Genomic DNA, 72,089 nt, shown 5'->3' on the forward strand with positions numbered 1-72,089 from the left:
ATCCATTGTTCAGAAAGTTCAGCATGTTGATTCCCTCACCCTTTTCCAGCCAGTTGTGCAACTTGTCAGTTTCTGGATGCAGTTCATGTAGTGGAGATTCATCACTGCTTATTCTCCCTGGAAGTCTTTTTTCGTCTTTTCTAAACTGGCCCAAATCAATCATTAATGCATTGATTTTGTGTTTAAGTGGATTTTTATATGAGTGGTAACGTTATTTTGAGCAGAAAATGTCTCTTGGTGAGATATGTTCTGCCAGATCGGGTCTTCTAAATGAACAAATTGCACAATTGCTAAATACAATATTTAGATAAACTTTATGAATTTCATGTAATGCGAAATTTGGAAACTATGCAAATGTTCGATGGCATAATTTAGATTCTGCCCAGGCCTTGTAATAGTTTGTCAGGATAGACTGGCCTAGGGTTTTTTAACCTCTTTTAATTGATTTTTAACAAGTGACAGAGCATATGTGACTTGTACTTCATAGTAGGAAGAACAGTATAACAGATACATAATCATTCTTAGTGCTTCATCTTGGACCCAACTGGCAATTACAAAATATTTGTTATGAGATTACAGCATTGCAATGTGGAAAGGGTTCTATCATTGGCGCCAGATCTTCTTATGGTTTGAGGAACAACCCTAGGGTGACCTATCCATTCCGGAGCAACCACCGATGCCTCTCAACCAATCCTCCTTTGGAGGGGCCACCTATGATCTCCCATATTTAGCCATATCCCTCTTGGCAAGAAGAGCTGCCATTTCAACTAGAATCTTTTCTCCACGGTGGCCCCCTGGCTCTTCAATGACAAAGCAGTTTGAGCAAAAAGTCAGTGGATCATTTCAACAATTACGTTAGCGTCTAAACAATATTGAACCAGTATCCCTGAATTATTGGACACCCCCACACAAAATGGGGATATTGTTATTTGTAACAAGTCTGCAAATGTGGTTTTCTAAGTCTTTATGCTCTTGACTGGATGAAACCTAGGAAGGCAGCGGAATAGCTGTGAGATTTGCAGGAATAACATTGTTTTGACTTACTTCTTTGTTTTCTTTTCATGTTAATGGCAATAATGTAAATCCCTGGAAATCCTGTATGATTTTTCGAGGTTTTTTTAATAGTTCACATTATGCATGTCTTAACTTTTTTTAATGGTGCTTTATTTGTTGTCTGCCTTTTTTGTGTGAGTACCAGCATATCTGTTTTACTGCATTTAAAATGTAAAGTGCTTGTTTACCACAAAGTAGGATATTCTTTTAGTTTGCAGGATTTGATGTCCTGCTCTCTTATAGAAGGATGTCTTCAGCAAACATGCAAATCGTATCATGTACCAACGTTCTAAAAATGGACTGTTCTGCCTGCTACTTATCCTTGTTCTGATGCGTCCTATATGGACACCTTCATTCTCAACACTTAGGGCCTCATTATGATGTTGGTTGGAAAGGCTCAGAATGGCATTCGTTTTGTCCGAATCCATGTTGGAACCCATGTTTCGGAACAACTCAGAAACATTTCCGACTGTCCGATTACGATGCAATGTAACCAGTCGATCTTTCCGACTCAGTTCCGATCGGCATTCGGAGAAACTGAGTCGGTCGGAGACGAATCGTACAGGTCTGTGGACCGTGTTTCTGACCGACATGTTACGTTGTCGGGTTTGGACAGCCTTTTCAACGCAGTTTGTCTGACAAGGAGCGGCTGTCAGAAACCGACTTTCAGAGGCCTCTGGCTGGGGCCTGTGAAGGTACCAATAGGACCACTATTTGTAACCATGCACAGGACAGTATAGCAGGCACCATGGAGTGCCGCTACAGGGTGCAAGGTTTTCCGCAACCGCCCTTTTCTTCAATTGAAGCCTGTGTCGTCGGTCGGAACACAGGCTTCCATTGAAGTCAATGGGACTCCGACTGAACGGTGTTCGGAAACATCGTAATCGGTCGGGCTGACTCTCCGAACCCGAGTCGGTCAGAAAGGATTCCGACAGGGAGGCGGTCGGAATGCTTTCAGACCGACATCGTAATGAGGCCCTTATTGTGGATACCAAGACTGCTTCAAAATGACAGCTACATTTCTATCAAACAAGTGCACACAACTGTTGGCCTCCGGAATGACCACAACAGCCGGTTGATTATCTCTTCAAAGAAATCAAAAGGGGTATTTGCACCTTCGTTTTTTTCAATGTTGGATAGATATGATCTTTTCTGATGCGTTTTCTATCGGTTCAGGTAAGTAGTCTGTATTCCACGAATGGGACGTATTTGAGTTAAATTAGACATATTTGGGTTCTGTGAGGCAAATTTTCTGGTGTCATGTGCTGGTCCATTACGCTTTTTTGGTAGGGAGTAATAACCGCAAGAGCCAGTGTTTATTTAAACGCCTGAGTTTATTCACAAAGTAGGAACAATGAATGAACACGGTACCCAGTATAATTAATTCCCCTTTTAAGGTAAGACTTGCTGCATGTGATATTTTTCTTTAGATCCGCAAAGATACCAAACACACGAATAAACTAGTCATGATGTATACTCTGCAGCTACACAGGTTCCCTGACCTTCAACCTAAAACTCTCTCACCTAAACTGGCAGAGAAGTATTTCCACTGCACATCTCTTACACAACTCTTGCTCAAGCTGAATTGTTTTGTGCTTTACATTTACAAAATGAAGAAAACGACTGGAGTGGAGACAACACCATGAACCACAAATCACAATTTGCAGCGCCTCATGGGAAATCTTCCTCAAGGGACTCAATTGTAGCACGCGCTTCTAAATGAATCTGGCCCCGTTCCATTCAATTTGCATAGCATTAAAACCATCAAGATTGCATGAAGTTATGTCATGCTGCAAACGTGAATCATTGTGTTTATCTGTTTAAAGTTTTTTTATAGATTAATATTTCACGCAGAAACAAAGGCGGGGTAAGCGTGTTCCTCCCGAGCAAAACGGTTGGAACATTTCCCTGCTAATTATGTAGTTTAGATAGTCGGATTTTTCTGTTTATAATTAACTGTACCTGCACCGGTTGTCATGGCTGGATTGTGTAAAGTGTGCTGTTCTTTACGTTTTCTTTCGTGGCAAAAATTGAAAATATTAAGTTCAGTTTGCATTTTTGCACCCACATTGGATGATTTATCGACAAATAGATATGTCATTTAATTATTAAACACACACCTACTATAAGGCATACACCTATCTCTATTACATCAATCAAATTGGATCATTTTGAAATGTGTTTTTTCATACCAAATTAAAGGTTTCTCAATAAATATATTGGGGTCGCCCTGGACTGCAAGCCAGAGTAGGAGCTAAAAGTCTGGGAATAATTTTAATACCACCCTCGTATTGCTTCATTTGTCAAACCTATACTTACCTCGACAGAAGCATTTATTCATTTCGTACCCAAACCCACACCAGCGGAGATGCAAAACACAAGCAGCCGCCTGTGACCTCATACACAGGAAGAGAATAGGAAGGAAAGAGAAACGAATAAATTCTAGAAGACAGATGTGCACCACATTAATGTAAAGCAGTGGGGAGATTGTGCTATCCAAGGTAAACAATTGGGTATAGTAATGCAGGCCACAAACAGAAATCCCTGACTGTATGAATGACAGATCAGAAAAAACTAGTTGCCACATAAACATTCCATTACTTTGAAGGAGGAGGAACTCCATAATTGTCTCTCCTCTTGTTTACAAGACAGCACAAGAGGAGGATTACTAATTTAAATGTATCGATAAATAAAACACGTTTGCATTTATGTAAATTTTATAATAATGTTTACTTCATTAAAAAAATATTTGGAAAATAATATTTTAATTTTAAATTGTATATTATACGTATTTTTGTGAAATGCATCTAATTACTTAACTCGTAAAATGTATAAATAGATTTTTGAGTAATAAAGTGTATGAATAAATGAATGAATGAAAACATTTATTGAGCGAACAGCTACTCAAAAAGAGTGTCCCACCTCTAAAATGACTCTATCAAACCAGCTGCACCCCTAGAAGCGGGAGACCAGGATTTAAACACCAGCCAGAAAAAAAGGAGAGGTAAATTACTATATGTTATGTATATATGTATAAGTTATTTACATTTAAAAAATTTGCGTGCTTATGTTAATAATTCAATTAATTTATAAATAATCTTTAATATATACATTTTAAGTGATACATCATACTAATTATCTGTTAACTACACTGTATTTATAAAACATTTGCTTTATGGTTATATTTTATGTGTTGTATTTTACAAATAAAAATCGATATTTATGGGTACTGAAAAACAACATATTTGTATTTTTAGTATAAAACAGGGAATTGGGGTAGTACAGTATAGTTTTTCAGATTTTTTTAATATATTTTATAATTTGTAATTAAATTTAATAAATGTAATAATAATTTTATATGCAATTCTAGTATATTTTAGGAATTTTGTTATGTATGTATTTGTGTTAAATATATAGAATTTTATTTCTGCTAATAGTGAGTTAAGTAATATTTTTGTTAATTTTAATAAAAACAATTCATTTTTTTTTCTCTGGAGTATGTATTGCGCATGTAACTCTTTAGTGTCCACTACCTTCTCCTATTTGGTTGTGAATGGGCGCAAATAGTAATTTTGACCCCTTTAGCATCCAACACCTTTTCTTAAAAGGCTTAGATTTGAGAGGTAATAGTAAATCTAACCCTTTTAGGGGACGATTACGATGCCGAAGGAAACGGCTCCGACCCTAAGTCGGAGCGTTCCTAAGGCATCGTAATCTCCTGTTAGGATATATTTCTGACTGAGCCATTTTGATGGAGTTGGTTGGAAATTAATGCAAACAGGATTTCCGAATGGCTTTCGATGGGTTAAGAGAGCTTGTCTGCTATTCCGAATGGGGCTTGTATCCCCAAGGGCAGCTCTTTCAGCACGAGGGATTACGATGGCAGATTCCTACAGCCTTTCTGTGCCAGCTTTTCCGACACAGAAAGGCGGTTGGGATCAGTTTTTGGGGCCCCAGAGGGGCCCCATGTATGTAAGGCTCCCGGATGGTGGCCTAGAGGGCACCAATGGTGCCCCCTGTTGATCTCTACACCCGGTGGCAGGCACCTTGAGGTGCCTGCTACGGAGTGCAGGAATAACTGCACCTCGGCTCTTAACAATGAGAGCATGCATTCGGGTAGGAATGCATGCTCCCATTGTAAAGAATAGGATTGCTACCAAACAGTGTTCTGTCGCATCCTAATTGCTGGTTTAGAACCGCTGATAGGAGGTTGTTTGGTCTCAGTTCCAGATCGATGGCAGATGGACTCAGGTTCGTTCGACATAGAAATTAGCCCCTCAGTGTCCAATACATTCCCATAATCGTTTACATTGGAGTGTAAATAGTACATGTAACCCCTTTAGTACCCAACAACGTCCCGAAAATGGTTTATATTGGAGCGTGAATTGTAAATGTAACCTCTTTCATGTCCAACACTGTCATCAAAATGGTTTAGAGTCTAGTAGAAATAATAAATGTAACCCTTTTAGTGCCCACCAACTTCCCCATAATGGTTTATTTACATTGGAGTGTGAATAGTAAATGTAATCCTCTCAGTATCCAACATATTCCCCACAATGGTTCATGTTGGAGTGGGAACAGTAAATGTAACCCCTTTAGTGAGCGAGCAAGACTTTCCTCAAATGGTTTAGGTTGGAGTGGGAATAATAAATGTAACCCCTTTAGTGTCTAACACCTTCCCCAAAATAGTTTATGCTGCATTGGGAACAGTCAATGTAACTCCTTTAGTATCCAACACCTTCCCAAAAATGGTTTAGATTGGAGTGGGAATACAACATGCAACCCCTGTAGTATCCAAAACCTTCCCCAAAATGGTGCATGGTGGAGTGGAAACAGGCAATGTGACCCTTTCTATGTTCAACACCTTTCCCAAAATGGTTTAGATTGGAGTGGGAATAGTAAATATAATCTATTTATAGTCAAACGCCTTTGTTGAAATGGATTTGCATGCAGTATAATTTGTTGGTGTAATTTATTTAGTCTGTAAGATGTTCTGAAAAATATTTAACATAGGAGTCAGTTGTGCACTTCTTATATACCATATTAATGTTAACATTTGTTTATTATAACAAAGTTACATAACACAGTCTGCACTGAACCACGAGAGGACGTGATATCGAGACGAAGACGCTTACACAGGTGGATCCTCTGTAAATTGCAAGGCAGAGCCGGTCTGAAAAAGAGGGAGATAAAGAAAGTAAATAATCCCCGAAAATCCACCAGGTCCACCAAGAGATGCTAGGATAAAGTCAGAAGTGCCGTAGCTTCACGCAGCATTAAAGATTTAAAATTCTGGTTGGAATGTCATGATCTTAACCAGCGCAGAACATATATACAATAAAGTAGTATAACTACAGAACCAAGTTTGAAGGGGATGCAAAAGTTATGATCGCAACTCCAATAGTGAAGCACCGTGGTTGAGATATATGAAATATACCCGCGAAGAGGACCTAGAAAGTAAAGTAGATGGTCCAGTACCCCATGAAAATAATGATCAACAAGCAATAAAAACAGAAGATATCTGGTTTTTAATAAAGTTCAGTCCTGAGAAAGGTGTTTACTCAACTTAAACCCAAGCACCAAAACGCGTCGACATAAGGACTCCATATGATTTTTAATCGTATGAATTATATATAATTGTATCATTTTCATGTTTTATATTAAATTTGTGTAATACTTGCAAGCAAAGACTCATAACTCAAGTTAGAAATGTGTAGAGTTTGATTTTCATTGATTTGAGCAGTTGATTGCATATTGTTTTTATGTTGTTTTTAATTGTGTATTGTAAAATTTTAATCAGGCTATTTCCTAATAATAAACTTGAGAGAAATGAGGAATCTATAGAGTTTTACATATTTCTTCATGTCATGTTAAAAATTGATTGGGAATATCTGCTATGTGCCAAATGGTCAATAATTAACTGAAGAACACAGAAATGAACCCCCCCTTTTTTTACATTAACTGATAGAAAAAATAACATGTTTATGATTTATTTAAAAATACTTTTGTTATGCTGGTTTGAATTACTTTTTCATTTTGGGGTCTTTTGTTGGTTAATATTTATTTTATAATTGGCTTTTGGCTATTGACTGTAAGTAGTGTGCACCTTTGTTGTTTATACAAAGTTTTACTTTACATTGTAGCATGTCATACATTCTAGTGATTTGTTTGCTAATTTTAGGTTTAATTTGAGCTACTGATTATTTTATTTGCAGTTGTCATTAGCGTTGTTCTTTTTGTAGGGCTTCTATACATATATGGAGTGTAGGATGGGTTCTGCCTAGTGTAGATTGGAAGGAATTGTGCCATCCTTCCACTGCATTGTTTGTTTTGGGCTTTCTCTGCCATGGTGCTCTCATAGACATCCCCCCATGATATTTGGAATTTGAGTTGGTGTCTGTGCCCAGTGCGATGCAGTCTGCCAACACAAGTGTCTTCTAAATAATCCATTAGGGGGCTTAGTTTGTGTTTGTTTTGTTTATAGAAAGGACTCTCTATAAGTATATTTGAGTGCTTAGCTACCTCTGAGACAGGCACAAAGGCTAGTGCAATATTTTCTTTATTTTAAAGGGAAATTGACTGTTTGTAGCATATTCTATAGTAAGGGCCTGATTACGACTTTGGCGATCCAGCTCCAGGTCCGCTCCGCTGCTGCACTGCCAAAGCCGTAGTCAGACCATCCGCCAGATAGTTTGCCCCTGTCTGGTAGGATGGTTTTTGCATTCCAACGGCGGTGCCTCAGTAAAAGGGCACCGCAATGGGAATGTCAAAAACAGTTTCTGCATGGCATGGACTATAAAGTCCATGCCGTGCAGGAACTGGTGTACATGCACACAGGGGGGCACATGTTGTGCCCGCTGTGTGCATTCACAGGGCGTGAGGCACCAGGGGGCCTTGTAGGGCACCCTTTGTTTCCTCTATGCCACGGTTTTCCGACTACCCTTATTGTATTAGGACGGTCAGGAGACCGCCATGCCTCCATGAGTCTGGCAATCCATGGACCGAAAGACTCATAATCGATCCCTTAACTCCTTCACCGTGGGGCTAATTCCCCAACGGCACTGGGGGAAGGGGGCACGTGCAGCACCATGGTGCTTGTGACGATCTCAGCTCGTCACGCTGCACGGTGGCGGTGTGTTTATGACGAGCTGAGCTTGTCATGACCATGCCCGTTTTTCAGAACATTCAGCACAGCGGGGGAATTAGCCCCGTGTGTGAATGCCGCGTGTGTCATGACAAGCTCAGCTCATTATCAGCACAGCGCAACCATGCCTCATGACGAGCTGAGCTCGTCATGAGCACGGGAGGGGTTAATGCAGATTGTTGGAGATGTCTCAAAATGTTTTGATTGAAATAGTACTAAAAGCCTTGTATGTCTGTGTGTGGGTAAAGTTTTAAAATTGTTTGAGTCATGGCTTGTTCAAATTCAAATCTTTTGTTATTTATTTTGGGTAGTAGTTTAAATTATAATGTAGTTTAACACTTCATAGTAAATGCTACTTTGTTTATTAGGTACTAAGGCATATATGAATGGTAGATTTGTGTTTTGATATTCACCATGTGTGGTGAATACCTGCATAAATGGTTTGGGACACAATTTGAAGGTGCCATCCATCTTCCATGTTTGACAATGGCTTAGCTTTAGTAAGCTATCTGTTGTAGGCATTATTAGGATTTGTTTGCCATTGTTTAGGTTATCATGCAAGAGGAAGGGTTCCCTATTATGTTTTGTTGTTAAGTGTTCAGGCAGTTGGATATCTTGGTATCTTTTAGGTGTAGGAAGGTTATCACTGCTAGCTTATTTTTAGTTTGTGCAGTTAAGTGTTTTACGGTGAGTATAGCTTGTAGTTGGCCTGTGATGTGCTTGGGTCTTCAGTGAGTGTATCTTTTATTATTTTAGTTGTGGACTCTTGGGAGCTAGAGCTTGCCTCTCTTATATCTTACAATACTTGTCTTACTTCTTTTTCTGTCACGTTTGGGGGGTGGTTGTGTTCCCTTACATTAATTACTACATCATCTTTCGTAGTGGCCCTCCCATAGTAATCATTAGAGTAATATGTAGTACATTTCCAATTGACAGTTTCCATCCTTGTACTTTCTTGGTTGTAAGTGTACTTCATGTGACATAATAATGTATTTCCTTTTTGTGATGTGATGTAGCTTGCACTTTCTGTCATCATGCCTGAAAATAGTGTAACAGTATAAAGAATTACAATTTAAAAATGTACAACATGTTTCTTAGTCTCACCCACACAATTATGTAACACGTTTCTGTTTTACCCTTTCATGTATGTTCGAGCTAGATGTTGTACACTTTTATTGGCAGATTTTCCTCTGGGGGTGAAGTAATGGGAAACAGGTGGGTTATTCTCTGTCGGTTTAGGAAAAGGGAATTAGTTTCATTTAAAATATGTTTGCTTGTAGGTAGTGGGGGCTGAGTTAGTTATGTTTTATTTTTTACCTCTTTTAGGGTAAATTCCTGCTGAGTAATACATTTAATTGATTGACTTTTTTATGCCTGTTTCCAGGTATGTGACTGTCTTACTTTTTGGGAAGATTATCAGTATCTCAAAGTTGTAGTCATTTCTTTATACTAACCAAACATAAAGAAATGGAATTAGTAGAGCGTTTTGTTAAATATTTGATATTTTACATTTTAAACTTTAAATCATTTTATGTTTTAGTTTAAATGTATGTTTTACTTTCTTTGCAAGATAGTTGTGCATATAATATATATATATATATATATATATATATATAGAGAGAGAGAGAGATTCACTGAAAAAAACATAGGTTTCATGAGTGTTATAGTTAGCTGGACATTTCACTCGTACAAAACTATAGAAATTCCTCCGTTATAGTTAGTTGTGCTAACTATAACTCTTGCACCCGCAATGCCCTGCTGATAATGTCACATATTACATCATTCATGACATGGTCAGTGACATCACTGATGACATCACTGATGACATCTCAAATGACATCACTGGTGATGGTTTTGTACGAGTGAAATGTCCAGCAAACTATAACACTCATGAAACCTATGGTTTTTTCAGTTCATTTCAAAGGTTTTTTAAATGCTAATTCCTAACTATAACGTCTCTGAAACTTATGATTTTTTCAGTGAATTTCAAAGGTTTTTTAAATGCAAATTTCTAACTATAAAGTCTCTGAAACCAATGTTTTTTTTTGTGAATTTCAAAAGTTTTTTAAATGCTAATTTTTAAGTGCAATAGTAGTTATACCTATTTTTTGTACTCAATTTCTACAGTTTTTTAACTGTTTATTTATAAATATTTTATGTATTAAACAACATTATATATTTTTCGGAAAATTGCAAAAAAATAAATAATTTAAAACTGAAATATTTTTAATTATTAACTTTTTTTGTATTTTAATATATTTATATATTTTTATTTTTCAAAATTTTTTGGGGGAGTTGCGCACCCAAATAGTACCTATCCCGGGTCCGCGTATTCTAGCGGCCATTTTGGAAAAGTTGTGAAGAATCCATGTATGGTGAGCAACGAGTTTACGAGTTTACGTGGTGTGCGCGACCAGTATGTGACCGGTCCCTGACTCCTGCTCCCGCACATTCACAACACATGCATATTACGGTACGTCGATGCTTGAGCAGTGGCGGGCCCCATGTGACGTCATATACGTGCTGGGGCGCGTTGCGCGGGTGCGTGACTCCAGTGAATTTTTTTTTTTTCTAAAATGATATGTACTTGTCTTTAATGTACATATTAGGGCAAAAGATTATCTAAGGTATTCATAAAAATGATATATTTCTACTTGTAATAAACGTATATTATTTTTAAATATATTTTTGCGAAGTCGCGTCGGGTGCGCGTTTCATGAGCGCACGGTGCGCGGATCCCATGTGACCTCAAAAAAAAAGTTTTGATTGGTTCATAACATTCCCCACTATAACTATTGAAGAACCCTATCTATTTTAATTATTCTGTTTGGAGCAGTTGATGAGAGACATCTCTTCTTCTTCCAGAGCTAGTTTTGGATTTTTTTTGGTGCATTGGAGAAAAGGCATCTGGTTCGCAAGCTCCTCATCATTCTTCAGATGGAGATATCTTGGAGGAAGATCCACCCAAGCAGAGGCCTGAAACAGTGGTATGGAAATGTTTTACCTTTCCTGCCGGAGAAAAAAGGTCAACGCAAGAAAAGTCACATGCTTGCTGTGTGACAGCGTCCTGTCGCGAGGCAGTGACAAGAAATACTGTGAAACAGCGAATATGTATAAACATCTGCGGACCATTCACCCGAAGAATCTGGGACGAGAAGAAATGAGGCGTGCATCAAAAGTTCCACCACCAGGCATTGCTAGCACCTCCGGAGCGTCCACTTCAGCACCACCAGTAGACATTTGCCTAGAATTTGCTTTTCTGCAGCAGCACTGCACTAAGTGCCGAACCATCATCTGTTATGGTGAACAGTCAGTGGATGCTATTTGTGCAGCTTAACGGAACCACAAATGCAAACTTTTTAATTTGTTTTTGGAATGATGTCGAATTCCAACAGCTAACTGTTTACCTTTTTTGTTCAATTTTTAAAAACACCAAAAAAAGCACAACATTGTTGCATGGTAATGTCTGAAAGTTTGGTTGAATGTATTTGTAGAGCATGATTGAAAGAATGCATTAGTACTGTATGGTGAATTTACAGGGGCAGATCTATGAGGAAGTGCGGCAGCGTGACACGTCCTTTAGCTGCACCGCGCTGCAGCACTTCTGAAGCACAGGGATGTGACATATTTACATGAGTATGTCGCAATTCTGTGCTCCCTCTGCACTAGCACACAAACTGCAGCCATGCAGTGGCGCAGGCACCCTTGCACCATGGTGCAAGGATTTCTGTGTCATGGGGAGATTGTTTTTGTGCAGGAAGTAGTCCCTTCCTCCACAAAAACAATCATTAAAGGCATTTTCTTCCTTCAATGTGTGCTGTAGAATGTAGCATGCATTGAAAGAGGAAACAACGAGGAGAAATGAAAACATTTCTCCTTGTTGTGCCTCGCTACACCACCTCTGGGTGGCGCACCATTCACACGTATCTACAGATTTACACTTTCTCGTAAGTCTTGAGATATGCTATTCCATGGGTGTTGTGTGGGAACAGACACAGCAACACCCATAGAATGCCCCTTCAACGCAAAGTGCTGCGTTTGAATGGGTCGTATTTTCAAGGAGAGGAAAAGCCACGCAGGGTGGATTTTCCGCTCCTTGTAAATATGGAGGTGTCCCCAGCGCCATCACTAAGTTACAAAAAGTGACGTACTGGTGGTGCAGGGGGCTTGTAAATCTGCCCCATAAGTGCTTAGGTATTGGCAGAGTGATACAAAAAGAACATAGTGCTGAATGGCTGATTGACGAACTGCATGAGACTGACAGGAGGTATCTTAGGCTGCATGAGTACTACTTCAGTATTTAGTGGAGTGTACCAATAGTATGTACCTGCTTAGAGGTTTGTAGGGATGATGCACAGAATATTGTATGTGTACTTGTGTTGGTGCCTAGGTCATTCTATAAGAACATCACTAGTAACTAGAATGATGACAGTGAATCAAACAGAGTGCTCAGTTAATTTATAAGTGCTTAGGTATTGTCTCAATGCCTGAGTCATTCTGCAAGTACATAGACAGTGACTGGGTTCCTAGAGTGCTAGTAGTTGACAGCAGGATAAGTTTATAAGCGCTTATGTTTCAGCTGAGTGATTAGATACGGACATGCTTCTGTCAGGATGATTGTAGGAGTGGACACAGACTCACAGTGTGATTCCAGTCAAGCATGACTATTACCTGGCCTTTTGCAGGACTGACTCAGTAGTCTGCAAGGGTTTAAGGAATCACATACATTGTGCACATTTGACCGTAACACTGCTTGCCTCAATGCCTGAGTCATTCTGCAAGTGCAAAGATTGTGAATAGGTTCCTAGAGTGCTAGTAGTTGACAGCAGGTACGTTTATAAGGACTTATGTTTCAGCAGAGTGATTAGATAAGGACATGCTTCTGTCGGGATGATTGTAGGAGTGGACACAGACTCACAGTGTGATTCCAGTCAAGCATGACTATTACCTGGCCTTTTGCAGGACTGACTCAGTAGTCTGCAAGGGTTTAAGGAATCACATACATTGTGCACATTTGACCGTAACACTGCTTGCCTCAATGCCTGAGTCATTCTGCAAGTGCAAAGATTGTGAATAGGTTCCTAGAGTGCTAGTAGTTGACAGCAGGATACGTTTATAAGGACTTATGTTTCAGCAGAGTGATTAGATAAGGACGTGCTTCTGTTGGGATGATTGTAGGAGTGGACACAGGCTCACAGTGTGATTCCAGACAAGCATGACTATTACCTGGACTCTTGCAGGACTGACTCAGTAGTCTGCAAGGGGTTAGAGGATGGCATATATTATGCACATTTGACTGTACCACTGCTTGTCTCATTCCTGAGTCATTCTCCAAGTGCATAGACAGTGACTGGGTTCCTAGAGTGCTAGTAGTTGATAGCAGGATACGTTTATAAGCACTTATGTTTCAGGAGAGTGATTAGATAAGGACAGGCTTCTGTCAGGATGATTGTAGGAGGTGACAGAGCTGCTTTAGAGCCATAGAACAGGTCAGCAGAGCTGCTTTAGAGCCAGAGAACCAGGTCAGCAGTGCAGTTCTAGAGCCAGAGACGCAGGTCAGCAGAGATGCTGTAGAGCCAGAGAACCAGGTCAGCAGAGCTGCTCTAGAGGCTGAGAACCAGGTCAGCAGAGCTGCTGTAGAGCCAGAGAAACCAGAGCAGCAGAGCTGATTTAGAGGGAGAGAACCAGGTCAGCAGAACTGCTTTAGAGCCAGAGAACCAGGTCAGCAGAGCTCCTTTAGAGGGAGAGAACCAGGTCAGCAGAGCTGCTTTAGAGCCAGAGAACCAGGTCAGCAGAGCTGCTTTAGAGCCATTGAACCAGGTAAGCCGTGCTGATGTAAAGCCAGAGAACCCAGGTCAGCAGAGCTGCTTTAGAACCAGCAAACCAGGTCAGCAGTGCCTTGTAGAGCCAGAGAACCAGGTCAGCAGAGCTGCTCTAGAGCCTAAGAAGCAGGTCAGCAGAGCTGCTCTAGAACTAGTGACCTGCTCTACAGGCTGAGAACAAGGTCAGCAGAGCTGCTGTAGAGTCAGAGAAACTAGATCGGCAGAGCTGCTTTAGAGGGAGAGAACCAGGTCAGCAGAACTGCTTTAGAGGAAGAGAAACGGGTCAGCAGAGCTCTTTAGAGGGGGAGAACCAGGCCAGCAGAGCTGCTTTAGAACTAGAGAACCAGGTCAGCAGAGCTGCTCTAGAGCCAGAGAACCAGGTCAGCAGAGCTGCTTTAGAGCTAGAGAACCCGATCATCAGAGCTGCTCTAGAGGGAGAGAACCAGGTCAGCAGAGCTGCTTTAGAGCCAGAGAACCAGGTCAGCAGAGCTGCTCTAGAGCCAGGGAACCCGGCCAGCAGAGCTGCTTTAGAGCCATAGAACCAGGTCAGCAGAGCTGCTCTAGAGGCAGAGAACCAGGTCAGCAGAGCTGTGTTAGATGGAGAGAACCAGGTCAGCAGAGCTGCTTTAGAGCCAAGGGCCCAGGTCAGCAGAGCTGCTCTAGAGATAGAGAACTAGGTCAGCAGAGCTGTTGGAGAGCCAGAGAACCAGGTCAGCAGAGCTGCTGTAGAGTCAGAGAAACCAGGTCAGTAGAGCTGCTTTAGAGGGAGAGAACCAGGTCAGCAGAGCTGCTTTAGAGCCAGAGAACCATGGCAGCAGAGCTGCTGTAGAGCCAGAGAACCAGGTCAGCAGAGCTGCTTTAGAGCCAGAGAACCAGGTCAGCAGAGCTGCTCTAGAGCCTAAGAAGCAGGTCCGCAGAGCTGCTCTAGAACTAGTGACCTGCTCTACAGGCTGAGAACAAGGTCAGCAGAGCTGCTGTAGAGTCAGAGAAACCAGATCGGCAGAGCTGCTTTAGAGGGAGAGAACCAGGTCAGCAGAACTGCTTTAGAGGAAGAGAAACGGGTCAGCAGAGCTCTTTAGAGGGGGAGAACCAGGCCAGCAGAGCTGCTTTAGAACTAGAGAACCAGGTCAGCAGAGCTGCTCTAGAGCCAGAGAACCAGGTCAGCAGAGCTGCTTTAGAGCCAGAGAACCCGATCATCAGAGCTGCTCTAGAGGGAGAGAACCAGGTCAGCAGAGCTGCTTTAGAGCCAGAGAACCAGGTCAGCAGAGCTGCTCTAGAGCCAGGGAACCAGGCCAGCAGAGCTGCTTTAGAGCCATAGAACCAGGTCAGCAGAGCTGCTCTAGAGGCAGAGAACCAGGTCAGCAGAGCTGTGTTAGATGGAGAGAACCAGGTCAGCAGAGCTGCTTTAGAGCCAAGGGACCAGGTCAGCAGAGCTGCTCTAGAGATAGAGAACTAGGTCAGCAGAGCTGTTGGAGAGCCAGAGAACCAGGTCAGCAGAGCTGCTGTAGAGTCAGAGAAACCAGGTCAGTAGAGCTGCTTTAGAGGGAGAGAACCAGGTCAGCAGAGCTGCTTTAGAGCCAGAGAACCATGGCAGCAGAGCTGCTGTAGAGCCAGAGAACCAGATCAGCAGAGCTGTTCTATAGCCTAAGAACAAATTCAGCAGAGCTGGTCTAGAGCCAGAGAACCAGGTCAGCAGACCTGCTGTAGAGCCAGAGAAACCAGGTTAGCAGAGCTGCTTTAGAGGGAGAGAACCAGGTCAGCAGAGCTGCTTTAGAGCCAGAGAACCATGGCAGCAGAGCTGCTGTAGAGCCAGAGAACCAGGTCAGCAGAGCTGCTTTACAGCCATAGAATCAGGTCAGCACAGCCCAGCCGCTGTAAAGCCAGGGAAACCAGGTCAACAGTGCTGCTTTAGAGCCAAGGGACCAGGTCAGCAGAGCTGCTCTAAAGCCAGAGAACCAGGTCAGCAGAGCTGCTGGAGAGCCAGAGAACCAGGTCTTCAGAGCTGCTGTAGAGTCAGAGAAACCAGGTCAGTAGAGCTGCTTTAGAGGGAGAGAACCAGGTCAGCAGAGCTGCTCTAGAGGGAGAGAACCAGGTCAGCAGAGCTGCTCTAGAGCCAGAGAACCATGTCAGCAGAACTGCTTTAGAGCCATAGAACCGTGTCAGCAGAGCTGTTGTAGAGCCAGAGAACCAGATCAGCAGAGCTGTTCTATAGCCTAAGAACTAATTCAGCAGAGCTGGACTAGAGCCAGAGAACCAGGTCAGCAGACCTGCTGTAGAGCCAGAGAAACCAGGTCAGCGGAGCTGCTTTAGAGGGAGAGAACAGGTTCAGCAGAGCTGCTTTAGAGCCAGAGAACCAGGCCAGCAGAGCTACTGTAGAGCCAGAGAACCAGGTCAGCAGAGCTGCTTTAGAGCCATTGAACCAGGTCAGCAGAGCTGCTGCAAAGCCAGGGAAAACAGGTCAGCAGAGCTGCTTTAGAGCCAAAGAGCCAGGTCAGCAGAGCCGTTGTAGAGCCAGAGCACCAGGTCAGCAGAGCTGCTCTAGAACCAGAGACCCAGGTCAGCAGAGCTGCTCTAGAGCCAGAGACCCAGGTCAGCAGAGCTGCTCTAGAGGCTGAGAACCAGGCCAGCAGAGCCACTGTAGAGCCAGAGAAACCAGGGCAGCAGAGCTGCTTCAGAGGGAGAGACCCAGGTCAGCAGAACTGATTTAGAGCCGGAGAACCAGGTCAGCAGAGCTGCTCTAGAGCCAGAGAACCTGGTCAGCAGATCTGCTTTAGAGCCATAGAACCAGGTAAGCAGAGCCGTTGTAGAGCCAGAGAACCAGGTCAGCAGAGCTGCTCTAGAGCCTAAGAAGCAGGTCAGCAGTGCTGCTCTAGAACCAGAGACCCAGGTCAGCAGAGCTGCTCTAGAGCCAGAGACCCAGGTCAGCAGAGCAGCTCTAGATGCTGAGAACCAGGTCAGCTGAGCTGCTGTAGAGCCAGAGAAACCAGGTCAGCAGAGCTGCTTTAGAGAGAGAGAACCAGGTCAGCAGAACTGCTTTAGAGCCAGAGAACCAGGCCAGCAGAGTTGCTCTAGAGCCAGAGTCAAGTCAAGTCAAGTCATATAATTTGTATAGCGCACTACATACCCAGAGGGTTTCAAGGCGCTTAGGAGGGGGGGGGAGGATTACTTGTCAAATATCCATGTTTTAAGTTGCTTTCTGAACGCTAGGTGGTTCTGGGTGAGGCGAAGGTAAGCGGGGAGTGAGTTCCATGTTTTAGCAGCCAGGTAGGAAAAGGATCTGCCTCCCATGGTGGTCTTGTTGATGCGAGGTACAGTGGCGAGGGCTTGGTTGGAAGAACGTAGTTGGCGGGAGGGGGTGTAGAAGGACAGTCGTGAGTTGAGGCAATCTGGTCCGATGTCGTAGAGTGATTTGTGTGCGTGGGTAAGCATTCGGAAAGTGATCCTCTTATTGACGGGTAGCCAGTGGAGGTCTTTAAGGTGACCAGAGATGTGTTCGTTGCGTGGGATGTCTAATATGAGCCTGGCTGAGGCGTTTTGGATACGTTGGAGTTTCTTCTGGAGTTTTGCGGTAGTACCCGCGTAGAGGGTGTTTCCGTAGTCCAGTCGGCTCGTGACCAGAGCGTGGGTGACTGTTTTCCATGTTTCGGTGGGGATCCAGCGAAATGTTTTTCTGAGCATGCGAAGAATGTTGAAGCAGGATGAGGATACGGCGCTGACTTGTCTATTCATTGAAAGTGAAGAATCCAGGATGACGCCTAGGTTCCGTGCGTGGTCTGTCGGGATGGGTGCTTTTCCGAGGGCTTCCGGCCACCAGGAGTCGTCCCATGCAGAGGGGGATGTACTTAAGATGAGGACTTCTGTTTTGTCTGAGTTCAGTTTCAGACGGCTTTGTTTCATCCATTCGGCAACTTCTTTCATTCCTTCGTGTAGGTTAGTTTTGGCGGTGTTGGGGTCATTGGTGAGAGAAAGGATCAGTTGAGTGTCGTCCGCGTAAGAGATGATGTTGAGGTTGTGTTGGCGTGCGATAGCTGCAAGGGGGCTCATGTATACGTTGAAGAGGGTGGGGCTAAGTGAGGATCCTTGTGGTACGCCGCAGATGACTTCAGAGGCCTCGGACTTGAATGGAGGAAGGCGGACTCTCTGGGTTCTTCCGGTGAGGAACGAGGTGATCCATTCAAGTGCTTTTCCTTGGATTCCGATGTTGTTGAGGCGTTGTAGAAGGGTGCTGTGGCAGACTGTGTCGAAGGCAGCGGAGAGGTCGAGGAGGATGAGGGCGACTGTGTCTCCATTGTCCAGTAGAGTTCGAATGTCGTCTGTTGCTGCGATGAGGGCGGTCTCAGTGCTGTGTTTTGCTCGGAAGCCAGATTGTGAGGGGTCGAGGGATTTGTTGGCTTCGAGGAAGGCGGCGAGCTGGATGTTGACAGCTTTCTCGATGACTTTGGCCGGGAATGGAAGAAGCGAGATGGGTCGGTAATTTTTGAGTTCGGAGGGGTCCGCTGTTGGTTTTTTAAGAAGGGCGGTGAGTTCAGCGTGTTTCCAGTCTTCCGGGAAGGTGGCGGAGTTGAAGGAGCAGTTGATGACGTCTCGGAGGTGCGGTGCTATGACGGAGTCTGCTTTGTTGAAGATGTGGTGAGGGCATGGGTCTGTGGGGGATCCTGAGTGGATGGAATTCATCAGGCGGATGGTGTCCTCAGTGGAGATTGGGTTCCAGTCGTTAAGGGTGTTCACGGGGGGAAGATGATCAGCAAATGGTAGGGTGGGTTGGTTTCCGGGTTGGTTGTCAAAGCTGTTGTGGATGTCTGCAATCTTGTTGTGGAAAAAAGACGCTAGGGAGTCGCAGAGGGTTTGAGAGGGGGTGATGTCGTTGGAATTGGCCGAGGGATTGGAAAATTCCTTGACGATGTTGAAAAGTTCCTTGCTGTTGTGAGCGTTGTTGTCAAGTCGATCCTTGAATGCTGTTTTCGTGGCTTTTCGGATTAGTTGGTGGTGAGTGCGGGTGGCGCTTTTGAAGGCGTCCTTGGTGCTGGTGGTTGGGTCTTTTTTCCAGGCCTTTTCAAGAGAGCGGCAGAGTTTCTTGGACTTCTTGAGATCGTCGTTGAACCATGAGGCTTTCTTGCTGCCAGGTTTGCTTTGACGTTTTTTCAGTGGAGCTAAGGTGTCGGCGGTGTTGGATAACCATAGGGTGAGGTTGGCGGCGGCTTCGTTAGCGTTAGAAGAGAGGGCTGGGGTGTTTTGAAGGAGCGATGCGGAGATTTGGTCCGTGGTGATTTTGTTCCAGTTTCTTTGCAGGGTAGGTTCGAGGTGGATGCTGGGTTTTGGTTTGTTGTAGGTGAAGTGAACGCAGCTGTGGTCAGTCCAGAGGAGATCCGTAGTGTGGCTGAAGGAGACATGATTGCTGGATGTGAAGATGGGGTCGAGTGTGTGGCCTGCAATGTGGGTGGGGGAGGTGACTAGTTGTCCAAGTCCGAGGTTGGTGAGGTTGTCCACGAGGGTGGCGGTGTTGTGGTCGTTGATCTTTTCAAGGTGAAAGTTGAGGTCTCCCAGAAGAATATAGTCTTTGGAGGAGAGCGCGTGTGGAGAGATGAAGTCCGTGATGTCTTCACTGAATTTTGCGCGGGGTCCTGGTGGTCTGTAGAGGAGGGTGCCTCTGAGTGTGGTTTTGGGGTCGATGTGGATCTGGAAGTGAAGGTGTTCGGAGTTGGCGAGGTTGGCGTCAGAGCTGGTTGAGATGCGGATTGATTTCTTATGGACGATAGCGATTCCTCCTCCTGTGTGGCCGGTACGGTCCTTGCGAGTGGTCTTATAGTCTTCAGGGATGGCAATGGTGATGTCTGGGGCGGAGGAAGCGTTCATCCATGTTTCCGTTAGGAAGGCGACGTCTGGAGAGATGGTGTCTAGTAGATTCCATAGGTCAATGGCGTGTCTGTGGACCGAGCGGGTGTTGAGAAGGATGCATTGTAGGTGGTTGGGGTCGGGAATCTGTGGTGTGGTCGTAGCGGAGATGTTGTCGGTGCCGCAGAATTTGCAGGAGTAGCAGGAGAAAGGTCCATGGGTGTGTCCAGGAGCGGCTTGGACGCAGTTGGGGGCGCGACCGGGGTTAAGGGCTAGGAGGGTGGAGGCATCGTAGGTAATGCGGGTGGGCTGGGAGGGACGGGGGCCAGGGGGTCTGGCGCTGGGCGCGGTCCAGGCGCGGACGGGCGTAGACGGGCTTACCTTTGGCGCACCTTCGGCGCAAACTGGGCATGGTCGCTGCGCGTGAACGCTGCGCGCGGGAGTAACTGTCATATATGGATGGTGGAGGGGGAGGGGCGAGGGCGTCTCAGCTGGGAGGCGGGTCGGGCACACGAGGGGCACAACAACAAACAAAATGGAGGCGGAGGGGGGAGCAGGGCGGAGCGCTCTCGGCAAACGTGCAAACAAAGTCAAAATACAGCAAGCACAATGAAATAATGTCAGCGCTAATGAGGCAAAGCGGTAAATAAACAGGCGAGATGCAGAGCAGCTTAATCAGGACAAACTGAGGACAGCAGCGCTACGATACCAGGTGTCTTTCAGGGACACTGGGAGCGACCACTCGGACCGTCAGGAGGAGCGAGTCACAGCGTCTAGAGGGTGAGGAGCGCTATTTTAAGCTAGTGGGAGGGCGTCTCAGCTGGGAGGCGGGTCGGGCACACGAGGGGCACAACAACAAACAAAATGGAGGCGGAGGGGGGAGCAGGGCGGAGCGCTCTCGGCAAACGTGCAAACAAAGTCAAAATACAGCAAGCACAATGAAATAATGTCAGCGCTAATGAGGCAAAGCGGTAAATAAACAGGCGAGATGCAGAGCAGCTTAATCAGGACAAACTGAGCACAGCAGCGCTACGATACCAGGTGTCTTTCAGGGACACTGGGAGCGACCACTCGGACCGTCAGGAGGAGCGAGTCACAGCGTCTAGAGGGTGAGGAGCGCTATTTTAAGCTAGTGGGAGGGCGTCTCAGCTGGGAGGCGGGTCGGGCACACGAGGGGCACAACAACAAACAAAATGGAGGCGGAGGGGGGAGCAGGGCGGAGCGCTCTCGGCAAACGTGCAAACAAAGTCAAAATACAGCAAGCACAATGAAATAATGTCAGCGCTAATGAGGCAAAGCGGTAAATAAACAGGCGAGATGCAGAGCAGCTTAATCTGCTTTAGAGCCATAGAACGAGGTCAGCAGAGCTGCTATAGAGGCAGAGAACGAGGTCAGCAGAACTGATTTAGAGGAAGCGAACCAGGTCAGCAGAGCTGCTATAGAGCCAGAGAACCAGGTTAACAGAGCTGTTCTAGAGCCACAGATCAAGTTCAGCAGAGCTACTTTAGAGACAGAGAACCAGGTCAGCAGAGCTGCTCAAGAGCCTAGGAGCCAGGTCAGCAGCGCTGCTCTAGAGTCAGAGAATCAGGTCATCAGAGCTGCTGTAGAGTGAGAGAAACCAGGTCAGTAGAGTTGCTTTAGAGCGAGAGAACTAGGTCAGCAGAGCTGCTTTAAAGGGAGTGAACCAGGTCAGCGGAGCTGCTTTAGAGCCAAGGGACCAGGTCAGCAGAGCTTCTCTAGAGTCAGAGAACCATGTCAGCAGAACTGCTTTAGAGCCATAGAACCGGGTCAGCAGAGCTGCTTTAGAGCCAGAGAACCAGGTCAGCAGAGCTGTTGTAGAGCCAGAGAACCAGGTTAGCAGGGCTGCTCTAGAGCCTAAGAACTAGGTCAGAAGAGCTTCTCTAGAGAAAGAGAACCAATCAGCAGATCTGACGTAGAGCCAGAGAAACCAGGTCAGTAGAGCTGCTAAAGAGGGAGAGAACCAGGTCAGCACAGCTGCTCTAGAGGGAGAGAACCAGGTCAGCAGAGCTGCTCTAGAGCCAGAGAACCATGTCAGCAGAACTGCTTTAGAGTCATAGAACCGGGTCAGCGGAGCTGCTTTAGAGGCAGAGAACCAGGTCAGCAGAGCTGTTGTTGAACCAGAGAACCAGATCAGCAGAGCTGCTCTATAGCCTAAGAACTAGGTCAGCAGAGCTGCTCTAGAGCCAGAGAACCAGGGCGGCAGACCTGCTGTAGAACCAGAGAAACCAGGTCAGCAGAGCTGCTTTAGAGGGAGAGAACCAGGTCAGCAGAGTAGCTTTAGAGCCAGAGAACCAAGTCAGCAGAGCTGCATTAGAGCCAGAGGACCAGGTCAGCAGAGCTGCTCTAGCTGACACTGACTGACTGACACTGACTGGCTGACACTGACTGATTGATACTGATTGACTGACACTGACTGACTGGCGCTGACTGACTGACACTGATTGACTGACTGACTGACTGACACTGACTGACTGCCACTGATCGACTGACACTGACTGGCTGACACTGACTGACACTAACTGATTGACACTGGCACTGACTTATCTACACTACTCTACTACTCACTCTCTACTATTCTCTCTCTACTACTCACTCTCTACTACTCTCCACTACTCACTCTCTACTAATCTACTACTCTCTTCTACTCAGTCTCTCCTACTCACTCTCTACTTCTCTACTACTCTCTACTACTCACTCTCTACTACTACTCTCTACAATCTCTCTACTACTCACTCTGTACTACTCTCTACTATTCACTTTACTACTCACTCTCTACTACTCTCTCTCTACTACTCACTCGCTGCTACTCACTCTCAACTACTCTCTACTACTACTCTCCACTACTCTCTCTCTACTACTCACTCTACTACTCTCCTCTATTACCTTCTACCACTCACTCTCTACTACTCTACTACTCCACTACTCACTCTCTACTACTCTCTACTACTCACTCTCTACTACTCACTCTACTACTCTCTACTACTCACTCTCTACTACTCTCTCTCTCCTACACTCTCTACTACTTACTCTCTACTACTCGCTCTCTACTACTCACTCTCTACTACTCACTCTCTACCACTCTACTACTCTCTACTACTCTCTCTACTACTCACTCTCTACTACTCTCTACTACTCACTCTACTACTCTCTACCACTCACTATCTATTACTCCACTACTCACTCTCTACTACTCTCTACTACTCACTCTCTGCTACTCACTCTCTACTACTCACTCCCTACTACTCTCTACCACTCACTCTCTATTACTTGACTACTCTCTCCTACTCTCTCTCTACTACTCACTCTCTACTATTCCCTCTCTACTACTCACTCTCTACTACTCACGCTCTACTATGCGCTATTTACTACTCTCTACTACTCACTCTACTACTCACTCTCTACTACTCTCTACTATTCTCTCTACTACTCACTCTCTACTACTCTCTACTTCTCTACTACTCACTCTCTACTACTCACTCTCTACTACTCTCTCCCTACAACTCTCTATCTACTAGTCTGTACTACTCACTCTACTACTCACTCTAATACTCTCTCTCTGCTACTCACTCTCTACTACTCTCTACTACTCATTCTACTACTCACTCTCTACTACTCTCTACTGCTCACTCTCTACTACTCACTCTCTACTACTCACTCTCTACTACTCACATTCTACTATTCACTCTCTACTACTCACTCTAGTGCTCTCTACTACTCTCTCCACTACTCTTTACTACTCTACTACTCTCTCTCTACTCTCTATTACTCACTCACTACTCTCTACCTTTCTCTCCACTACTCTCTACCTCTCTCTCCACTACTCTCTACCTCTTTACCTCTACCTCTCTGTCTCTGTACCTCTACACCTCTAGCCTCTCTACCTCTTTCTACCTCTCTCTACACGCACACATATGCACATATATATGTGTATATATATATATATATATATATATATATATATATATATATATATATATATATATATATATATATATTACCTACTGGCGGTCGCCAGTAGGTAGTTATAGTTAGGATTTTTTTCAATGCAAAATCTCAAAATTCTATTTGGAATAACTTTGGCACCGGTTGAAGAATCTGCCTGAAAATTTCCTGAAAATGGCCTCGTCGAGCTCCGGTCCTTCCCTGAAAGTTTGGGGGGGATATGTCAAGCGGGGGCCGAGATAAAAGGGGGGTCCCAAAACGCGTTTTCCCCATGTTAATTTCCATAGGGCGGTCGATTTCACTTTTAGCCCGAACGGCTGAATGGATTTACACCAAACTTGGCAAAATTGTAGGGACTGGTAGCCCGATGTGCCTTTGCTATGTCTCAAGATATGTGCTCCAGTAGATTTTGAGTAATTTATGTTCAAAAAAATATATATATCTATAGCCGCGCTCTGGTGCGTGCACCGGTACGCGAACCGGGCACGCCACGCGAGGTGCGCACGGAAAGCTGATTGGCTCTCGGGTGTCTGTAAACATTCGAAACCGTCTGGAGCGGCCGCCATCTTGTGTCTCGGTAGGATCGAGACAAGAGAGGTGGCCAAAACAAAGAGGGAAATGACCATAAGGGGGCAGAGTAGACCCCCCCTTGACCCCCTAGGTTTGATGTGGGGGCTATAAAAGGGCCCCGCGGGGCATTTAAAATATTATTTTACCGGGGAAGCGCCCGGTACGCGCACCGGGGAGCGGCCCGGGGAGCGTACTATGAGGGAAAAAGATGACAGAGTTTAAAAAAAATTAACCCTATATTTAGAAATTGGAGGTAGTTCTATAAATAACTTTTTTTTTCTTCTTTTTGTTGTTTTATATTTTTTTGCGTTTTTTGAACATTTTGTACTTTTTTTGGCTTTTCAAAACAGTTTTATATTTTTTTTGTATTTTTTTAGGGGGAGAAACAAAAAAAGGGAATTGAAACTGGCTCAACTGGAGCAAAAAAACAAAAAACCCAAAAAATTACTTCTTTTTGGGGCACTTGTGATTATCACCTGCAAGGACGATGAGCTTTACGCTTTTTTCACCATAGGCGATAAGCTTGCCACATGCAGAACAAGTGATTTTAAAATCAGCAAATCTTGGCTGAATACAAGGCATCATCTCTGATGTTTCTGGTCCCGATGAAGTGGGTTGGTTTCTTTGGGAGGTGGTCCTTGAAGACTGGGGGAGGTTACTGGCCAGTTCCCTGAACTCTGCATGAGAGTAGTTGTTTGGGTGCTTTCGGGTCATATGACGAATCATGGTATAGTTACCAAATGAATATTTTTTGTTTGGGTTACCCCGTGAGAGCTCTTCATTGCAGATTAGGCAAGTTACCTTGGCCGCATTTACTTTTTTCTTGCCCTCTGGGATTGAAAAAAACTCCCATACAATGTGTGGCTTGGGTTTGTATGGGGTATTTTCTTCAGTCAGCCATCTTCTCCTCCCCTCCTCCTCTTCCTCTTCCTCCTCCTCCTCTTCTTGACCACCAATATAATCTGGAGCTGGTCCTGTTGGTGGTGGTGGTGGTGGTGGTGGGGCAGATGCACCAGCTGCTGCTGCTACTGAAGCCATTATTAAGATCAAAAAGGTACAGAGATGTACAAACAGGTCTTCCTCAGTCAAAGGACAAAGTCAGAATAAGGAAAAAAGGTGGGGTCTTTCATCATTTGGAAAAAAACTGTCCTGAACCAATGAGAAGTGTTATTTTCAGGTCACAAGACCAGGGGCTTCATCATTATGAAACTAAAACTGTTATGAACCAATGAAAAGTGTTATTTTCAGGTCACATGACCCGACGCGCTTATGCTACGCGCCCCCCGGGCGCTCTGGGTCACGTAGCGTAAGCGCGTCGGATGTTTACGTTGCGCGATCGTATTCGCTCGAGTACTTCCGGGTGCGCTTACGCCATGCGTATCACGCGGACGCGGCTACGCGATACGTCACGATCATGTTTTCGTTCGCGATATTGGCGCTTACGGGACGCTCCCCGGAGCGCGCCCGGGGGCGCTTTATAAAAGTACGCTTTTCGGGGCGCTCCCCGGGAAGCGCACCGGGAGCGCTCCAAAGCAAAAAAAAAAAAAAAAAAATTGGGAAAAATTGTAGGGACTGGTAGCCCTATTCATAAGTGGTTTTTATGACAATTAACTTTGAAAAAATATATATTGTGCTACATTGGGCTATATATATGCCAAAATGTAGCCCAAATGTAGCCCAATGTAGCCCAATGTAGCCCAAAGATGGCCACCAGAGACCAAAAAATCCAAATGTAGCCCAAATATCAGCTAGATGAAGCCCAACTGTAGCCCAATGACAGAATGTACCAGAGTGTTCTAAAGAACAACTAGAGTGCTAACAGTCTTATTTATAAAGTGATACTTAAAGTTAGGAACTAGAATTTAAAAAACGTTTGAAATTCACTGAAAAAAACATAGGTTTCACACCAGTTATAGTTAGGAATTAGCATTTAAAAAACCTATTAAATTCACTAAAAAAACCATAGGTTTCACATCAGTTATAGTTAGCTGGAAATTTTACTGACATAAAACCAATGAAATTCCACGTTATAGTTAGTTGGACTCACTATAACTTGCGCGCCTGCAATGCACTGCTGATGACGTCACATATTACATCACTCATGACATGGTCAGTGACATCACTCATGACATCACTGATGACACCATCCTTGTGACAGACTGATAGACCTCCTTTCAGTGTAATGTAACCATTGAAACACATATTCAAACAATAGAAACTAACATTTTCAAAAAAAATGGAGATACCCATACCAGTTACAATAACCAATTCAGTAATTCCACCATCTATATACACATCCACTCATACACCAACAGTTCTATATAGTCACTCATACATATTCTCACTCATCATATATAGTGATACACATATACATCCTGTTACACACCGACAGTCTTACAAAAGTTACTCACACACATACTCACACATGCAAATAAACTATTGAACATCTATTTATTTGCATATACAGCTATACATACATTAGCACATTACTTCTAAGGAAACTTACACATACTTACTCTCTTAAGCAATCACTTATAGAAACACATACTTATTTAAACAGGAACTCTTTCAATCTCTCACTCTCACATATACTGACTTATATACATCAATGCTCATATATACAAGATTAAAACATATGTAGTTACTCATAAAGACACTAGTGAGACAGGCATTCACTCACTAACACACACATATACACACTCATCCACCCATACAGTCCTGCACATATGCTGTCTTCAAAACACATACAAACAGTGAGTCAGTCATCAACCCATGCAGCCACTTATACACAAAGTGAAACACTGATACATATATTTAAATATTTAAAAATTACTCGTTAATATATGTATTCATTAAGATACACTTAATAAGGCAGTTAACCAATCAATTCTTTTTTTAAAAAACATCCATTTACACACTTATTTAACCATTTATTCTTCCATCGTCCTTTACAAATACAAATATAAAACATATTTATTTTTCATAAAGACACACATTCACTGGATGGTGTCATCAGTGATGTCATGAGTGATGTCACTGACCATGTCATGAGTGATGTAATATGTGACGTCATCAGCAGTGCATTGCAGGCGCGCAAGTTATAGTGAGTCCAACTAACTATAACGTGGAATTTCATTGGTTTTATGTCAGCAAAATTTCCAGCTAACTATAACTGATGTGAAACCTATGGTTTTTTTAGTGAATATATATATATATATATATATATATATATATATATATATATATATATATATATATATATATATGTTACAGTCAAAGTGTGAAATCCCGGTATTGTATAGAATGCCTAGGTAATGTATAGAATGCCTGATGGTTTTCGGCAAACTATGAAATATGAGTTTTTTGTGAAAATGTTACATACTTTTCCTAGGCATTCTGTACAAATCCTAGGCATTATACAGAATGACCAGGACCATTTTCGCAAAGTGTTAAAAGGCCACAAGATGAGATTCCTAGGCATTCGGCAAAGTGTGAAATCCCGGTATTGTATAGAATGCCTAGGTAAGGTATAGAATGCCTGATGGTTTAGAGGCAAACTAGGAAATATAAGTTTTTTGTGAAAATGTTACATACTACAATTCCTAGGCATTATACAGAATGACCAGTACCATTTACACAAAGTGTTAAAAGGGCACAAGATGAGAAGCCTTTATTAATTAATACGCATTTGAAACTGAAAGAACAAAACTACGAAATTAAGCACAGGATATTCTTACCGGAAAACAATGAAAACAGAACTGAAATTGAAGTACTTGTTACACTAAGAAAGGCCGGATTAGGTGTATTATATACTTTGACGGCAGACAATCCGGCAAAGTATACAATGCCTAGGCAATGTATAAAATATCAATCATTTCATACTTTGACGTTCGATTTTCAGGCATTCTATACATTACATAGCCGTTCTATAGAATGCCGGATTTCACACATTGCCGGGCGGGAATAAAATGGCGGGATTAGGCGTATTATATACTTAGCCGGCAGACAATCTGGCAAATTATACAATGTCTAGAAGGTGATGATACAATGTTGGGATCAGTCACATAGATGGATCTTATCTAGCTGAATGGAATCTGCTTTAGAGATGACCAAATCAAGGATTGCTCCTTTATCATGTGTGGAGCTGTTGCAGATTTGGGTGAGGTCAAGGTCCGAGAGGAAGTTTTTGAGACTATTGACCGCTGAGTCGTTATGGTCATTCCAATGGAAGTTGAGTTCTCAGAGAAATATTTGAGTCTTTGATGTCCGCCATTAGTCGTGACTATGTCCATGAAATGCTCGATGAAGGTGAGGTTATCACCTGGTGGATGATAGAGAGTGTGCAGAGAGCAAACTAGTTTGCTATTGCTAGTGATGTCAAAGCATATATATTCGCAAGAGGGTAATATTGGAGATTGGGATCGGTGCACTGAGAGAATATTTCGGTGTATGTAGGTAATGCCACCCCCTGGCTTGTCAATTTTGTCTAGTCTGATGATGTCATGGTTTGGGGGTATCAGTATATCGAGGATGGGAGCAGAAGATTAATTTAACCATGTTTCGTTCAAAATTAGTAGGTCCGGTTCTTGAGTAAGTATGAGGGCAGCTATGTCAGCTGCATTGCTTGAGGCGGATCTACAATTTGGTAGTATACATTTAAGACGGGGCTTGATGAGGGAAGAGTTGAGTTCCTGAGTAAGGGGAACTTGTCTAAGATTGCTTGCGACTATACCTCTCGGATTAAGTGCATGTTGGAAGGAATAGGTTGGATTAGTGAACTTTTGGGGAGGTTGTCTGGAAGCATGCAGTTGCAGTTAGGTTGTGGGAGAGCATAGGAGCGTAAGTGAGAGAGTAAGTATTTCTCCGATAGAGGATTGGTCCTTCAGATTGGGCGGGTTGAAGTATTGTTGAGAGGAACTGATCTCCACCTAGAGGGCAAATGTTTTGAGTGACTTATGAGTGGTTGGTGTGGAAGTTTGTCTTGGTTTCTTATGTCGATCAGTTGTTCAAGGGAGGAACTGATTCCACCTAGGGGGCAATTATTTTGGGGTGACTTCTGAGTGGTTAGTATGGAAGTTTATCTTGGTATCTTGTGTTGATCTATTGTTCAAGGGTTGGCGAAGAAAAACTTCACATAGAGCTTGTAGTTCTTCTTTGAGTTGCCGTAGCGAAATTAGAATTGCATCAAGTCTAGGGTTTGGTGTAGGTGGTAGCAGGATTGGTGATTGTATTGTGAGTGTGGGAGGTGTGATTGCGTCCCGTGGGAAGTATGCAGGAAGCATGTATTCTGGGTTGCTCTGTAGCATCCTGCCTGGTTCCTTATCCAGATGAGAGAGAGGTGGACTGGTGTGGAGTGGTGATGTATGAATCGCAGGGGTGTGCAGTGTGGATGTGGTTGTGGGAGTATTGGTTTTGCCGGTGGCAGGGTTGGCTTTGGAGGGAAGTATGTCCATTCCAGGTGAGAGTGCTGAGTCTGGAATGGGTGTAAATGCTGGTAGTATAATAAGGGGGGAGTGTATTGGAAGGGAATAGTGCGGGGAGAAGAGGGTAGCACTGAGATTGGGTGTAAATGTTTATCTTGACATCCGCTGAGTGTGAGCAGACATTACATTAGGGGGGTGATAGGCTGCATGAGTAGACGCAACATTAGGGGGGTGATAGGCTATGTGCTGGGGGTGGGAGCCGCCAGAGTCGGGTGTGGGGCTTTATCACTTTTTCCCTGATGATGGGGAAGATGTTATCCAACAGGTTTAAGCTGCGATCTGATGATTGCATGAGGATGATTCCATTGTGATAGATGGTGATGGTTGCTGCGGCTCTGTAGATTGGGGAGGAGGAGATGGAGATTGTGAGACAATATGCAGTTTTCCTGGTGGAAGAGATTGTGAAAAAAGCAAGGAAGGATTTCCTCCATTGTGCTCTTCTTTTGGTGTAGAAAATGATGTCTGTGAATATGTGCCCTTTGTTTGTCTAGAAGTAGGGGTCCGATGTAGGGGTTTTGGGGTGTAATTTTAACAAATTGTGTTTAAAACGTTTGGCTGCTTTTTTTTAAAGGTTGGGGGGGTAGTTAATGGTGTAAGTATGCAAGCCTGTGCGCTCCATGGTGGGGTTGGCGCTTGTTGGTGTGGGGCAGAGTGATATGGGGCCTGACACCCATCGAAACGAAGATGGACTCTTTAGGTACGAGAGTTGATCTCCTAACGCAAACACGTAAGAAACACGATAACATGATACGGTAGGCTGAACATAGAATATCAGAACTGGAGGACACATCTGATGGGAGGAAGGAACAATTGTCGCAAACGGAGGGACTCCTCAAGGTTATTGCAGCTAAAAATGAGGACTTGGAGGCTCAGTCGCGGAGCAATAACGTGCACACTGGAAAGAAGGACTATGTGGAGTGAATGCTGACAACCCTGCTTGGCACCGCTGCTTTTTATGTGTAGTTGGTGGTCAAAAAGGCACACTGCACACTAGGCCCCAACACCCCCTCCCAGGATGCCCCACCGAGGCTGATCGTGGCCCGTATATTGGACTACCGGGACCGGGATGTGGCCCTTCAACTATCTAGAGAGATGCAACAACTTAACTTTGAAGGGAACAGCATCACTCTCTACCTTGATTTTACAATAGCAGTGCAGGAGGATAGAAAAAAGTTCTTGCTCGTCATCAAAAAAAAGCTAAGTCAGGCCCAAATAGAGTATACAGTGTTGTACCCTGCGCGTCTCCGGATCACTCACCAAGGGAAGCAACTTTTTTGCACTAACCCACAGCAAGCGGAGTACTTCCTGAAACGATCTAGTCATGTAGCAAAACGACTGAAGCTAGATGCTCTCGAGATGCTCCCGATCGCCGATGTCGGAGCAGGACTAGGACCCAGTCCCATGGCAGAACTCTGGAACAGACCTAGAATCCGGGCAGAGTGTACAGGGGAAAGAATGTGGAAAACGTATCCCCTGACATGTCCCTCTCTGGGCTGGTTCCTGTGAAAGCAGAATGGAACAAGCAAAGCCTACTCACACCAAAGACTGATGTGCTCTGCAGCTCACTCTGGCCCTCTATTCTTTTCACCTTAAATCATTGGGTTGAAATGGGTCAGAATTGTGGCATCACTCGAGCACCCCCCTCCAGCAATGCAGACGGGGATGGCTGTGATGCCCCCTGGAGACATCTGCCCCAGAGGAGAGCCCTACTGGATTGGCAGCACATTTTTCCTTATTTTCTCTGTCTTTTGGGAGATATCCTCCTGGACTCAGGCATGTTGGCATTTGAACAACTTGTTTCTGGGGAGGGTGGCTATATTTTCTCTGACAAGGTTTCTGGGGAGGTCCTTGTGGTTGGGGGGTTCCATCCTTTCTACTGTCATTCAGTGATACTTGTTTGTAGGGGTGGGCGGAATTTGCGTAATCGTGTTACGTAAATCTCCGCGAAACGGTACAAAATCTCCGCTAACACGCAGAAATTCTGCAAAAACGCAGAAATTCCGCAAACACGAGAAATTGCTTGTTCGGAATGCTTTTTTCCTGTTCAAAATCGCTGTTTGCGTGCTCGGGGGGAAATATCTCGCGAACATGCATTTTGAGAACACGAACAAGCAAAATATTCCGCGAAGTCACGGAACGCAGAATTTTGGGCAATTTTGCGTTTTCCGCAGAATGCGAAATTATCCAAATTCCGCGAGCGGAACGGAATTTACCGCCCAGACCTAATCGTTTGTATGGGGGAGAGAGTCTGTTATCTGACTAGTTGGGGACATCATTGAGGGAGGGGAAGAGGGCATGGTACATCTTTAACCTTATACAGTATGAGACACTGGATGGAAACACACATAAAGCAGCTCAGTGGTAGCCCCTGGAGAAGGCACCCATCACAAGGCTACAGGGATAGTCAAATACACTACCTATGACAAGTCAGCAGGGGGACTGGGGAACTGACAAAGACAAATCCTGGCCTATTTAGAGAGGCACAACACCCTCATCGCTATGCTACAGTAGACACATTTTGGAGCTGGAGCTTGGATGAGATTTGCCTCTCGGTGGGCGGAACATAGATACTTGCCCAACTACTGCACTTCGATACTTATTAAAAAAAGGCACTCAAGATGGCGTTGTGGCAAGACACACAGGATAATATGGGGGAGGCTGGCCCCATACTCCATCACTTTGGTGTGCTGTTATGGCCCAAACGTGGACGCCCCCTTTTTTATCGATATCCTATTGGGCAAGGTGCTTGACATAGGCTCCACATATGTAATTTTGGGGGACACTTCAATGCTACACTGGATCCTCATAAGGACAGATCCAACCCTCAACCTCACCACTACACAGCTACACGGTGAAAGCTGCACAATATAGTCAATGACCACAAGCTGATAGATGCATGGAGGCATATACATCCCCGGTCAGAGGATGGTACTTATTACTCCACAGTACACTCATCGTGGGGCCGTCTGGACTATTGGTTGGTGTCTAGAAGGATAGGCCCCTGGGTGGTACAAAACCAACACCTAGCATGCACCTTTTCGGATCACTCCCTGGTGCGCATAACACTTGTTCCACCTGTAGACTGTTGCGACAGGCTGCTTGGCGACTCCACACAACAATGTTCCTAGACACCTTTATAGTGGAGGTGGGGTAAGAAATACAGGATTTTTTCCATAGAAATACCAGGTCAGTCCCCTGCATGACAACAGAGGCCTTCAAGGTCACCATAAGTGGCATTTGCATAGCGAGGAGAGCAGGTGTGTTGAGGGACATACGGAAAGCCCTCACCTGTCTAGAGACAGAGCTAAAACTACTAGAGGAAGAACTCTCACACTTCTAGTCTGGAGAGACCAAAAAGAATATCAGGAATAAATATACTGAATATGGAGGAACGGCAGAGAGGGAATCCCGGTTTCGCTGGAAGTATTTCAGGGCCCGTAGATACAGAGAAGGAGAGAAGCCTGGAAAGGCACTAGCGGAGCAAATCAGACAGCCTTGTTTATCCGAAGCATGTACTGGTGGTACAAGAGGCAAGGGGCACCATTAATAAGGACACCAAAAATATCTTAAATGCATTTACCACATACTATACCGACCTCTACACAACCAAAGACACACAACCCGTCCTTTTTGAGACATATCTGGAAGAGGTAGCGCTGGGATGGCTTGGGGATGCACAGAGGGAGTTTCTCTCCGCCGATATCGATGCAATTAGAGCTATTGATGCAGCTATGCTCTGACAAAGCACCCGGGTCAGACGGCCTCCCCACTGACTTTTATAATACCTTTTATGAAACACTAACACTAACTGGATGACGTCATGAGTGATATCATTAATAATCTCATGAATGATGGCATCAGTGATGTCACTGACCATGTCATGAGTGATTTAAAATGTGAGGTCATAAGGAGTCCATTGGGGGGAAGGCTTCAGTTATAGTTAGCTAAGGTAATTATAACTTATGTGTATATATACATAAATATATATATATATATCGCTGAAAGGACAAGGACTCACGGCGCACCTTTGAAAAAGCTCGAAGGTCGAGCGAAACATGTCAGGACTGCCGGGTGAGAGAAAGTACTTTTAATAAAAACACAAAGGCTCCGCTGTTGGTGTGCGGCTTACTTTCTTTCTTTGTGGAAGATGTTGGGGAATTTGTAACGGCGTGGTTCTACCGTAAAGTGACGCACCTCCAGCAAAGAGCGCCATGCCTGCCCGAAGGGAACCGTAGGTGGAGTTACAGAAATGTCAAGGGCACTGCGGTGAACGCCAAAGACTGACTTTGGTAATGGACCACAGGGAGCTTTGAAAATGGGCTCACAGTGGCACAACGGACTCTTTGTGTAAAAATTGAAATTGTAAAACATTTCCTTTCAGCCTGGGAACCATTACAGACTACAAAGACCAGGAGTCTCAACAGCCATTGGGGGCGTGTCAAAACGGAAAAAGTATGAAAGCTTGGTTTCCATCAGCTGAAAGGACAAGGACTCACGGCGCACCTTTGAAAAAGCTCGAAGGTCGAGCGAAACATGTCAGGACTGCCGGGTGAGAGAAAGTACTTTTAATAAAAACACAAAGGCTCCGCTGTTGGTGTGCGGCTTACTTTCTTTCTTTGTGGAAGATGTTGGGGAATTTGTAACGGCATGGTTCTGCCGTAAAGCGACGCACCTCCAGCAAAGAGCGCCATGCCTGCCCGAAGGGGAACAGTAGGTGGAGTTACAGAAATGTCAAGGGCAGTGCGGTGAACGCCAAAGACTGACTTTGGTAATGGACCACAGGGAGCTTTGAAAATGGGCTCACAGTGGCACAACTGACTCTTTGTGTAAAAATTGAAATTGTAAAACATTTCCTTTCAGCCTGGGAACCATTACAGACTACAAAGACCAGGAGTCTCAGCAGCCATTGGGGGCGTGTCAAAACGGAAAAAGTATGAAAGCTTGGTTTCCATCAGCTGAAAGGACAAGGACTCACGGCGCACCTTTGAAAAAGCTCGAAGGTCGAGCGAAACATGTCAGGACTGCCGGGTGAGAGAAAGTACTTTTAATAAAAACACAAAGGCTCCGCTGTTGGTGTGCGGCTTACTTTCTTTCTTTGTGGAAGATGTTGGGGAATTTGTAACGGCGTGGTTCTACCGTAAAGCGACGCACCTCCAGCAAAGAGCGCCATGCCGGCCCGAAGGGAACCGTAGGTGGAGTTACAGAAATGTCAAGGGCAGTGCGGAGAACGCCAAAGACTGACTTTGGTATTGGACCACAGGGAGCTTTGAAAATGGGCTCACAGTGGCACAACGGACTCTTTGTGTAAAAATTGAAATTGTAAAACATTTCCTTTCAGCCTGTGAACCATTACAGACTACAAAGACCAGGAGTCTCAGCAGCCATTGGGGGCGTGTCAAAACGGAAAAAGTATGAAAGCTTGGTTTCCATCAGCTGAAAGGACAAGGACTCACGGCGCACCTTTGAAAAAGCTCGAAGGTCGAGCGAAACATGTCAGGACTGCCGGGTGAGAGAAAGTACTTTTAATAAAAACACAAAGGCTCCGCTGTTGGTGTGCGGCTTACTTTCTTTCTTTGTGGAAGATGTTGAGGAATTTGTAACGGCGTGGTTTTGCCGTAAAGCGACGCACCTCCAGCAAAGAGCGCCATGCCTGCCCGAAGGGAACCGTAGGTGGAGTTACAGAAATGTCAAGGGCAGTGCGGTGAACGCCAAAGACTGACTTTGGTAATGGACCACAGGGAGCTTTGAAAATGGGCTCACAGTGGCACAACGGACTCTTTGTGTAAAAATTGAAATTGTAAAACATTTCCTTTCAGCCCGGGAACCATTACAGACTACAAAGACCAGGAGTCTCAGCAGCCATTGGGGGCGTGTCAAAACGGAAAAAGTATGAAAGCTTGGTTTCCATCAGCTGAAAGGACAAGGACTCACGGCGCACCTTTGAAAAAGCTCGAAGGTCGAGCGAAACATGTCAGGACTGCCGGGTGAGAGAAAGTACTTTTAATAAAAACACAAAGGCTCCGCTGTTGGTGTGCGGCTTACTTTCTTTCTTTGTGGAAGATGTTGGGGAATTTGTAACGGCGTGGTTCTGCCGTAAAGCGACGCACCTCCAGCAAAGAGCGCCATGCCTGCCCGAAGGGAACCGTAGGTGGAGTTACATATATATATATATATATATATATATCTCCAAAGCGCTGCCTCCTTTATGTCAAAACAGCACGCCGTGGTCACAATGGTTGAGAAAAGTGGTGTTTAATTCAGCTTAGTGTCAAGACCTAACGCGTTTCGGGGACAACCCCTTGTTCACGAGTAATGGTCTTGTTGTTTGTTGCATGGTTAAATAAACAATCATGTGATATGAAAGACATAAACAGCAGGCTTGGTCGAGTTACTTCACTCAAAGGTCTTTCTTTACAAAATAAAAATGTGTTAAAAAGTGAAGTGTACACAAATAACATAATAGTTGCGTCAGACCTGCAAGGGAAGAAAGTTAGTCAAAATAGAATTAAATGTATGTGTGTTCTCAATAAAACTTTATCCACACATAGAGAGTTCTTCACTCGAGCCGTATTGCAGTTACTAGCTCACTATTGCTGCCAGAAACGATCTAGCCCCAGTGGGCAATAATTCATTAAATGAAACAAAATAAGTTTTGTTTTGTCGGCAGAATACAAATTATTTCAATTGAAATTATTGTCAATGGAAATTCAGCATGTGAATATTCAATGAAACTTTATCGACACATAATGTATTTCATCATTAGAGCCTCATTTCCGTCAATTGCTCAAAGATAGATTAAACAATCAGTAACCATCATGCCCATGTGGGCAATTATTTCTTACGTGAAACAAAGTAAATTACCTTTTGCTGGCAAAATGCATAAAATTATTTAGAAAATATTCTTGGTGAAACTCCAGCATGTAAATATATACATACAGCCCGACACAATTGAATAATAATTCATTATTGACAGTCTTAATGGTAAGGCTGCAGTGGGCTTGTATATCAAAATCTTCTCTCCAATTGAGAGGAGAAAAATTGGAGCCAGGAGGTGGTCAACCAATTGCCTGTATAGCTTGATATCAGAACAGACTTGCTGGTCTTCAAATGAGGCATGAGTTTCATATTCTCTTAACTTTCTTCTATTCATAAACCTGTGGTCTGAACACAAAAATACACGCTCATTCATGTCATAGCTTAAAAAAGTAATACCAAACAAGAACATTTTAAATATACAGAAGATTATTGCTGCGGGGCAACAGATTTGATAAATTCAAGTCTCAAGAGTAGTATAGAACACTTCTCATTGGGGCTTGGTTACTAAACATGTTTAAATCCAATAATAAGTCATTATTCTGCATTCCTATCAATAACAAGACCCAATTCAATACAAACTTCGAGGCATATGTTTGTTAAATCAACCTCTGATTTAAAAACAATGGTCTGAGTGCCAACTGTGTTCTTCGCTAACCGTTACAAACTAAGTCCTCTGACTTAAATACCGACAAGTTATTTTCATTAAAATTCATGGGAAAACAACTCAAGCATTAAACTTTGAGATACATTAAATGAAAACATTGTAAACTCATAAATAACAGATACATTGGGCAATCATCTTAGGTGTACTGATAATTCTTCGTCACAATTATGCCCCTCAGGAGCCATTGTATGATATTGGATGATAAGTCTCGACTCAAGACGTCGTAGGTCTTGGACTCGGTTTCCACCTCTAACATTGATAACAACTGAAACCAACACGATGAAAGATAGTAATCTATCATCCTGGTTGTGGTAGGCTTGGAAGTGCCTGGCTACTGGGTACTGTTTGTCGCCTTTAAGTATTGCCCTCAGGTGTCCAAGCACTCTATTTTTAGCCTAATGTAAAGTACTCCCTATGTACGTTTTCTTGTAGGGGCATTGGAGGGCATACACTATGTGATCTGAGTTACAGGAAAGATGGTTTTGGATGACAAAAGGTTTGCTTAAAACTGATAGTACGCATTCCTTACAGTGTTTGCTGTACTTGCATGCCTTGCAACTACAGCATGTAAAAAAGCCCTTAATATCTGTTTTCCTGGGGTATGGCGTTTCTAAGGTCATACAGATAGTATCTTTCAGTGATTTAGCCTTTCTGTAGGTTATCTGAGGAAAAGGCACTATTTCTGGTGCTAAATCTTTGTCAGTGGAAAGAACTTGCCAAAACTTTCCTAAATTCTGTCTCACTTGTTTCGATTGTTGGCTGTTTGTGGTTATAAACCTAATTTTTAGATTTTGTTGATCAGATGTACTAGTGTTGTTGGTGGCTAGGAGATCAGATCTATTTCTGGTTTCTGCCTAAATTCTGGCTTTTCTGATGGTGCTGCAGTTACGTTTTGCACGGAGGAACTCCCCTAGAGGGATACTGCATATGAGACTTCTGGGGTGGCAGCTGCGTGAGTGTAACAGTGAATTTCCTGCCATTTCTTTACGAAATAGAGAACTTACCAATTTGTCGTTCACTATTGTAAGTTTAAGATCTACAAATTCAATCTCTTTGCAGGAGAAATGACTTGTGAATTTAAGATTGAAGTCATTCACATTAAGACTATTCACAAAACTGTCTGCCTTCTCTTCATTGCCATCCCAAACAATGAAAATATTGTCTATATACCGTGCCCATGTGACTACGTTCTTTTTGTACATTTCCATTCTTGTGACCACAGTTTCCTCGCAAAACCCTAGGTCGAGACCTACAAAGCAAGGCGCAAAGCAGGTCCCCATAGATGTTCAGAGGGTTTGTCTATAGTTATTACCATCAAATGTAAAGAAGTTTTGTGTAAGGCAGCTGAGCATCATGGACACCAACATGTCAGTTTGAGATGTATAGGAGACTGATCTCTCTTTTAAGAAGTGTTGGCAAGCTGTTAGTCCTGATTCGTGTGGGATACAAGTGTATAAACTTTTAACGTCTAAACTCAAAAGGTTGTAATTGGTGTTCCATTCAATCTTATCCAACAATCTAAGAAAGTCGCCAGTGTCCTTAATATAGGATATTAGCTTTTGGACAAATGGCTGTAGAAAAAAATCTAGATATTTAGATGAGTTCTCAAAGAAACTTCCCCTCGATGACACGATCAGTCTGCCTGGGGGTTTTTATCTATCCTTGTGGATCTTCGGCAGTAAATAGAGAGCGGGAAGTTTTGGATGCTTGCAAGATAACAAATCGTATTCTTCTTTTTCAAGAATCCCTTTGTCTTTCCACTCTACCAGTTGTGTTTGATAGTTTTTTATGGATTTCTCATATTCATTCTTGCTGCTGATCTCGTATTTCTCTGGGTCAGATACCTGTGTTAAACCTTCCTCTATATACATATCATGTGAAAGTACAACCACGTTCCCACCCTTGTCTGCTTTTTTAATTACGGTGGTACGGTCATTTTTTAAACTCTCAATGGCATTCAACTGTTCAGTAGTAACATTTTTATTGACATGCCATTTCTTTTTTGACAGGTTTAAAAATTCTTGCATGACTCCGCGTTCAAAGACATCAATGTAGTCATTTTTGATCTGTGGGAGGAAAATTGGTTTTGGTTTAAAACCACTTCTTGTGCTCAGATCAGTCCTCACATTTTCATCAGCCTCGCAGTGTCATCGTGTTCTCATTGTTCTCCAACTCCCTACATGTTTGCCACAATTCCATTTCTCCTATGCTAGTGAGACTTGGTTCATCAATAGCAGTGACTTTGGGGTCCTTAACTCTGGTGGCATACCATTTCTTTATCCTTACTTTTCGAGTAAAATAAAATAAATCAATACGGCTTTGAGTAAAATTAAAAGAAGGACAAAATGATAAACCCTAAGAAAGAGTCTCTACCTCAATATCGGTTAGTGGTCGCTTGGACAGGTTGATAACTGTATTCTGCTCCATTACTTCTTCTGTTGTTGGCCCTTTGTTCGCCTTCCCACCGGGCTTCCCAATACTCCTAATGTTGTTTTTGTTCCTCTTGATGCTCCTCTGCGGTTAAAATGCGGTCTTTTAGCCCATCTCCCTCTGATACACTGGAGAGGTCGCTCTCACTCAAAATGCTGTCATCTCTTGTGTGTCCGGCTGCGCCACCTTCATTTGTGACATTCCTTGTCCGGCCGCTACTCTTTGCGTCAGCATCAGTCTGAGCGTTCCGCAACCGATCATATTTCTTGGCGAAGGTGAATACCTGGCCTTTTTGGTAGTCGATAAGGTCTCTATGGAATTCCCTGTGTTTCTTAGCTTTGATGTCATCTTCAATTTTGCTAAGCTTGTCATCTAATTTGTCCATTTCTTTTTGAAAATCTTCCTGACCGCAAATAGCTTTAAGCTGTTTTGTAATGCTGTTGATTTCGTCAGCTAGTCGCTCGACATCTTTTTCTGGAATATTTTACCAACAGTCCAAGCATTATTGTTGAACAGTTATGGTTGTTGGCTGCCCAGTCAGCGATCAACACTGGGTCAGGGTAGTTGAAAGTGGGGGTCACAAAGATCCTCAGACCCCTTGGCCCTCTACCTACATCGATGTACTTTTGGAGTGCTGTGGCCTCCCACCATTTATTCTGCTCCAATTTGAGTGCTTTCCACAAGCGATCCCACAGCTGATGTTTATTTGGTGTTAGATCATCGTTGCTTTTTGGTTCGGTTTGGGTATTTCCGGTGTTCTCTTTATAGTTTTCAAACATCTTCTCTGCTGCCTCGCAGCGTTTCATGCTCCTTGACAGTGCCATGTTTGCTACAATGAATTTTTCTGCTTGGGCAGAAACCAATCTCAACTCCCAGCTGTTTCCGTGGGTATGGGAAACGCGGGGAAGCCGCCTGCTTGAAAATGAAACTAATTATGTTGCGGGGCTTACCTCGGTTTCGTCTGGCACCCATTGTTGCAGAATCGGGTTCTCAGGTCCAGTAAAACGATCGGCTACAGCTCTGCATAGATCATTCAAATTCAAGAGCGGGCAAGGAAATCTTGAAAGCCCCACAGCAAAGCGTTGTGAACAACGCAGTCGCCTCTTCCTTTCCTCTCACGGCGGCGTTCCACAGCAGGAATATATATATATATATATATATATTCAAAGGAATGGAAACTGGGTCACAGAAAACACTTAATATATATATATAATTATATGTATATATATACTGCCAGTAGTCAGTTACAGTTAGGACCTTGTTTCCATAGGAAAAGGTGATTTTCAGTTGCTTATATCTTTGACTCCGGTTGATGAATCTTCATGAAATTTTGCCCACAATGTGCCTGTACTTCAGATGGAGTCTGGAAGTTTCGGGTGTTTTTTATAGTGGGGGCCATTAAAAAGAGGGGGAGATCAAAAAAGGTGTGTTTCTAATGTTAATTCTCTTAGCACTGTTAAACAAGCCTACAGCCCGTACTGCTGGACAGAATTAAACCAAATTTGGCAGAAATCTAGATTTTAGTACACAGACCGTGCTTTATGTGATTTGGTGTAAATATGTTTAGGAGTTTGGGCGATAATAACTGGAAAACCAATTTGTAAATCTGGGGAAGCGGGATACTCGCGGATCGACCATGGGTAATCCGCTGTTCCTGAAAATGTGTTTGCAATTTGAATGAGGGAGTCAGGTGAGAGGTTTCCTGACCTCTTGAATATGTTATAAAAGAGGGCTGAGCATGGGTCCTGGGATCAGAAATGTGAAAAAATGTTTTTTGCCCACTCGCGAGATCCATGGATCCTTCACGAGTCTCAATGCAGTGTCCTGTGTAGAATATCAGATCCAGAAAAAAATATAACCACCCACTGCATCGAACCCCGTGCTGTGCAGTGCCATGCCCAACTTTTGTTTGGGTGCATGCGGCCAAATACCCAGGGCTCACGGCTGAAAGCCATGCACAGCCCTGATTATATTAACGTGGGTGACAAAAAAAACCCATAGAAATTCTCTGAAAGCACGAATGTTACAGGGACGTTAAAGTTAGGTTCTACATTTACAGGCACAAAACTATAGAAATTCAGCAGTTATAGTTACACTTATAGTTAAACTTATCTGAAGAAACTAGAACTTGTACTATTAGGTAACTTAAGTCAGCATTCCGTCCATCATTCGTTCCTTTCTGGTTTTGTCACCCCAAATGGGAAGGGTATGCCCAGACATGGATCCCATACTCACTGCATCCTTGGATTGAAGCTAGTCTGGCTGATGAGGGGGTGATGACCTAAAACCGGTACTAGGGTGCTTGTTTCTGCTCCAGGGAGGACCTGGCTTGGCAGTTCGGGCAAGACTGTTCCCATAAGGAACAGGTTCAAGACTGATTTGCATATGGTTGAGTCCAAACTGGGGTGGCGTGGTGAGCAAAAGACCTATGGATTAATCCCAGATCTTTGTGAATGGGGGTGAAGGTTTGCATTGTTCAGCATTCCATCTTTCATTTGTTCCTGTTGATTAGGTAACTTAAGGAAATGAGTCAAGTTTCTTAACATAAGTATAACTATAACTGCTGAATTTCTATGGTTTTGTGTGAGTAAATTCCTGACTACAATGTAAATTGTAAAAAAAAATGTAAATTGATACTTGTATAGCACACTACTCACCCGCAAGGGTCTCAAGGCACTTGTACGAATACCGCTGTGGAACTCATCCTGGCTTTCCCTGTGAGGCGTCCACCAATGGGCACCCCCAAGGTGGATGCCAGGCATCCTTAGCGTTGTGGTGGCCGTTGTGGAGATTAAGCAAGCTATTGCCCAGAGTTGCAGAGTGGGACTCCATGATTGGAATAGGCACTGAGGCGAGAATTATCAGGTCCGTGAAATTTTTTAGTCCAAGATCCGCCGAGGCGGGGAATTGAACCCTGGTCCCGGGCTAGACCTCTGCATCAGGGTCTGCCGCTCTAACCATTGAGCCACACTTCTCCAAATGTCACTGTAACCTTTAGTTTTTTCAGTGAAAAAAACCCAATATATATATGAATGCCAGTGAGGATTTTTACACCTGTCTATAATATCACTATGACATAAATATTAGACAATAATATATATTCTTCACTTGAACCAACTGTGAATACAAAGTGCAACATTTACATGTCCACATGTACATACAAAAATACTGCTTCTATATTTTAACCAAAATTTGTGTCTTTTTTTATGTTAGGTGGCACTGAGGGTGTTTTGTCTTCGCACTAGAGCACTTTATAATGCACTATATGATGGGAACAACAGCAACATAAGCCCACTTGAGCTACACTACAAAGGAATAATTATTAGAGAACAAAAAGATCAATACCTATACAGTGACTGGTTGAAGGATATACACAGGGTAAAATAAAAGGTTGCCCATACACAATCATGACAATAAGTAATTGTTAAATAACAATACTGTGACACACGATATGACTATTACCCAGAATTGTTGCTTTTATTTGTACTAAACCAGTTATTTATATTTATGTATATAATATATTGGGTACAATATGAGAAAATATTAAATGAATCTAACATAAAAGTGTAATTTGCTATTACCCACGAGACCCTGTTGAATCAGATGGGAGTCTGTTTTCATTATTTATTATGCACTTGACACTTTAAAAACCAACACTTTACCGTAGCCACGTCATGTGATCAAGGCCTGCAAATACCGAAACGCGTCATGGGAGAGCAATGAGCAAATAAAATCATATGCACCAGCAAAATTGGAGTCAGTTCCTCTTTCTTCCACAACTTAAGGGAATACGAAAGAACATAGGACAAAAACTATATAATTTCCGAGATGGCTTCCTCGGAAACAAACGACCCCCTCCTGGATTGGGCCGAGCGGCAGGAAGCTGAATCTGACATTGAGCTGGAAATTTGCAACGTCTCCTGGCAGGACAAAGCCGCAGCAGCCACCGAACAGCAGAAGTATCCACAAACAGTGTAAAACAGCGAGACCCGAGTAGGAAGGCACGGGCTACACCAGCAACCGCCAAGGTAGGAAAACAACGAGTGTCCGGTAGAGAGGTGTGCAGAGTACGAGTGCTGGGAGTAGTCGGCACTCCAAAGTTAAGTTGTTTGCAGCCTAATAAAAGGTCTGCCGACGAGCTACGGAGCAGAGAAGTGGCAGCGGATTAAATGTTTAGCGATTCCCTGATATGGCCTGGTACTCACTAAGTCTCCTTTTACCTTTTGTCCAACAGTCCTTTCCTTGACTGAATGAGGACTCCCCCCACCTACGAGGCAAGCATTAAGACCAAACCAAAGTTTTTGGATTAGGGGGTGTTACCCCCCAGCCGTATTTATTACAAAATTAAAAAACACAATAGTTATTAACATTATGTACAATTAGCAGAAAGTCCAGAGACATTGATAGACATATGATGAAACATGCTTAACCTTAACAAGCTATTTTACACAAGACATTCCTACTGTAAGTCTAACAATGCATGTATTCACTTTCTGCATGTCCCCTCTAGAGCCTACGGCAAGGTCAATGACTGACAGCTTCCTGATCCCAGTAAACTACAAATACTCCACCAGAGTGAAGCTTGCGTAGGGGGTACAGCTTATTGGACGGACACTTTCCCCCAGGTCCCCCTAAAACCTGCGCCTTAAACTCCATAACGGGGGCTGCAAAATTCAGCATACTTTCGCACTGATGTGCATGCACGTGCGAGGGTGGCCACAAGCCCACTGGAAAGAGTGACTCCCCCTGCCGCCGCATCCAGACAGCCTACCTACTAGCTGTCACTGCCCCTGGACCTACATGATGCTGATCAAATCATGACCTTACCGCCACAGGCCAGCATAGTTGCCCGACTATCTGGCCTCCCCCTCAACCACTAGGATGTCATACCTGGCATCTCGTGATTTCTAACCATGCTAAGATGTCCTCCATAAATGCCTGATTCCCTTAGGAAGAGAGGTGTACCCCGTCCTGCATAAAGAACTGATAACCCCGGATGCACCCACGTCCTATAGACCTCAGTTTTGGGGTCCTTAACAGTTTATCAAACTTATTGTTGATCCGCTTTATCACATGATTCAATGCACGCACTGACTCACCCCCTCTCCAATGGAACCTTGGGATCATGTGAGACCAAACTATCATAGCATCTGGGCACTTCTTCGCCAACCATCCCCCCTCAGTGAGCAGGTCTTCCACTAGCCCCCTCCATCCCAGGCTAGCCAAATCGTTACCCCCTAGGAGCAGGATCCAGATTACTGGTGGTCCCTTACTTTCTTTTAAAGCATGGTTCACCAGCTCCCTGAATTGCCCCATGCACAGCCCACCCTGACCATGGAATGCTATCTTTGCTCCCAGCTTACGCGCCCTGGCCTCATAGGCCCCTGAAAAGAAAGCTTTTAAACAACTGACATATGAATGGCCTATGACCCAGATTGTTTGCTGTTCCGGGGCCCAAGATTGAACTTGGGCCATCACCTGTGCTGTTCTTTTGTCGATTGTTGTCCACTGTCCCTTTGAGTGACACGAAGACCTTCTCCTATCTTGCTGATGGATTGATGCAGGCTTCTCCCCTGAGTGACAGAATGAAGAAACTGCAAGCAAACGTGAAGATAGACACTCATTAGTGCATTGCCCTATTGACAGGCTATAATACATACACAACTGCACATAACACCGTAAAACAGTGTACTGATGCAGTCTTCTGTCTGAGTCACAGGATGAAGAAAATTGCAGTTAACAAATGTGCCAGAACCAACAGGCTAAAGCATGTGCAGCTGCACATACCACTTATAGCAGTTAGGGGACCACCTACTGATCCTCCTGATCTGCTCCTCCCTCAGACCCATGGCCACTGCCTCGGTGGCTGCCCCAAACCTAAAGGAGTGGAACCGAAAATTAGCTGACTCCAACCCAGCGTCTTGTATGGCCAGACCCAAGACTTTTTTGAACTGGAAGATAGTGAGGGGTGACTGATCCTCATGCATCAAAAGTGGCCCAGCTGTGTCCCTCATCTGTTGTGCCATGAAGGCCTCTAGTCTGGCAACTGGGCAGCATGTATTATTTCTAGCCCTGTTAAGCACTATGTTCTCACCCCTTCCTCCCTGATCAGTCTTGGACCTATGTAAGGTGATTAGCACAGAGTCCCCATTTATTTTTACATGTTCCACCTGTAGACCCTTCCTGCCAATCCTTTGTATTCCTTGGCACCAGTTTTACTACCCTGAAAGCCCCATAAAATGCAAGACAGAATGCTGCTTGAAACAACGTTACCTCACTTGAGGATTTACAAACCCATTGCAAGGCTACCAACAATATGGCTAATGTTTCCAACCCTAGGCCTCTCCTTTCGTTCAGCTGTACCCTCTGCAATCGTTGCCAGCCCTTCAATGCCTGGTGCACCACAAGATTCCTTATTGGATTCTCTTCTCCTTTTGCTTGAGCAAAAAAGGATATGGCTGTAATGCGACGCCTAGCTCCTGCTACAGAGCGCCCCTGACCCCTCATAAAACCCAGATAGGCTTGTTGTATCTGATGCATAGTGAACTTTTCTTTAGTCAAGCAGTGCTGTAAAGCTACCCTGAAATCCTTTACTTTATCCGTGGGTAACCTAGACACCCCCTGGAGAGAACCCAACTCAATTCCTAGGAATTTGATCTTTGTGCTAAGGCCCACTGTCTTACCGGGAGCTAATGGCTCACCGAACTCCTGCTTGAGGGCACAGAACTTTGTTAATGCTGTCCTGTACTCCTCCGATTCTGGTACCCACAAAAAGAAAAAGTCATCGAGGTTATGTAACACCCATTGGTGTCCTGAGTCCTGCCTGAAAACCCACTCCAAAAAGGAGCTACACTTCTCAAAGTAAGCGCAGGATACTGAACAACCCATTGGCATACATTTGCCCACATAATATTTCTTCTGAACTTGGAAACGCAGAAGGTGAAAACCAAGAGGGTGCACTGGCAGTAATCGGAAATCAGACTCAATGTCGGATTTCGCCAATAATGTCCCCTGACCCAGAATTCTCAGCATGTCTACTGCCTGGTCAAAGGACGCATACTTTACACTACACAATGTGTCTGCGATTTCCTCATTCACAGAATTCCCCCGTGGTGCTGAAAGATTTTGGATTAAGCGGAATTTGCCCTAGACCTTCTTAGGGATAACCCCCAGTGGTGAGCAAACAAATCATCGATTGGGACGCTGTCAAAATGGCCTGCCACTCTCCCCAGCTTTAATTCTTTCTCAAATTTTGCTGATGCTATACTCTCATTGGATCTGACTGAAAGTTGATTTCTGCATTGAGCCACCCCATTGTAACCCTGTGCTGGGATCCTAAAACCTGCCAGAAACCCCTCCCTGATTGTTCTTGCAGCTTCTGGGCAACTATAGATGTTTAACCAAGGTATCATGGCGTTGATGTTTACGGGGAATCTAGCCTTTTCAAGTGTCGGTCTATCATTCTTGTTTTTTTAACTCCTTTTTCCCTGGTTTTCTTGAAGCATTTTGCTTCGGGTGTGATGCGTTACCCCAGAAACCACAGTTATGCTTGAACCTACATGTGCCAGGGGGTCTATTACAGGTTTGTTTGTTGAAATCGAAACACACCCCCTTCTTTTCTGTGTGCCCTGTCTTTCCTGGGTTGCCCCCGCATTTCCTGAGGGGCCCTCCCAAAAGGGCTGGAACCTAACGCTGTCCTGCGCCTGCCCCCAAAGGTTGTCTGGTGGCCCCTGCACCAAATGTCTTAGATGAATAAACATCAGTCTTATTCTATCCTAAGGTTGGATCATGTGCTCTTCTGAACTCCTTATTATTTTTTTTCCACCCGTCTCCCCCCTGCGTAGCCTGAGCAACAGTGATCCTGTTCTGGTAGCACGCCATCTATGACCCCATGGCTGGAAAAAGTTCTAGCATGATTGCCATGTATATAGTGAAACCCTGCACCCAATTGGCCAAACCTTCTTCCATGCTATATTTCAAGGTTATGTTTGCCCATTCCCTAGGGAGCATCCACTCTTTGTTCTTCTTAGCTTACTCCCTTTCTGCCTCATCTATCAACAATGAAAAAATGCTAACAAAAGCCCCCTTCCAGATCTTCTCTTTAGTCTCCTGCGACAAATGCCGCCCCAACTGTTCTCTGGATGAGCGCAATTCCCCCAACCCTAATGGTGGCAGTGTTTTAATTATACCTGTTGATGCTGCTGTGTCAGCCACCTTCGGTGCTTCAGTGTCTGCTGGTGCACATACCGCTACAGGACCGCCACCACCAACTACTGGCAATGCGCCCACGAGCGGTGCCCCTCCCGCCGGTACTGCCGGCTCCACACTTGGCTTGCTTTTCCCAGCTTGCCATTATTAGCTTGGCCTTCTCCATGGCATCGCCCCCGCTGCCTGATGCCCCTGCTGCTGGGGCCCAATTCCCCACTGTTTCAAGCCATGGAAGTATCGCCGCCAGAATGTCTGGTTGGACAGGTGTGGCCCCATTTGTGCCCTCTACCGGAACCACTGCTGGGACTGGTGGATAGCCACCTGACAGCAATGTGGGTGCTGGCGTGGTAACTGTAGGTTGTGGCAACTCTTCCCTAGGGGCCAGTTCTGCTGCACCCCTTGGCGCCCTCCTACCAGACCTGCACCTATTTCTTTTGGGTAAAGGCAGGGAGAAGGTTCTAGGGGGTACAATGGGCAACCTCGGCTCCCCTCCCTTTCATCAGGTCCGTCCACTTTCTCCTGTAACCGCAACAAAGAATGCCCCATAACCTGCACTTACTGCAACAGGGCCTCCAGCATAACATCTGTGCGGGAACGCTTCTCGTTACGCTTTACCTTAGGGGCATTTGCGTCTAAACAGCTCCCACTGTGATATAACAGTCACCCTAGTAAACCCCTAGAGTACAACCCTTTCCCACAACTACCCCCGCACTTTGCGTAATGGTCTGGGACGCAACTCAAAACCCCTACCTGTAAGTTGTGACAGCCACCAGCCAGCCTTTAGCACCCACGCAACCAGAGCCACGCCCCATCAACAATGCCCAGTGGGTCCAGGTGAGTCAGTACTCCAAACCACGTGGCTCCCAGAAGCGCTGGAATGCTAGCTTGCCGACGCTGACCACACGATCGTTCACGTGCCTCTTTGATGACTCTCCTCCGTGTGTTGGTTCTCCTGTTGCTGGCAATGAAAGCGGTGGCATTTGCTGTGTGCTCTCTGAACAGGACGTCACTGCAGTTGGGGAGCAAAAAAGGGGAAAAACTGCTTGTGTGCTCGAGGCGCTTGTGGTGTCCTGGCCTAAGGCTGGCCTGGGGCCTAGAAAGCAGAGATAGCAGGACACACGTGTTACAGTTAGTGGTTAGTAGCTAACTGACCACGCCCAGAGTCCCGGGCTCTTTATTACCAGGGGGACGTATTACGTGTACGTAAGGGCTCAGCCAAAGCCCCTTCACGCCTGAGGGGCGAAGCATGCAGAGACAGTGTGAGGGGGCGTGTGCTGCAGTGGTACACCCCACTGGCAGCAACACTACATTCCTCCTTTACCTAGGGATGAAAAAGAAACTGGAAACAAGCACACAAATACTCAATAGTCTATCAGGTCAGCAAACATGCTGTGAGGGTTGGTTGCGGAAAGCAAACAAAGTTCACCAACTGTCTCTGGCTCAGTCTCTGTCCAACTGGTGGCAAGTATAACATTTCGAATATCAAAAAACAGAACAGTCTTACTTTAGTCTCGGCGGGGTCGGCCATCTTGATCAGCTCAACGCCAGCACTGTGCCACAAAGTCGCGATATCTCTGGGACGGCTTTGGACACGGACGCAGGCTGTACCTTGTTTGGCTTCGGCCTTCTTCTGTAGCTGGGGGTGGTTCTTCTGTGTTCCTGATGTCGTTGACGTTGGACTCTTCCTCAGTTCGCTCTGTGGTGTGGACACTCGGGGTGGTGTCTTCAGCTCGATCCGTTGCGGCGCCTGTTTCTTCCGGTCCTGATGGTTGCATCGGGGGGGCCGGTTGCCACTCGTCCTGGTCAGGGTCAGGGTCTGGTACTTGCTTGAAAAACGAGATGTTTCGTGTAACAGATTCCCCATTCCTGACAGCGGTGACCATGGTTCCGTTGATTTCTGTCACAGTCCATGGGTTTAACTCGAAGGGTAGTCGGAACTTTCCTCCGGGGTGGCGGTCTTTCACTAGAACTCTGTCTCCGACCTGTATCGGGCTGTCCAAAGCTCTTCTCCTCCGGGATGCTTCTTGGTTGGTTCTGGTACGCTGCTCCATGGACCGATTCCTCGGGTTTGGGCCGAGCTCCCACGCTGGGTGATGCGGGATGGTGTCTGCCATGACTCGGTTGAATGAGAGTCGGCTTGGGGAGACTCCTGTAGTGCAATGTGGGGTCAGGCGGTACTCTCGGAGGAACTGGTAAATGGCTAGCTCCAGGCACTGGCCGTCAGCAACTGCAATTTGTATTGTTTTGTTCAATGTTCTCATTAGTCTCTCGACCTCTCCATTTGCCTGAGGCCACCTTGGCGTGATCCGTCTGTGTTTAACGCTCTGGCTCTGGAGATATTCTGTGAATTCGTTGCCGTTGAATGGGGTCCGTTGTCAGTACGGACTTCCTTCATGAGCCCATAGGTGGCAATTATCTTCTCGAATTTTGGTATCACTTCTGAGGCTGCTGTTGACGATACAATTTCTACTTCCGGGTAGCGGGAGAAGTCGTCCACCACAACGAGCATGTACTTGCCCCCGGGGAGGCTGCCGAAGTCTGCACTCACCCGCATCCACGGGGACATGGGGCCTTCTTCGGTTATCACGGGCGCCGGAGGGTTAGGAATCTTGTCGCAAGATTCACCGGACACCTATGGATTACTTCTTCCACTGCTCTGTCGAGCCCGGGAAACCACACTTTGCTCCGGAGTCGGCTTTTGGATTTGACAATCCCTTGGTGTGATCCGTGTGCCAGCAAGGCGGCTTGTTGGGTCAGGCTGCTGGGTAGTACCAGGCGGGGGCCTCTCAGGAGACATCCTTCTGCAGAGACTGACAGTTCGTGTCGGATCTGGTACAGGGCCTTCAAGATGGCTTGGGCATCGGAGGTGCAAAAGGATGCAGGGCTCTGGAGCGCCTTCCAGTCTCCGCATTCCACGGCATGGATCGCGATCTGGAGGCAGTCATCGTCTTTGGTGGCTCTTGAAACTTCTTCTAGGGACATGGGACGTGGCCTTGACCTCTCGATGATTAGCCGAACGTACTCCTCTGTGGCTGCTGCCTCGGCGGCTTCCGCGTCGGTGACAGGTCGGCGTGTCTGGACAGGTAGTCGGCAGGATTGCGTGTGCCGGGCTGGTATTCCACAGAGAATTGGAATTCTTGCAGCTGCAGCACCCACTTTTCTATCCTCGGGGTGGGCGGGAGGAAGAGCCTTGGAAGAGTGGAATGAGGGGTTTGTGGTCGGTAATTACTGAAAAAGGGTGGCCATAGAGGTGAATGTGGAAATGGCGGCACCCCCACAGAATGGCAATGGCCTCCCGCTCAATTTGTGAGTAGCGTTGTTCTGTAGGTGTGAGGGTACGGCTGGCGTACGCCACGGGGGCCCATTCTCTGCATGACTGCCGTTGTGACAGGACGGCTCCCAGACCGGTGGGACTGGCATCCACCAGCAGTTGTGACTCGTTCCGTGGGTTGAAATACGCCAGTGTCGTGTCGGCTGACAGTGCTGCTTTCGTGTTCATGAAGGATTCTTGTTGCTCCGGGCCCCATTTCCAGGTGGCGTTCGACTTTGTGAGGTCACGGAGTGGCCCAGTTAGGTCGGACAAGTCTTTTATGAAACGTCCACAGTATGTCACCATGCCCAAGAAACTGCGGACTGCTGTTATGGAGGTAGGCGCCGGCGCGTTGTGGATGTCTCTTACTTTTTCTGGGTCGGGTCCCACTCCTTGATCGGAGAACTTGTATCCGAAGAAACTTATGTCTTTGCGCAAAAACTCGCACTTGTCTTTGTGGAGCGTCAGTCCTCTCTCTTTTAGACGGTTGAACACGGCTTGGAGGCGTCTGATGTGTTCTTCCAGAGTTGGGGCATGCACCAGGATATCGTCGCTCACATTCAGTACTCCGTCGAGGCCTTGGAGGACGTTGTGGATGATATTTTGAAACACCTCGGCGGCGCTTGAGATGCCGAAGTTGAGCCTCGTGTATCTCCACAGGCCGGCGTGTGTGGAGAAGGTCGTGATTGGGCGCGAGTCCGGGTGAAGCGGGATTTGATGGTACCCTGATCTCAGGTCCATCTTGGAGAACCACTTGGATCCTGCGAGTTCTCCGATGATGTCATCGATGGTTGGCGTCAGATGACGTTCTCTTTTGATGGCCAGGTTGGGGAGGCGCATATCCACACATATTCTTACCGCTTCAGGTTGTTTCGGCTTCTTGGCCACGACAATGGGGGACGGGCCCAGTCACCCGTTCGATGATCCCGGCTTGCTCTAACATCTTTAGTTCGGCTTCCACTTTGGGCCGGAGGTGGAATGCAATCCGCCTGTGTCGGAGGGCTACTGGGGCCACTGACTGGTCAATATGGAGTCGGACGGGAGGGCCTCGTAGACATCCAATGCCTTCGAACAAGGAGGAGTGTTCTGGGACCAGGTGATCTAGACCCTGAGCTTGCACGGTTAGGGCAAAGTGGATGAGTCCAAGTTCACGTGCGGTCTTACAGCCGAGGAGGAATCCTGATCCTTCTTGGGATACATAGATTTTTGTCTGCAGCTGCGTGGAGTTGTGAGACACGGTAGTTCGGAACACACCGCACAGGCGCAATGGGCGCCGGGTCCCGTAGGCGAACACTTGCACTCTGGTGGGGTGAAGCGTGGGGGCATCCTCTAGGCATTGGTACACACTGGCAGCCATGAGGTTTATCATCGCGCCGGTGTCGATTAGGGCTCTGACTGCTTGGCTGTGGACATGGACCGTGCACATTGGTTCGTTTGATGACGTGGCCGCTAGGGTGTTGAGCATGCGTACCACGTGGACTGACGCAGCGTCTTCCTCGTCGTCGTCCATGTCGCTGCTGTTGGACGTGTTAGGTATTGGCGCTACCTGTCGGGCCTTCCTGGGCGGGCCGCTTTGCTTCTTCCGCTGCGATGACAAACAGACGCTTGCAAAGTGGTTGGCCTTCCCACACGCGCTGCAGATTTTACCTTGGGCTGGGCAGGCACCTTTGTGTGGTGCGGCACCTGCGCACCAAATGCATGATCGATCGCGGGTGGACTGGGGCTGATGCGGCTGGTCTTTCCTCTGAGGTCTCATCCGGTTGTCTGGACGTTGTGACTTGACTGCGCACACCGGCTCTGTCTTGACCTTGACTGCTGGACCTGGCTCCATGTGGGCTGCTCGAGCCTTGGAGAGTTCTTTAGAGCGTCCTAACGCGAGGATGTCACGCATGGGCATGGCGTCTGTTTCTAGCACTCTCTCTCGCAGTTTCAGAGAGGAACACCCCTGTATGAATTGGGCGCGAATTTCGTCGTCCGCGTCCGGGAGTCTGCACGTGCTGGCTAGTTTCTTGAGACGCGCGTAGAACACATCAACTGACTCCTCAGGGAGCTGGCGAGCTTGCCGGAGCAAAAAGCATTCGTAATCCGCGCTAGTGAAAGGCTTGAAGTATCTTGTAATGGCGTCTCGCAGGGTGGCGTAGGTGTGTGGTGGGTCTCCCTCCGTGATGTCCTTGGAGATGTCGTGAATAGCCTCTCCTCCAAGGTGTAGCAGCATGGCGCGCCGCCGCGCCACCACGATGTCAGCTGCGATAAAGTAGTTTTCTAGACGTTCAACTCACTTGCGCCACCGTGTTGCTTGTGAGGGGGGCGTTCCTGTGATGGAGAAGGGCTCCAGGGGTGGTACATTGGCCATGGCAGCTGAAGCAGGAGTCTGCGGGAAGTCCGGGCGCTCCTATTAGGCAGGGGAGAACTGCGTGGCTTCCACAATACCGTGGGAAGGAGTACAGGATTCTGCGGGACGTCTGGGCGCTTCTTGCAGGCAGGGGGAAGACTGTGTGGCCTCCACAACACTGTGGGACGAGGTTGGCACTTCAGAGACGCACCCTGGCGCCGATCCGCTAGAAGCGTGAGGGTTAGCAGGGTCCGCGGGGCCGATGACACGCGAGATGCGTGAGGAAACACAGTGCCGTCGGGAACGTGTAGCCGGGTGCACTCCGCGCATGCGCGGGACCACTAGGGAGGTCGCGCTGGGCCAGCGTCTCCAGGGGGGTGAAGGCCGAGGCGCAGAGGTTGCTGGAGCCAACGGGCACACCGCTGCAGGTACCTGTGAGTGACACGCCGGTCACGACGACTGGGGTGGCTGCTGGACGGCTCCGGAGGTAGGCGGGAGCCGGGCGGGAGTGCCGGAGGGCAGCGTGGGCCGCTGTAGGCACGCAGGCGGGCCGCTTCCGCTACAGGGCGGACTGGGTGATCCTTGGACGGCGCGGCTGGGGCAGAGCGCCGTGGGCCGAGCCGCTCGTTGTTGGGCTGCAGGGCGGCGGGGGCGCCCACGACAGGGCGCGCTGGCGTAGGGCACGCGGTGGGGGCAGGAGACCACCGCCTCGTCGCCAATGTGGTGTCCTGGCCTAAGGCTGGCCTGGGGCCTAGAAAGCAGAGATAGCAGGACACACGTGTTACAGTTAGTGGTTAGTAGCTAACTGACCACGCCCAGAGTCCCGGGCTCTTTATTAACAGGGGGACGTATTACGTGTACGTAAGGGCTCTACCAAAGCCCCTTCACGCCTGAGGGGCGAAGCATGCAGAGACAGTGTGAGGGGGCGTGTGCTGCAGTGGTACACCCCACTGGCAGCAACACTACAGCGCTCACCCAACCCTGTGCGCCCGCTGGAAATTCTCCAATTCAAACAAGGCCTGCGCGCTGCCCCTTAACAATCACCACAAATCCAATATAACTGAAGGTTTGTTACCCGATTCTTTATGTCAGGAGCCCTGACAGATAATGCCTCCACACCCTTCTCCTCACTCGTGTTCTCTGTATTTCAAAAATTCAACTCACAGACCCTTGATGTGCCTAACTTAAATGCAGGCAGCACTGCCGCGAAAACAAAGCTACTTATGAGGGGTTAAATATTTCACCCCCCTGCCCTTGCGTGCAGCACCAGCCCACCTGTAAAACATGAGGCTGACTGCTTCCAGCCCACACACACACCTGTAAGGCAGCCCCTGGTCACATTGCACTAAAGATTAGCTCCCCCAAGTGCTGATCGCCGCGCCAGAAGCGCTTTCACCTGGGCCTGCCGGTGTCCTTGTCAGTCGCTCCTGCAGCTCGCCCACAATACGCTGATCACCGCAACCCGCTGCAGCTGGTTCTCTGGCTCGGCGACAGAAACAGCTGATTACGTTGCGCTGCCCTCTCCTTTGCGCTAGTCACAGCAACCCTGCCGCAGCTTATCTTCTTGCTCGGCGAAACCGCTGATTCTTCCCCTGCCTGCGCTCACTTCTTTCAGGCCGTCAGCTCCTCTGCGCCTGTAAGACAAAAAATAAAAACAGAGGGGAGAGGACAAGCGACTGCTCTGTTCCAGGCCCGGTTCTAGAGGGTGGGCCGGGTGGGCCGGGTGGGCCGGGCCCACCCAAACTTTGGCCTGGCCCACCCAAACATAACCCTTGGCCCTGGCAGTGATGTCAGCAAGGCCAGCAGAATATGGCCACTGCAAGTTAAAACGTTCTTCGAACGTTATTTTTCTTTAGGAGTTGCGTGATTGGGCCTGGGCTCGCACCCCCAATCACGCATCTCCTATTAGGCAGGTGGGCTGGGCTGTGTCCCCGCCGACTCGTGCAGGTACATTAGGGGCACTGCGAAGGGGACAAAGCCTTTCGTTGGAACTGGATTTGTGGATAATTCATTCTTTTCTGCTGGTAAAGAGGAGTTTGTTTTGCCGTTTCGTTTTCTTGACCTTCCTGACCCCTTGGGCTGTTTGTTTACCCGATCCGGCTGTGACAGAGATCGTAAGGAGCAGGTAAGAGAATGTGTGGCTATTGTGTTTTTTAAATCTGTGAGAAAGACATACTTAGAACGCCGTGTTTATTTCATTTACATCGTGTGTTTAAATCGTTGGTATCATTCATGAGTGGTTCTGCAAGGATGCACGACAACTAAATGTCCAAATAACCTTGGGGATTGTTGATCTTGCTGGAGAGCGTTCTTTTTTTTTGGTTTGTAGTATTTAAATGCAATAGAACTGTAGTTAACGTGGATAGCTCAGTGGGTTACTGCCTTTGTCACAGAGATCCTTTGATACATAGGACAGTGTGATCAAATACGTGTATACAAACCAGAATGGTATAGTTAGATTTTTTTTTGTATTGCTAGTTAGTTCGAATTTTCCCAGTATTTCATTATTCTAATGTTGCAATACAGAGTTTGGGCAGATATAATTTCTAATCAGTACAGCCAACCACTGGGGTATGCTTTAAATCCTGTGTTTGTGGTTCTCCAGACCCAACCCTCTTAATACATATTGCCACCAGCAGCATGGATGATAATGTGTGTGTGATGTACAGTACTGTGATACCCTACACTACGAGTAGCGCTATACAAGAAATAAAATGCATATGAGAGGGGGGTTATGGAGTGATGATGGGCTCTGTTGGAGGGTGGCAATGAGGGAATCCGATGGGGCATCATGAGGGGTGGAGTCAGATACGGAGAGATGGAAGGCACTGGTGGAGGTTGTGAGGGAGTCTGAAGAGGAGGTCATGGGGGAGGGGCTTTGGAGTGATGAGAGGCACTGGTGGAGGGTGGTAGGAAGGGATTCTGAGGAGGAGGTCATAAGGGGGAGTTGCTTTGGAGTGATGAGGGGCACTTTCGGAGGGGTAGGAAGGGAGTCTGAGGAGGAGATCATGAGGGGGTGTTGCTTGGAGTGATGATGGGCACTGGTGGAGGGTGGTAGGGAGGGACTGAGGAGGCGGTCATGAGGGGGGGAGTTGCTTTTGAGGGATAGGCACTGGTGGAGGGTGGTAGGGAGGGAGTCTGAGGAGGAGGGCATGAGGGGCACTGGTGGAGGGTGGTAGGGAGGGAGTCTGAGAAGGCCGTCATGAGGGGATTGCTTTGGAGTGATGGGCACTGGTGGAGGGTGGTAGGTAGGGAGTCTGAGGAGGAGGTCATGAGGCAGAGGGGCTTTGGAGTGATGAGGGGCACTGGTGAAGGGTGGTAGGGAGGGAGTCTGAGGAGGAGGTAATGGAGAGGGGCTATGGAGCGCTGAGGGGCACTGGTGGAGGGTTGTAGGGAGGGAGTCTGAGGAGGAGGTCATGAGGGGAAGAGGCTACGGAGAGATGAATGCCAGTGTTGGAGGATGGCAATGAGGGAATCCGAGGAGGGGGAGGTCATGGGGAGGAGCTACGGAGAGATGAGGGGCACTGGTGGAGGGTGGTAGTGGGGGAGTCTGAGAGGAGGTCATGAGGGGCACTGGTGGAGGGTGGTAGTGGGGGAGTCTGAGGAGGCGGTCATGAGGGGGGTTGCTTTGGAGTGATGGGCACTGGTGGAGGGTGGTAGGGAGGGAGTCTTAGGAGGAGGTCATGAGGCAGAGGAGCTTTGGAGTGATGAGGGGCACTGGTGGAGGGTGGTAGGGAGGGAGTCTGAGGAGGAGGTCATGAGGGGAAGAGGCTACGGAGAGATGAAGGCCAGTGTTGGAGGATGGCAATGAGGGAATCAGAGGAGGGGGAGGTCATGGGGAGGAGCTACGGAGTGATGGGGGGCACTGGTGGAGGGTGGTAGTGGGGGAGTCTGGGAGGAGGGTGGCAATGAGGGAATCCGATGAGGTCATGGGGGAGGTGCTTTGGAGCGATGAGGGACACTGGTGGAGGGTGGCAGTGAGGGACTCAGGAGGAGGTCAATGGGGGAGGGGTTATGGAGCGATGAGGGGCACTGGTGGTGGGTATTTGTGTGGGAGTCTGAGGAGGTGGTCATGGGGAGGGGCTTTGGAGTGATGAGGGACACTGGTGGGGGGCAGGTAGGGAGGGAGTCTGATGAGGAGGTCATGACTGAAAGGGGCTAAGGAGAGATGAAGTGCACTGTTGGAGGGTGGTAGTAAAGTTGTCTATCGAGTAAGAGATCAGTGGTGGGACACCAATAAATACTTTTGCACCGGCGCTAAAATAGACCCTGTAATGTTTTTGCTTATTTAATTAGCAGTCGGGTCATTAGGGCCACTGTGTAACATAGTTTAAAGTGTGTGCTAATTATATTTACTCTTATATTCAGGGTTTTCAGTTTGAAGGTGATTTTACAAATCTTTTTAGTGGGATTATGGAGAATGAAACCAGGTGGTGCCTGACATGGGGCTGGGGACCAAGGTTAGCTGTGAGTTAAGGTGCACGGTAGAGAGATTGTAGAAAATTGATGATCAGGCCTGGAAGGGAGTGTACTGCAGAGTCTGGGGTCAGATGGAGGTAATAATGAAGAGAGATTCTCTCTGAAGGCTGGCAACGAGGCAGGCTGAGTAGTGTTACTTGCCTGATACTCCCACCTCAGAAACCTCCTCTGCCCATCAAAAGGACCGTACATGGGATCAAAACACTTTTTGAGAGTGTTAACGATTAGAAAGAGATTTGGAAAATAATGGAGGGCCCTGAATCTCCTGTTATCCCCTTCTATCACACGCAGGAGTACAGTTTTTTTTATTTGTAGACTACCTCCAGAAGCGACACATTGAGCCCGCAGTGGCCCACCCAAATGCGCCCTTGGCCCACCCAAACAAAAATTCCTGGAGCCGGGCCTGCTCTGTTCCCTCACACCCTCTTTTAAAGAGGGGCACCAGACAGGCCGGTCTAAACTGGCCTGCCACAAACGTTGGAAGATAGCGTGAACCAGAAGCACTTAGCTGAACGCCTCCTATTGGACTCTTGGGGGAGGTGGGAGTGCCGCGCCATCAACTGGTGCGGTGACACCTCCCACCCCACCCCACCCCCCCTTGCCGGGGACCTGTAGGACCGTCATAATGGTGGTGCGTGCTAGTTAGTGCTCTGCCTTGCCCAGGACCGATATGCTATTACAAGCTAGCACCTGTTCAACTAACCGGGGCACAACAATCAACAGGGACGTGTTTAAAAAATTGGAGAAGCTCATAAAACATGAGCAAGCAAAGTGGTGGGAGCACAGGTCACTGTATAGATATCTGGAGGTGGGCAGGATCCCACAGGGCTTGAGAATCATGATTGCGCCCAGTTTTGAAAACCCCAACCCTAATATGCTAAGGGAATGGGCAGAGTGTAATTTGGAGTAGTCAAGAAAATTGGTACAGATACTAGTGAAATATGCAGAAATGGATTGGATTGAGCTGCAAAAATAAATAGAAGAGCTCCATGAACAAATTGACCAAGTAGAAGCAACTGACATAATAATGAAATGTCGGGATGAAATGACAACAAGATTAGGAAGAGAGGAAGAAATAATAAAAAAAAAAGGAATGCATTCAAATTTCAACGCGACAAACAACACTATGAAAATGGACAGATTTTTACTTTTTCGAAAAAGTATGACTCGCTGAAAGCTATTAAAATAAAAAGGCTGTCCGCTTTGAAAAAATGAGAGGGGGCTAATACCAGCACTAGCACTGACATGCAAATTTCTACATCAATGTCAGATCTGAGTTCCGCAATTGAAAGTGAATCAGACTCTGAGGCAAATAGGGAGACAGCAGGTCAATCAACAGTAAAGCTGTCTCTGGCGAAAGAATTAGATTTTTCTCACCAAGACAGGCGTCAAACACTTTGCCCCAAGGCACAAAACTACAAACAAGACAAATGAGGAATAAAAAGCGGTGAGAAAGACACAAACAATGGCGTAAACGAGACCCAACAAGAAACCGGCAAGCGACAACTGGAGGTGCAAGTAGAGCAAAATGCCACAAATGTAAATACCATAATCAATCTATCTTAGATTACCTTAAATGAGGCAGAAACACAATTACTCTCTTTAGGCTTGTCTTTCTGTCCGGAGAGCAACTTCAATGACTTCCAAACGAGAATAGATGTCTATAAATGTATCCGCAAGTTAAAGCTTAAAAAATATCACCTTCTCCGCAAGGGTAGTGGCAACAATCCATGCCCAACAGGTGCAGTTCCAATAACTAGTCCTAATATCATGACAGCAGCAGATGTACAATTATAGTGTGATTTACATGAACTACAAAATGAACATACAGCGCATATCTCTGAAGTATCTACCCAATCGGTGATAGAGCAACAACAACTGAATACCTTTGGTACCCTGTACACAGGATTTAAACTGAAATTAACATTCCAGTCTATTATGCCACGAGATGCAATTGATATTTTCAATGAACAAATAACAGCTCAACTATCAAATACAAAGAACGCGAAAACAGCTGAGCCCACAAATTTACAAGTATCGCCAACTGATGAAGAAATTACAAAGCAATGATTAAATTGTTATCAGAAATTCAGATAAAGGGGTAAATGTAGTCATTTGGCTTAAAGCAGGTTACATGGAGGAGGTAATGAAACAACGGAATGACCATGACTGCTATAAAAGAAGTAATAGCCAAATAACTCAAGCTACCAGGAATTAATTCTATTCAAAGTTACTTGCCTGGAAATGTGCAAGACCCCACAGCCAAGATGAATACAAGTACTTGAAAAATGATCATCTAACGATGCCTGTAATTTATTTAATCCCAAAAATATACAAACCCGCGGCTATACCACCGGGGAGACCAATCATTTCAGCGCAAAAAGGCCTATTGGAGAATACATCGCACTACATTGATTTCTTTTTTCAGGGACATGTGCAATCTTTGCCATCCCACATACAGGATACCAATGACTTCATCAGACACATTCACAATTGCCAATGGGAAGATGACTCTATATTGACTCTGGGCGTCACTACACTCTATACAAGTATCCACTACAAGGATAGGAAAAAGAGCCTTGCAACATGTTTTAGGCACTAGATCAATCTATTTATACCAACACAATAAGATGCTAGTAAATATGACCACATTTTCTTTATGTTCCAGCATCAAATATTTCAGCAGATCAGGGGTGTCGCAATGGGGGACTGCTTTTCCCCGAGCTATGGCTGTCTAGACATGGGATGGTGAGAGGAGCTGGTCATCAAGACGAACTACAAGGAGATATTTGATAGGCATGCCGTTACATGGCTAAGGTATATTGATGATTTATTTGTAATTTGGCATGGCACCAAAGTGAGTGCTATGAATTTCATCTCACAGATCAATACTAACCACATTAATTTACATTTTACAGCAAATCTTAGTCAAGAATCAGGCTGCTTTTTGGATATAGAGGTGTTTGTTCTAAACAAGAAACTTGAAATAATATTACACTAGAAACAAACAGCTGGAAACACCATATTACATGCTACAAGTTTCCACTCAAACACACAATACACAGCATCCCATTTGGAGAAATGCTTAGGATCAGAAGGATATGCAGCAGCGACACCGACTTAAAAATAGCCCAAAGAGACAGTAAAGATAGGTTTCTGGCAAGGGGATATTTAGAGAGCACTATCAACACAGCAATCAGAAAAACCTAAGTTTTATGCAGAACAGACTTGCTGTTTAAAACATCAGGTAGTGAAGCAGGTTCAGTAACAACAAATCAAAGAACCCAGGAAAAAGAAATCACAAGGCTAATTCTAACTTTTAATAAACAGAAAAATAGATTATGTAACATAATCAAGAAGAATTGGCCAACTGTTCCAAGTGATCCTGTGATAGGGGACACGCTACCCAAAAGACCAGCCATAACCTTCAGAAAAGTCACCTCCATGAGTGACATTCTAGTTAGTAGCAGCCTGAGACCAAAACCAAATCCAATTGGATGACACAAAGGAAAGGATTTGTAAAATGTACCACATGCCAAGCATGCAGATTTGGTGTAAATAAAGCATCTCATTCAACACCTTTTAAAGATCAGCCACCCAACATCCAAAAATTCCTAGCATGTAAAACTGACCATGCAGTATATGTGTTGGAGTGCCCTTGTGGCCTACAATATGTAGGCAGGGCAAAGCTGCAGTCCACAAGAGGGTACTCCAACACATCGGAGCAATTACTAACTCTGTCTCATCGTATTCGGTGGCACGTCGCTACAGAGAACTACATGAAAACAAGTTAGAATAACTAAAGTATTATGCACTAGATTCAGTTTCATTTACGAGACAAGCTGGAAATCGAGAGGCTGCACTAAGGAAACTAGAAACACAATACATTCTAGAGCTGGACACCAAAAGTCCACATGGGCTGAATGCCAGTGAGAATCTTTACACCTGTCTATAATACCACTATGATATTAATATTACACAACGATATATACATGATTCAACTGTGGACACAAAGTGCAACATTTACATGTCCACATGTACATATAAAAATACTGTTTCTTTATTTTAACCAAAATTGGTGTTTTTTTTATATTAGGTGGGATTGAGGGTGTTTTTTCATCACACTAGAGCACTTTATAATGAACTATATGATGGGAACAACAGCAACATAAGCCCACTTGGGCTACTCTACGAAGGAATAGGTATTAGAGAATAAAAAGATCAATAACTATACTGTGGCTGGTTGTAGATATACACAGGGTAAAATAAAAGATTGCCCATACACAATCATGACAATAAGTAATTGTTAATTAACAATGTTATGACACATGATATGACTATTACCCAGCATTTTTGCTTGTATTTGTACTAAACCAGTTATTTATATTTATGTATATATATAATATATTGGGTATAATTTTAGCAAATGTTAAATGAATTTAACATAAAATTGTAATTTGTTTTTATCCACGAGACCATGTTGAATCAGATGGGAGTCTGTTTTCACTATTTATTATGCACTTGTCACTTCAAAAACCAGCACTTTACCGTTACCGCGTCATGTGATCAAGGCCTGCAAAGGCCGAAATGCACCATGGCAGAGCAATGAGCAAATAAAATCATATGCACCAGTAAAATTGGAGTCTGTTCCTGTTTCTTCCACAACTTAAGGGAATACGAAAGAACACAAAATATATATATATAAAATAAAGGTGTCTCCATCAGTTTCCCCGCTTGTGACCTCATTTCTTCGTCTGAAGGATTGGATTTGCATGTTGTAGCGCGGTTTCCAAAGACGCGCTTATGAGGTCCCCACAGCGTTAAGACGGCCTTGGCACACCCTGGTTCCCGTTTCGACGGATCGTTTGCCTCCAAGTTATTAGAATTGCCATGGCCCACCAGCAGGCTCGGGAGAAATGAAAGCGGTGTAGAAATCATCTGATTTCTCATTGGGCAAGGAGGATTTTCCACCGAGTCCCCGCCGAAGATTAACCCGGAGGCTTGAGGGTTGCTGCGGTCAGGGGACGCAAGGAGACAGCCAAAAATCGGCAGGATGCATAGGGACTCACAATCTTGCTGATACTCGATCCACCCCTGCCATAACCAACCAGCCGGAAACACTGAATTCTGGGACTTGCAGGCATCGTTCTACTGGCAGCCTACGTGCACAAAAGTGATTGACACTTACCTGGGGGGTGGAGCCTGCTATCCAGCCACAGGATCAGGAAGGACTTTTAAATCGTAGCAGATACCTGAGCCCTGGGTACACAGACAAAATATTGAGTTTTAAATTTCAATATACAATTATATCGAAGTTTAAATATTGATGGGACAAAATATAGAAGGTAAGTAATATCGACAGTCTTAATATCGATATTAGTATGATATCAGTAATATCGAAGTTTTAAATATCGATGTCAATAATATCGAAATAAATAATTTCGATGTTACTAATATCAATTTTTAAATAAATTTAGTGTATATTATATTGTATTTATTATGTTTCATTATTTATTTTTAATGTAATTTAATTAAATATTGTCTTTTACTACTGTAGCAGGTTGTGGGTTTATAGGGGAATAGGGTGGGAAGTAATTTAATTATGTTAAATTAATTATTAATTAGTAGGAATTATTAATTAATTAATTGAAAATTATTTTTTTATTAATTTTAATTAATTGATTAATTGATAAATATGTTCTGTAGCGGGTTATGGGTTTATAGGGGAATAGGGTGGGAAGTAATTTAATAATAATTAATTAATTAATGTATGTTTGTAAATATTTTAATTAATAATTAATTGGTAATTAATTTATATTAATTAGTTAATTCATTAATATAATTTTGTACATATTTTTAATTATTTCTTAGTTGGTAATTAATTAATATTAATTGGTTAATTACATTAATTAGAGTAATTTCTTTTATATATAATTTTTTGTTATTCTTAATTAATTAATTGGGAAAAAATTATATTAATTATGAAATTAAATTAATTACAGCTAATGTGCTAATATATTTACTTTATTGTTATTGTTAATTAATAATGAATTGGTAATTAAATAATATTAATTCATTTTGGGTAAAGGAGTATTTTTAGGGTTCAGGGTCAGTTTTCAGTTCTTGGGTAAAGGGGTATTTTTAGGGTTCAGGGTCAGTTTTCAGTTTTTGGGTAAAGGGGTATTTTTAGCGTTCAGGGTCAGTTTTCAGTTTTTGGGTAAAGGGGTATTTTTAGGGTTCAGGGTCAGTTTTCAGTTCTTGGGTAAAGGGTTATTTTTAGGGTTCAGGGTCAGTTTTCAGTTTTTGGTTAAAGGGGTATTTTTAGGGTTCAGGGTCAGTTTTCAGTTTTTGGGTAAAGGGGTATTTTTAGGGTTCAGGGTCAGTTTTCAGTTCTTGGGTAAAGGGGTATTTTTAGGGTTCAGGGTCAGTTTTCAGTTTTTGGGTAAAGGGGTATTTTTAGGGTTCAGGGTCAGTTTTCAGTTTTTGGGTAAAGGGGTATTTTTAGGGTCAGTTTTCAGTTCTTGGGTAAAGGGGTATTTTTAGGGTTCAGGGTCAGTTTTGGGTTTTTGGGGTACAGGGATATTTTTAGGGTTCAGGGTCAGTTTGGGGTTTTTGGGGTACAGGCGTACAGGGTAAAAATAAAATACATTTACATTAAATCAATTAAATGAAATTAAAAAAAATAAAATTACATTAAATTATTAAGTGTTTTATTTATTTTAAATGTATATGTATTAGTTTTAATTTTGTTTTAATATTTTTATTTAATATTTGTAAAATTATATGTATTTTAAAATTATTTTTACATTATTATTAATACATTTAAAAAAACGATATTTTTTATTTCGATATTTTTGTACTACGATATTATTTTTTCGATATTTTTGTACTTGCCTTTATGAAGATATGACTCCGATATTTTTGATTTCGATATTTTTGTGCCGATATTTTTGTATTTCGATATTCTGTCTGTCGATATTATGTCAGACATTCGAGCCCTGAACACACCCCTGGCGCTGAGGAAGGCTACATAGATGCCAAAATGCATTCGCCAACAACGAGGGTCATTCTGCTCCCCGCTTGTGACCTCATTTCTTCGTTTGAAGGATTGGATTCGCATGTTGTAGCGCGGTTTCCAGAGATGCGATTATGAGGTCTCCGCAGCGTTAAGACGGCCTTGGCACACCTTGGTTCCCGTTTTCGACGGATCGTTTCCCTCCAAGTTATTGGAATTGCCATGGCCCACCAGCAGGCTCGGGAGAAATGAAAGCGGTGTTAAAATCATCTGATTTCTCATTGGGCAAGGAGGATTTTCCACCGAGTCCCCGCCGAAGATTAACCCGGAGGCTTGAGGGTTGCTGCGGTCAGGGGACGCAAGGAGACAGCCAAAATTCGGCAGGATGCATAGGGACTCACAATCTTGCTGATTCTCGATCCACCCCCGCCATATCCAACCAGCCAGAAACACTGAATTCTGGGACTTGCAGGCATTGTTCTACTGGCAGCCAAGCGTGCACAAAAGTGATTGACACTTACCTGGGGGTGGAGCCTGCTAACCAGCCACAGGATCAGGAAGAAATTTTAAATCGTAGCAGATACCTGAGCCCTGAACATACCCCTGGCGCTGAGGAAGGCTACATAGATGCCGAAATGCATTCGCCAACAACGAGGGTCATTCTGCTGAAATAAAGGTGTCTCCATCAGTTTCCCCGCTTGTGACCTCATTTCTTTGTTTTGAAGGATTGGATTTGCATATATATATATATATATATATATATATATATATATATATATATATATATATATATATATATATATATATATATATATATATATATATATATATATTATCGCTCCACTGCCAAAAAGACTTGACACACCAGCACTCGTAGTAGGTTAAACCTTATCAGGTTTATTGCACAGAGAAAACAATGAAACAGACGCGTTTCAGCACTTGCCTTCATCAGTGTTAGCTGGCGACGGCGAAGCGGAAGTTAATAACGGCAATATATATATATATATATATATATATATCCAAAACGGGTCCTCACCAAGGCACTCAGGGCTGCGTTCAGCCACGCTACCTCGAAGAAAAACAGCAGGACCAGGTATTCCGTGAGCTGATATTTTTTATTTAGCAACAAACGGCAGCATAACGTTTCGGCCTCTCACAGGCCTTGATCACATGGTGCTATGCAGTCGAAAGGCAGAATTTAAAGTGCTAGTGCTAAAAAAACGATGACCAACCAGAGCGGAGTAAAGTGCATGGTGCCATAAACATAGTCGAAATACTATGAAATTTCATTATTGCAAGAAATCACGCATTTAACAGTTTAACCAATGTACAAAATTGATTGAAAGTTTTTACACTGTCGGGATAAATCCCCCTAACAGATCTCTAAGCAAGTGTTAGTCTGTATATTTTTCAACGGTGTATTAATGCACATGTTGATTATTTAATAACCGGATAAATCCGTTGGCAAAATCAAAACCGTTCAAATGAACACATGAACAGACAAATACTTTATATGTTTGTGCAAAATATTTGAAATAAGCAGAAAAAATAACTACATTATTGTCAATATGTGGATAAATCCCATATTATCTATTAAAATCAATGTCTAATTAATAGATGCAAATATTTGTCTGAGCCATTGTTAAAGTGCATGCACCCTTAGACCAAAGAACCTGCTTGTGAAATACATTTGGATCTGATAAAACATTGGCATACTGCAAATTCATACTGGTTGGATAACCGAAATATAAACCAAAGTGCAAGTGAATGTGATTAAAATCTACAGACAGATCCACCATCGCTTATAAACATGATCATGATGTGAAGTATCATATAATCAGATCTGTCGACTGAAACAGTAGGATCACTAGGCGAAATAATTATGACATGTGGGCACATATATCCATAGATAAACCACTGGCCAAGCTGGAAATACTGAACACAAACCATATTGTGGGATATCTAAACGAGATACATGTTATAGTACCACAAGGAACAAATAAAATGGAGATTACATGAACAGAAAGCAAAATTATAAACAGGTGTAAAAATCTTCTGACGCATTCAACCCATTGGGAAATTTGCTATCTAGCATGAGAATATAGCGTGTTTCCAATCTTCTCAGCGCTGCTTCCCTATTACCACCCCTTCTCATTGGTGCAATAGTGTCTATGGCATAATATTTTAAGAGAGAGCTGTTGCTATTATGTTTCTCTCTAAAATGCCTAGCAACTGGGTATGCTGGGTCGTTGGACTTTATGGCCCGTAGGTGTTGAAGGACCCTTTTGTGCACCTGTAATTTGGAACTGCCCACGTAGCGAAGGCCACATGGGCATTCCAAAACATACACACAAAATTCACTTTTGCATGTGATTTTTTTCTTGATTTTACAAGGGGTGTCTGAAAAGGGGATGCAATACTCAGTCTTGTTTACTCCCTGAATACAGGCTTTGCATGAAGCACATTTTCTGAAGCCCTTGCTCCCAGCCAACCAATCTTGTTTATTCACTAACTCAGGGCTTGATTTCACTAGTGCGTCTTGTAAAGAAAAGGCTTTTCTGTATGTAATCGCCGGTTTTGTGGGCATGTATTTACCTATAATGGGATCGCATTTGACTAGACCCCAATGCCTATTTACAATTTTTCTTAGCGCACCATGCTGGTTGTTAAAGGCCCAAATAAGTCTGGTAGGTTGTTGTATCGGGGCTGTGATGGAATTATGCTTCCCCCTATGTTCAAGGGCCTCAGACCGGGGTATGGCATTGGCTTTCCTAATGGCAGCTAGGATCACCTTTTTGTCATATCCTCGGTCCGTTGTATATATATATATATATATATATTACCTAGTGGGGTCTAAAATATTACATTTGATGGGGGTCCAGAGGAGCCCTGTAGCCCGGGTACCACCATTCCTCGGCGCTACAAAATAAATTGGTGAGGGAGCTCAAAGGTCCGTCTAAGCCCCGGGGATTACCACCTTCTGGGTTTTTTATATTTTTGCAAGGGTGGCCGCGTGGTCTGCAATCTGGAACACCACCCCCTAGGAGTTATTCCTTCTGTATCTCGGGGTGCTACCCCCGGGACACTGCTATTTGCTATGGCAGGGCGGGAGTCGAGGTTCCCGCTCTGTCATAGCAAACTTGAGGGCATATTAACAAGTGCCATTTCGCCGCAATTTTTGTAAAAAAGCCAAAGATGCTGTGAAAATTATATTGCCCTATTTACTATGTGATGCTAAGATGCAATATTGCATGTTAGCAGCCGGTTTGCTAAGGAGTCGCCTTGTATCTCCAATGAGTTGCAATGTAGGTGTTCTCAGTGGGAAGGTAGGTGTTTCTATGAGAATATAAAAAGGAAGATGGAGGTATGACAATAGCGTTGTATTTACAAGGCGGCCCTTGATTTGAGGGCCGATAGGAAAACTCTCGCTAATTGGAGTTTATGTCGGATCTTAACATCTGTTCTGAAGTAGACTTCAGCACGTTTAATATGCGACGGAGGGCTGCTGGTAATACGGATCTTGCTCCCTTGTTCTGCTCTTCTGGCCGCTATGCCACTTCTCGCAGCCCCCGCTTCGCGGGAGCCGCTCGCGGCCCAGGATCTCTGCTGTTTCCCCCTGCCTGGGACCCAGAGGACCCTGCTGCTACTGTTTACACCACGCACGGACAGAGGCGGGACTGCGAGGACCAGCTTGCCCAGCGGCACTGATCAGCCGCAGCTGGTCCTCTTCCCTGCCTGGGACCCAGAGGACCCTGCTGCTACTGTTTACACCACGCACGGACAGAGGCGGGACTGCGAGGACCAGCTTGCCCAGCGGCGCTGATCAGCCGCAGCTGGTCCTCCTCCCACCCCCTCCTGCATATGAGATCTGGTTGCAGGTGAATCCGGTGGGTGCCTCTGGTGTTCGACGGAGGGCTGCTGGTAATACGGATCTTGCTCCCTTGTTCTGCCCTTCTGGCCCCCCTGCCTAGGACCCAGAGGACTCTGCTGCTACTGTTTACACCACGCACAGACAGAGGCGGGACTGTGAGGACCAGCCTGCCCAGCGGTGCTGATCTGCCGCAGCTGGTCCTCTTCCCGCCCCCTCCTGCATTTCCTCCCTTAAAAGGAGTATCCTCAACGCGCACGTGGGAGGTGCGCGGGACTGAGCACGGAGCTAAGCCCGGGCAAAGGGTGGGCCCTCTTAGGCCCTCAGAAAATGGAGGTGGCCTGGCTGGGCCCCCCTCCATTGAAATAGACCTCCAGTTTAAGGACTTACTCCTTCTTCAGCATTCCAGTAAGCAGACTTGCCCAATAGTACTTTGTTGTGTGCATTTGCATACTTTTCTAAGGGCTTGGTAAATTGTTGTTTATTTTGCTTCATTATAACAACCAGGATGGAGTCTCTTCCCAAGGACAAAACTGTACTCTCTGGAGGGGTAATTCAAGGAACACTTGACAACTTTGTCATTAGGTCCACTCTGGGTCTTGATAAAGAAATTACGCTTGCAGAGCGAAGGTTAGATAGATGTCGCTCTATCGAACTAATTAAAAATAAGCCTCTTCATTGGGTCCCATGCAGCTAGCCTTATCACCACTCCCCTCTACACCCTATGAGAATGATACCGAGGGTTGCGTAGTCTCTCCTGACGGTAGCATCTTGCTTCCTTTTCAAGAACGAACCCCGCCATTAGTTGTTATTGACGATGTAGCTACAAATATGTCAGCTTCCCTTTGTAACTTAACTGGAGAGCTTGAGGCCTTGCAAGAAACTCAGTCATCACATATAGAGCAAATCCCAGCAAAAGACACTTCTTCTGACACTTCTCGAGCCCAAGGTCCCCCGCCTAAAAAAAGGAGGAAAAGGCGCAATGCCCAACAGAATAATAAGCTCAGTCATACTACTTTTGGGAATGCAGTATGTTCTCCATCTAGTACACTCACAACATCTCCAAATACAATTGTAAATATATATGCTAGACCACCTGCTTCCCCGATACAGGACTCATTTACTAGAGAGATAATGGGTAATATGGAGCACCTAATTAAAACGCTCATAATGCCAGTGATTGAGAGGCTAAAGAAAGTAGCTGAACAACTGGGTAATTTAGAACAGATTACTGGGGAAATCAAAAGGGCAATTAAAGATTTTCCAAAGCCTATACCGTCTCCCCCCAATCCTGTACAACCCCCTAGTGTGGCTACCTGCAAAGTAACAACTGCTGCACCAAAGCCACCAGTAATGCCCATTTCCAAACCATTAGTGGCTAATGTAAAAAGTGTAGGTAAAGTGTGTCAAGCGGGTGGAAATGTTCCTAAATTACATGGCCATGCTAATTTGACCAGGCCATCTCCACCAAAGAGGCGTATGGCAGAGCTTCCTCCATAAGCTGTCCCAAATGTGGTGGTTTTAACTGGAGTGCCTGTCTTAGCGGAGGGAGGTAGAGAAGAGCAGTTCCAGTTAAAAAATAAAGCCATGTTCTGGCTCAGGTAGAACTGCCCGCTACCACCAGGGGTTAAAGGGGAAACTCTACTTGCCAGGCGTCTTCCCTGGCTGGGCCAAAGAATTAAGGACATACCAGGTGACATTATCATAGTAAGCTTTAGGGATGTTAGGGCTGTCAGCCATATTGTAAACTGATACCCCCAAAAAGGAAGTGGTGAAATTGCTGTGCGTGACCTTACCTACTTTTACCCGAGAGGTTTGATATACTCTGTAACAAACGTAAGGCCCCTGTTTCAAAATATCGCCAGGCCGCTAGTAAGGGGAGAGATGTCTTGTTTTAGGCCACCATATCAAGCGCAGGAAAGTTACCTGGGGCCCTTTTTCCAAAATCCGTCCGACTACTCCATCCCCGTTTACAACCGCTATGCAGCGTTGGCAGGCATGGAGGGAGTCGATTGACTTTCTATAGGGGACACAGGATCAGATGATATGGGTAGTATCTGAAAGCTTCCCCTTGGGATTGCAGAATCTATATCTTATAGTACTGTACTTGTCCCCCAGACAAAACTTAAAGATCCACAGGACATTGTGAGTAATTATGGGGGTATATCAACAAACATCAAGTCCCTTTAGCCAGTCAGTTACCAGAGGGGAAAAGTAGGGATGTTAAGCAGACAGATAGCGCTCATTTATCTACCAGGGAAGTACAGCAGTGCTCTGACAACTGTGGCACCTCACTGGACCTCAATGCAGAGCCAGTACTGAATATGGAGGTGACGCCGGGAAACGATCCCCTAACTAGTCAAAGATTTGATAGCTCACTAGCAACAGTATGGGAGAGGTTGGGGGTATCCAGCCCCAAGTCCCGCATATAGCTAGCTGTGGTGGATGCCGATTTGAGGATTCTCAGCTGGAACGTTGCGGGTATTGGTAGGAAGCTGGATCCACCTGATTGGAACACCCTAGTGGGAACATATCAAATATGCATTTTTCAAGAAACATGGACTAGGGAACCCTGCCACAAGGTAGGGTATTCAAGTTTTTTTGTCCCAGCTGTGTACCCCACTGCTGGGAGGGGTCGTCCTTCAGGCGACCTCCTCATTTGGGTTTCTATATCACTCAATTGCCAAGTTACCCAGCATGAGACAAACAGCCCTGACCTACTTAAAATCTCGATATCAGGTCCGCGGAGGGGGCTGACCTTGGACATTATTAACATTTATGCCAGGGGTACCAAGGGCAGGGTCTCAATCACCCATCTTATGAAGGTTGGAATATTTACTTAGACAGAGTCAGGCCAAATCTTATGTCCTGGTCGCGAGGACTTGAACTGTACATTCGAGCCTCTCGGGACGTAGAGGACCCTCTGGGTACAGATGAGGAAGATTCTAGGTGCGGGATACCAGCCCTTGCCCTGCCCCCCATCAGGAGATGGTCCCAAGTGGTGGTCCAAATTAACTCAATAACCATGGAATTTGGTCTTAGGGCTGCCAATGGTAGGACGGCCTCTGATTCCTCCTGAGCCCACACATATAACCGAGTT

The sequence above is a fragment of the Lissotriton vulgaris genome, chromosome 12, assembly GCF_964263255.1.
Source record: "Lissotriton vulgaris chromosome 12, aLisVul1.2, whole genome shotgun sequence".
NCBI lineage: Eukaryota > Metazoa > Chordata > Amphibia > Caudata > Salamandridae > Lissotriton > Lissotriton vulgaris.